The 60,429-nt window shown below is 33.8% G+C and overlaps 1 protein-coding gene across 1 annotated transcript; it reads right to left on the bottom strand.

Annotated features, from left to right (window-relative positions):
• Positions 1-7,812: 7,812 nt before the first annotated feature.
• MEP1A (meprin A subunit alpha) lies at positions 7,813-44,385 on the bottom strand. Its single transcript, XM_074310727.1, has 14 exons — positions 44,308-44,385; positions 44,198-44,222; positions 44,065-44,112; positions 36,097-36,137; positions 35,289-35,364; positions 32,374-32,491; positions 31,641-31,816; positions 27,566-27,787; positions 26,746-26,895; positions 20,683-20,898; positions 16,231-16,704; positions 14,257-14,430; positions 11,021-11,303; positions 7,813-8,572 (listed from the first exon to the last, which is right to left on the bottom strand). The coding sequence occupies exons 1-14, from the start codon at positions 44,374-44,376 to the stop codon at positions 8,416-8,418; spliced, it is 2,229 nt and encodes a 742-aa protein (XP_074166828.1). The 5' UTR covers positions 44,377-44,385; the 3' UTR covers positions 7,813-8,415.
• Positions 44,386-60,429: the final 16,044 nt, after the last annotated feature.

Raw genomic sequence — 60,429 nt, forward strand, 5'->3', positions numbered from 1 at the left:
AGACTCAATAAATAAAAGTATATATAGAGAAAAAAGAATAACTTTAATATATATTTTAAAGGAATAGTAAATTGTAAATAATTATAAATTCTAAATAATAGATTTATTGTTTCATAGGCAATCATTTTTTTAAATTAGAGTATGTTATAATGCTTGTTTTATTCCATAAATTAAAAATAAAATAAATGGAAATTTATTTAATGAAGTGAAATATAATTTCATGGAAAGAAGTACTAGATTGAGGGAGTCCAGGAAAATCCTGATTAGGAAATGGTACTTGGACCTAGGTTTTAAAGGGATGAGGAATTTGAAAAGGCAGAGATGAAAAAAGCACATTCTAGGCATAGCAGGGACAGCCCATATAAAAAAGCATGAAGGTGGTAACTTGGAATATCATGTTTCAGTACCAGGAACCAGTTTGACTAGTACAAAGAAGACCTAAAGGGAATAATCTGAGATAAGCCTAGACAAATTGACAGACTGGAAAGAGACAATGAAGACAAATATTGATCAAAGATATTTATACCTTATCCAGGAAACATCAGGGTACCAGTGGAACTTCTTAAGTAAGAGAGTGGCAGGTTAGATGTGTGCTTTAAGTAACTATATTGAAGATTCATTGAAGAGGGGAGAGACTAACCCTAATCAGTCAGGAAAATTCATAAACTTTAAACATGAAAGTTTATTTTTTAAAAAAAGGACTGACTTGGAATGGCACACCATCTATGCAGAAGCTTTAAGACAGTCCCATGCCTTAGGATGTGGCAACTCATGAAGTCAGGAAATCCACAGCTCCATTCTTCTTGAAATTTTTCCCATTCTGAATTATGTTATTATATAAAGATATATAGATATATATAAACACACACAGATTCTAATAGAGTCTACTATATGAAATATATAGGTCTTTCCAATTATAATCAAAGTGGCAGAGGATTCTTGGAAGATGGCAGAGTAAGTCAGAAAATTTCAGGCTCTCCAGATTTCACACACACACACACACACACACACACACACACACACACACATACACACACACACACAAATTGCACCTCAGGGTGAACATAGACCAGTGTAAAACAAAGAAGACGGGCCAGAACAGGGGTCCTTCTGAGTCAACATGAGAAAACCTCAAAAAAGATCCAAGATTTAATTTAAACCTGTGAAAACATAAACACCTCTAGACTAACTCCAGAGAAATTGTAAGCAAGGAGCATTGGGACTACCTAGGTTTGGAGAGAGCCTCTGTTCAAATCACTTCTTGAAGAGCCTAGTGAGTTTGGGGCCTGAGTCCAGGAAGTCTGAAGGAACCTCTCCTTCTAAAAAATAGTTAAGTCCTGCTGTGCTGCTGAGACACTGTTCTGGGTTTGAAGGAAACAGGACATCTTGTGAGTGCAGAAGCAGTAGGGCAGGGACACTGCTGGCAGTGGGCACTAGCAGGAGGGTGGAGCTTTTAGTTTGGGGTTCCAGGTAGGGGAGAGCTGAATTGAAATTAGAGACACCATCTCTCCTCACACTCTATAACTAGAGGTGCAATACCTCTCATTAAAAAAAAATAAGCAGGCCCCAACCATAGAAGCTTACTATGTAATAGAGAAGACCAGGGCTCATCTTCAGAGAACAGTGAAATAAAAAAAAATTTTTTAAAAACCCCAAAAAGTAACATTAAATGGCTACCTGCCCAGAAAGAATTTAAAAACAAATTTTAAAAAACTTTAAAAATCAAAAGAGATAGATTGAAGAAAAACTAAAAAAGGAGAACCATCCAAGAAAAACAAGATTATAAAAAAAGCTAGTCAATCAATTAGAAAAGGAGATCTAGAGGATTAAAGAAGAAAATAATTCATTGAAAATAAAAGACTGAGAAATAACAAAATAAAATATAAAGAATGAAAAAATAGAACAGAATGTAAAACACATTATAAGAAAAACAATAGATCTGGAGAACAGTTCAAAAAGAGAACATAAGAATACTTGAACTACCTGAAATCTATGACCAAAAAAAAAAAAAAAAAAGAACCTTGTTAAGAATTAATGCAAGAAGTAATCTAAGAACATTGTCTTGAATTTTAGAGCAAGAGGGGAAAATAGAAATTGAAAAATCATTCTCCATCACCACCTCAAAGAGATCCTACAAAGAAAACACACAGGAACATAATTACTAAATTTCAAAACTCCCAGATCAAAGAGAAAATATTTAAAATAAACAAGCAAACAAAAAACTCCAAATATGCTAGAGCTATAATTAGAATTGTACAGGATTTATCAGCAACTACAACAAAGGACTACAGGTTCTGAAATAGTATATGTGATCAATAAAAATAAATAAGCCTGCAGCCAAAAATAACATATCCAGCAAAACTAATAATATTAAATGAAAAAAATGAATTTTCAATCAACTTGTAAATTTTCAGGATTTTGTCTTAACCAAACTTGAACTCAATAGAAAATCTAACATATAGAGCCAATATCAAAGATCAATTTCAAGGAACTTAACATGACAATTTTTAAATGATTTTTTTAGATGGAAATGTATACCATATGTTTAAGATTGGCATCAACAATTTGGTAGGTTGCTCAAAAGAAAGAGTGGGGCAGAACTGAGTATGACCTGACCCTGAAGAGCAAAATTGTCTAGAAATAGGGCTAGAACTCTGAAACAAGGATTTTTACAAGGTGTTAAGTCAGTAGAATGATGAGATAATGATAATCTAGTTTAGCATGGTGATTAATAGTTCTCTAAATTCAATATGATCAATTTAATCTTACAATAAATAATGGTTTCCTAGTGGTATAATGATTGGTTTATACTCAGTGTAGAGCATATAAGCTGAGACAAACTCAGCCAAAGGAAGCAGAGACAGATTCATTCTATTATCCACCTTTGTGGTGGCTGGAGGCTGAAGCAAAAGCCCACTGACTCAGACTCAGAACAAGAGAAGACAAAGGACTGGAGGTGGGAGCTCATGCTGTAGGAGCCAAGGAGAAAGATTCACTCCATCTTTTGTCAGGTTCCTGGTGGCTCTCCTGGGGGACTGAGAGACAGATTCCCTCACTTCATCTCACACCACCATGGCTGGCCTGTCCTCCTGCATTTTCTCCAATGAAACTAAGTCCCCTCTGAAGGCCATGAGAAAGCTAGCTGAGCACCAGGCAAAGGAGATAATAAAGGATTTGGACTTTAACTCCTGGCTACTCTTGTGGTGATTACTCTGCTGAAAGGAAGGCTGCCAAAAAGGCCTCCAGATAAAACAAGAACATTACAATAGGTAAAACTGTAATTATGTTATATGAATGCAATGTTGAGGAAGAAATAATGCAGAGGCATTAAATGGGGGAAAACAACTCATATTGGTATAGGGGTATGGTTTGTATAGGTAACTCTCTCTCTCTCTCTCTCTCTCTCTCTCTCTCTCTATATATATATATATATATATATATATATATATATATATATATATATATATATATATTCACATATATACATACATGCAAATAAAAGTTTATATATATGCATGTATAAATAGATCTATATACATCTGTCTATCCATACCATGAAAATGCTATAATATAGCACCCTCCAAAATCTATAAAGAAGTAAGGGGGAGGGAATAGGATAAGGTGGGGTATAGAGAGGTGTGTAAATTAATGGGAAAAAGATGAGGTACATGGATTAATGGGACTGGGATAAAGAGAAAGAGGGGAATAGTGAGAGGAGAAGATGGGGGAGGGACCCATGTGTAGGGAGAGTAAGAAATAGCAAGGCAAGCCAAGGAACATACCTAAAATAGAGGATTTAGGGATAGAAAATAAGAGATATACACAAAAACAATGGCAACAAGGATCAGAAGTAGAAAAAATTAGGGCTAATAATCAGTGATCTCAAAGACAAACTTAAGGATTCAATCAAGAGAGAAATCTACATTGTATCTCAACCATCTTAATATCTATATGAATGAATACTTATGTGTACATATATGTATATTTAGATATGTACATATAGATATATATATTTGTATGTTAATGTGTGTAGGTGTAAATATATATATATATACATATATATGAATAATGTGGGTATCAGTGCATATATATATACATACATACATATATACATACATATATATACATACATATACACACATATATACATACATATATACATACATATACATACATATATACATATATATATATATACATATATATATATATACATATATATATATATATATATATATATATATATATATATATATATATATATATATATATATATATATATATATATATATATATATATATATATATATATATATATATATATATATATATATATATATATATATATAAATGTATAAATATATTGGTGCTTGGCTATGGATTGCTTGGGGGAAGTAGAGGAGGCTAAAGAGGGGGAAATTTAGTGGAAAGTGCACTAGCAGTGTACAAAGGAATAGCCTACAGGGAGGCAAAGAAAAGATGAAGAGTCATGAATATAATGTCTTCTATTAGTATATGTCCTATCTTGAAATGGAAGTTTATTGTTGCATATTTTGAATCCTCCCTAATGTTCTGTTGGGCACATGACAATGTTTTGTTTTATTTTATTTTATTTGTTTTTCTATCTTTTTTCTATTTTTCTATTTTTTATTTAGTTTTAAATAAACATTTAAAAAAGAAAAAAACAGTAGAATGAAAGAAAAATTAACTCTACTCAAATGATTATGACATCTTAGTCATAAGTTAGGAACAAGTGGAAAATAATTGACAGGGTTAAAAACTACAAATAGTTATTGTTTTCATCATGCTGAATTAGGATTTTCAATAGATTGTAAATTGTTACCTCTCAATTTGAACTTTGGAGTTATTCCCATAGAAACACATTCGTAGAACATTTTATTGTAGGTCAGAATCCAGTTACACTTAGGTGTAACTATATCTAATGTACTAACTTGAAAGATAAAAACAAAAAATTCCTAACTAAATAGAATATCAAGATTCCCATTAAGAGATAATAATAATGCCAACAAACATTAAGTCCATATTTTAACAGACTTAGAATAAGAACTAATAATTTGGGTCATATATATATGTATATTATATATATATATATATATATATACATATACATATATATATATGTACATGTATATGTATATTTACGTATATATGTATATATATATGTGTGTGTATATATATATATGTGTGTGTATGTATATATATATATATATATATAAAATCATCATCACTTATATCCTGCCTAACAGGCTTCACTGACACAATGTTGGGTGACATGAAGCTATAGGGGGCACTTAGTGTCACAGGAGTAATGATATAAATGAGGAATTAATTGAACAACATCACAATGGGGTTTCAAGATTCTCTAGTGCTATTTGGTTATAAGATGTTATAATTAATATAATATTTGTAACATTACTGAAAAAGCACATTGGTTAGTATAATTTATGGTATAATATGAAATGTATACCCCTAGATAAAATGTTGCTTAAAGGCTATCTGAAGAATTTGATAGATCATTAAATCTGAAGTCATTGTGTATCAATTCTATGATTGATAGGAACAAAGTAAAAAAAAAAAAAAAAAAAAAAACTAATACTACTCAGTTTGTCAACCAAAACATAATTCTATGTTGTTGAATCTGTCAGGTCATTTCTGGTTTTCAGAAAGAAGATAAATAATTCACTAAGGTTTTCTGACAAGAGGACAAGAGGCTCTAAATAGCATTTCCTGAGTACTCCAGTCCTCATTAATGTTTGTTATCTCTAAATTTTTGCAATTCATACAATCTATGTTATTATTTTAATGCAAAAGGACTAGACTATTGTGATCACTTCTGTGCTACATTTTAGAACACCAATAAGTTGAAGAGCATCCAGAAGAGGGGAACCAAAAGGATTGATTGAAATACAAATCAAGGCAGGTGTTCACATGGAGGTTGGAAGAAGCAATACAAGGACACTCTCAAGGTATCTCTGAAAAACTTTGGATCATTGGTGAGACATGGGAGATCCTGGCACAGGAAAACCAACTTGACATGTATGCATGAAAGAAGATGCTGTGCTCTATGAGCAAAGCAGAATTTCAGTAACTCAAAAGAAACATGAAATGCAGAATTTTAGAAAGGTTTCTATTCCAAATGTTCATGTGGACTATTTGTGCTTGGTCTGTGGTAGAGTCTCCTAAGCTTGTATTGATCGGTTCAACCATAGTTGGACATACTGCACATTGACCCCAACATTGCAATGTCATTTTGATTCTCTGAGTACGAAGGACAACAACCAACACCTTATTGCCCAAGTCCAAGGCCTAAGACAATTAGTAGGGTGTATACTTACCCAGTCTTATTTTCTCAACACTTCTTTCCCTCCTCCTTCCTTCTGATTAGAAAGAGTAAGAGGGGAACATTGAAGAGCTTTTTGGAGGACAGCCATCTCACCATTTCCCACTCAGCTATAACTTTCTGGACTTTAGTATATCCTGCACCAAATACCATTCCTCCTTCCTCTCCTTCTTACCCCCACTTTCAGCTTTATGTTTTCCCTCATTAGATTGTAAATTTCTTGAGACCAAAGATTATTATTTTTCTTTTCTTTGTATCCCCTGTGCCTGGAATGTTGGTTGTTGTCTGTTCTTAATTGTGGTGATAATTATTCAGTCATTTCAATTATAATCAAATCTTCATGACTCCATTTTGGGTTTTGTTGGCAAAAATATTAGAACATTTTGTTACATTGTCTCCACTTCATTTTACAAATGAGGAACCAAGGCAAATAGAGTTGTTATTTCCTCAGAATCACATATCTAGTAAGAGTCTGAGGCCAAATTTGAACTCAGGAATATAAGTCTTCTTGATTCCACTGTGCCACCCAGTTGTCTCAAGAGCATGGTAAATGCTCCTAATAAAAATTAATTAATTGGACCATATTTAATTTCATAGTGTTTGCCAGCAACAGAAGCTCTTGAAAGATCATGTTGTTCAACCTTACTAACAATTTTCTAAGACTATAAGGCTAAAAATATAAACTAATTAATCTAATAATTTGTTCTCAGTCCTTTTCATATGTAATACTCTTCTCAGTCTTTTTTCTCATTCTTCCAGTAATAGGCCAATCCATTCCAACCATCATAGAAAACATTCTTGGAATATTGTGAAATTCTTTGACCACTTTTAGATGTGAAAGAGGAAGTAGTAAATATGGTAGAGAAAGCAGGTATTGGAGGTGGAGCTTGTAATGTATGCACATATAGATATTTGTATTAATACTGACCCTATAGAATAGAAACTGGCATTGGAATAAGGAAAGATGGATACAAAATCCACTGCTGACACACATAGGCTATGTGAGTGACCTTAATTTGCATTAATTCCCTTCATATTTATTCTACATATACATATATATATATATACATATATGCGTGTGTGTATATATATATGTGTGTGTGTGTATATATATACATATATACATATATATATATATATATATACATATATATATATATATATATATATATATATATATATATATATATATATATATATATATATATATGTTATCTTTCCAGCTCTTCTGGAAACTCTTTGAGACTAGAGATTATTTCATTCCATATGATTTTATTCAAATCCCTTAACACATACCTGAATTGGCACATAGTAGGCACTTTATAAATGGTTGGTGTCTGATAACTATGTGACCTCAATAAATTAATTACCTCTGTAAGCCTTAGTTCTCTCATCTGCAAAATGGAGACAACAGCCTACTTTACAAAGAAAAAATAAAGACAACATAAAAATTTTTAAAAATCAATAAAATTTTATTTTTGTAAATCACTTGGTACAAGGGCCCTTTAAGGAACAGGGCCAACTAAGTGGTATAGTGGATACAGTGCTGAGCCTGGAATTGGGAAAATCTAAATTCAAATTCAGTCTCAAACATTAGATTTGTGAATCTTTGTAAATCACTTAAGCTCTGTCTGCCTTAGTTTCCTCGTATGTAAATAAGGAATATAATAGTACCTATCCTGTAGAGTTGGTGTGAAAATCAAATCAGATATCAAAAGTGTTTTGTAAATCTTAAAGCACTATAGAAATGTCAGTCACTATTATTATTATTAAAGACTTTGACTATTGCTGAGAAAGACACAGGGAGATTTTAAAATTCATGGTTGAAGTCACCCGATGGAACTTCCTTTTGTAATTTGTAGTAAAAGCCTTTAGTAAGAGCCAAAGAATTTCTAAATCATTTAGTACTGTACTCAAATTAGGGAATCAACAAGCAAGAAACATGAAGGATGTTAATTTAGGAAGAAGATTGTAATAAGTGACCTAGCCTGTACTAAAAGGAGAGAAAGAGAAATTGTTACAGGGAAACTACTCCAGGGATCTTAATAGTCTGCTCACATTGATGTCCTTTTGGACATCATAGAGATGATGACAATACTCAACACAATAGTCCCAGCAACTCCTCCAATCATCATTCCCAAGATACTTCCATGAACCTGCATAGCTTGACATCGTTCTCCAGTGTAAAAGAAGGCATGTCCAGAGGCACACCTGGGGGAAAATCAGAAATAGCCAAAAATGAGAAACAGCCAAATATGTTTATAGCTTCACAGAATTGTTGAGTAGAGGATACCTTACCTGACTCTTTTTTCCACTTAGAATCTGAGGTAAGAGGAAAAAATAATCTATCAAGGACTACATAATATATTCATCACTAGACTAGACCCAGACCTTCTGAATCCTAGATCAATGCTTTCCCCACTATACTATGTGCTGCTTTGCAATGGTGCTCATGTGAAATCAGAGAAACACAATTAAACAACCTTTCAGAGAATTAAGAAAGATAATACTTCTAAACTAAGGAATGTTCAGATAAGAGTTCAAGGTAGAATCTGGCAGTAATGTGTGTGCTTGTATATTTGTGTGTGTGTGTGTGTGTGTGTGTGTGTGTGTGTATAGAATTGTATGATTTAAACATTTGTTTAATGTTGGGCAAACTTTATGGCCCAAGTTTGTTGGGCATTGACTTTATGCCTATATGATCCAAGGAATTTCTTATTAAACTCTAAGATCCTAAGGGCTCCATAGCCTTCACATGAAGATTAGTCCTTTTAGGGTATGCGTGTGAGGAGCTATACCTTGGAAATCAGCAAACACTACAAATCAGGGATTGGTTTATTATTTTGTCAATTTCTAGACTTAGAAAAGTGATAGTAAAATATTAATAATACATATTAAACCTAAGAATGTGTTGTGAGAAAAGAAATATGTATGCATTAATAGATATGCACATATATGTCTATATGTCTAAAATCTAGAGCTAGAGCTATCTAGATCTACATCTATCTTTATCTATTTATATATTTATAGATCTAGTACATTTACTCATTATGAGTCAAATCCTACTCAAAAAAGTTATGTCTGCTTATTCCCAAAGAATTTCCATAGATCTTTTTAACCTGTTCATCATGTGTTCTATTTCTACAGCTACAATTACTACCAGTTACTACTACAACTACTATTACTACTACTGCTGCTGTTCTTTCACAATAAGATTCTCACACAGACTCCCAAGCTTTCAAAGTTATTATTCTCTCAGTTCTGCATGTGATATTTTACCCAGAGTCTGAGGAAATATAACAGCCAAGAGTCCTCCACCTTGGAAAAATAATCAGAACTATAAGAAGTTCTGGAATTATATATATTTTAATATTAGTTATTAGTTACAAACTTCCAAATCTCCACTGATATACCATCACTCCCACTACCACTACCAGTCATTAACACTTATGCAAGGATCCTAGTAAAAGTAGTCCTGGGGACACACTGAAATTTGAAATTACCCTGGATATCATTTTTAATGTTAGTTTTTTTCATTAATTAAAGTGAGAGAATCAGCAGGGAAGGCAGAATATGGCCATTGAGAGAGGCTTGAGTTTCCAGCTATCAGTCTACGTGTAACTCTGGGCAACTCAATTTCCTTATCTATAAAATGTTGTACTATTTGATCTCTTGGGTCAAGTATAACTCCAGATTCTTGTTTCTTTGGAAACCATTCCAATGTTAAACGACATGAGTTCTTCACTTCATGTGGTAAGACTTCCATGACAGAGGAATCTTATTTACCTTTCTTAATATAACATTGAGTCATTTATTCTGAAAATATTTTAGTGCTATAGGAAGAGTATATAAGATGGTAGTAAAACACGGGCTTTGCTTCTAGTCCAGATAAAAGGAACCAAATTGAAATACTGATTTAATATAAATGCTATTAATAATGGTATTATTATTAGTTATGATTAGATAGTTCCAATAGACATTTAAAGCAGTTTATTTTTTGCTATCTCATTTAATACTCATAAGAGACCTAGAGGTTTCACAGCTACTTTGAAAGATTTTGAAAAGAATTTTTTGGGGGAGTCAAAGCAATGAGGGTTTAGTAACTTGCCTAGGATCACACAGCTAGTCAGTGTTAAGTGTTTGAAATCAGATTTGAAGTCCTGACTTCAAGGCTAGTGCATCCACTGCCCCATCTTGTTGCCCAGTTTTGAAAAGAGTTAATCTGGAGAGACAAATAAATGAAACCTGGTCCAAATTGAAAAGCCGGCCTAGAGGTGTTAGGAATCATTCCCTCTAGTTGATTACTATTCCCTATTAATCAAGCAGGGCACTGGAATAAGAAAAAGGAAATTTCATTCAAGTTATGGCTCTGCTAAGAGTCAGCTGTATGACCCTCCCTCCACCATTGGCTCTGCTTCCTCATCTATAAAATGAAGAAGATCATCCCCATGATCGCTAAAGACAGACAGAATATGATTCTGTAAAATTATCTTATTGCTCTGAAAATATAAATTATGAGAAGGGCTATGACATCTTTTTAAAAGTAAAAAGATTTTTTGGCTTTTTTTAAACCTACAAAATTTGTCTGGAATGCTACATGTAGTAGATGGAAGGGTGATCCCACTTTGCTCCAGGGTTCCAGAGTCCCCCAGCACCCACCTGCAGCTTGCCATTCCTTTCACATTCACACAAATGCCGTCATTCTGACAAGGATTTGGTTCACATGGGTCTCTGAAGTACTGCGGCCAGTTGTGATCCTCCAATGGGCCCGTGTTCTCTACTGATCGCTTTTGCCTCTGTAAGCTGCTAGGCTGGTCTTCTAATGTTGCTGTCTGAGAATCTTCCTGGGATGTTTGAAGCCCTTGGCTTTGGAGAATAAGACCTGAGGAGCTCTGTCTTGTGCTGGTGATGGGAACTTCAGTCTGATTAAGGTGGGTGATATCTTCAGAGAAACAAAGGAAAGAATCATGTAAGTGACTCATAGCAAAAATGGCAAACAATCGTTTTCATTCCCAAAGATGCCAGATAAACCTAAGATTTCTGTGGCAAATACATCATCTCTTCATGCACAGAACTTTCAGAGATCTGAAACAGTCACTGATGTCTAGGATTAGATGGTCTGTAGGTGAACTTCTTGTTTTCACCAAACTCAGTTCAATTTGGGGATGCTACTTCCCCAGTCTGTCTTAAATCTAGTGTCTCCCCCCATTTTCAATTTTTTTTCATTTGTGTGTGTACACACACATATATGTATATATGCATAAATGTGTATCTTGCTTTGCACATATTTATTTGTATATAGTCTCCTCCATTATATCAAGCTCCTTGAGGACACAAATTCCCTCTTCTCTCTCCTCCCCTTTTCTCTTTCCTCCCTCTCTCCTTCCCTCTCTCTTTCTCTTCCTTCTTCCTTTTTTCTCTCCCTCCTTCTCTCTCTCTTTTCTTCCCTTTTTCTTTCCCTCCCTCCTTCTCTGTTTTCCTCCTTCCCTCTCTCTCTCCCTTCCCCCCCCCCGTCTCTCTCTCTCCTTCCCTCAACTTTCCTCTTTACCTCCCTCCTTCTCTTTCTTCTTCTCTATGTCCCTATCTCCCTTTCTTACTCCCTCCCTCCCTTTCTCCCTCTTCCTTCCCGCAAGTACTTAGTACAAAGCCCAGAATGTTTTTATTGTTCAGTCATTTCAGTTAACTCTTCATGAGCCCATTTGGGACTTTCTGTGTAAAGATACTGGAGTGCTTTGCCATTTCCTCTTCCAGCTCATTTTACTGATGAGGAACTGAGACAAACAGGACTGTGTGAATTGCCCAGGGTCACACAGTTAGTTATTATCTTAGGTTGGATTTTAACTCAGGAATATGAATCTTCCTGACTTTAGATCCAGTACTCTATCTATTGTACCAACTCACTATGCTGTCTGGCACATAATAGATGCACTTGATAAATATTTATTAATTGTTTTATTGCTTCCTTCAATATTGGAAGAAGGCTTGTTGATCATCAGATTTGTTTCACATTAGATCTTTTCTCAGAGCAGAAGCCTAGCAGAGGGCAAGCCCAATAAAAATAATATGATAACAGCACTAGATGACATTGACAAGCCTGAAATAATGGAGTCACTATTTGCCTCATCCAGTATTATTCTGGACATACATCTCTACAAATGTTCTCCTCCATATGTGTACCTCGGCTACATATATTCCCCATAATTGTGCCACTGAAAATGTGTGCCCTGCCCATATATATTCCTGGGAGTTATTCCTGTCTATTTCACTTTTCCCACTGAAGTATATACCATTGTGGGACAACATATTCCAGATTTTTGGTGAAGAGGAATGTACTATTGATCTTTTTCTAAGTCAGTTCACTAATGCTTTTGCAAGGAGTTAGACTCTGATCGATTGGTAAGAGACAATCCGGCCAGGTAGTGCTTACCTATAATCTCAGCTGCCTGGGATGCTGAGGTTGATAAATCACTTCAGCTCAGAAGTTATTATGAGATATGCCAATTGGGTATTTGTGTGTTAACCTTGCCATTAATACATAAGGCCTTTGGGAATGGAAGGGCCACATGGTTGCCTTAGAAGAGAGGATTGGCTCAAACTGAATAGTGAGCAAGTTCTGGTTCCCATAATGAATAACAGGCCTGTGAATAGCCTTTGCACTTCCATTCTGAGGGAAGTGGAAAAGACATAGTCTTTATTTGTATTTTTCTTTTTAAAAAGATGGAAGGGAGAAAAAAGAAAATATGGAAGAAAGGAAGGAAGAAAACATGGAAGGAAAGATAGATGGAAGGAAGGAGGAAGGGAAAGATGGAAGAAAGGAGAAATGAAAAGAGTAAAGGAAAGAAGGAAAGGTAGAAGAAAGAAAGGAAAAATAGAAGGAAGGAAAGAAGGAAAGATACAAGAAAGGAAGGAAAGAAGGTAAATACGTTTGATGTTTTAACTTTAAGTCATCTCATTGATACCTTAAAATTAGCAAGAATTGAGTAGCAGTGCAATAGCAGGTAGATGATGCAGTGTATAGAGTACAATGCCTGGAGTGAAGAAGAATTGCATGGAATAATGAATAATGAAATGAGCAGAACCAAAAGAACATTATATACAGTATACACATACATATATATATGCATATGTAAAATTATTCTATACATACTTCTAATTATCAGTTTTTTCACTGCAGGCAGAGAGCATCTTTTTTCACAGGTTATTTTTGGTTAATTTTGGCATTTATAATGGTCAAAATAACATTCATTCAAACTCATTCTTAAAACAATATTGCTGTTACTGTATATAATGTTCTTTTGGTTCTGCTCATTTCATTATTCATTATTCCATGCAATAATTCCTCTTCTATTACTTTTTTAAAGTTTGATTTTGGTTGTTGTTGTTGTTGTTGTTGTTGTTGTTGTTGTTGTTGTTGTTGTTGTTTTTTAATACTAAATCTGTACATCTCACCTAAATCTCCCAGGGGAATGGCTTCACTGCTAATCCAGACAGAAACTTTTATGTATTCCATTCTTAACTTAGGCTGGTTTGTCCAATGATAGGCACGTTTGTTCCCCCTCCCACCTCTAGGGGCCTCCCATACTAAGAGTTAATGCAGATCTACAATAGACACATGAATGTCCTTAGTCCTATTTTAGCTCAGAACTCCCAGACTCAATGATCACTCCACTAGCCTCAGCCTCTCCAGTAACAGAAGCTACAAATCGATGCCACTGCTCTGGCTTACCTACTTTCTTAATAAATTCCTGAATAAGAATTACTGAAAACAATTTCTTCCTCCTTAATCTCTCTAAAATAACTCAGCAGTTCAAATGCCACATGGCTTTTTGCCACACAAAGAAAAAATGGTTCACAGAATTTATGATTTCTTTGAGGCGATCAAATAAGGCACATACCTTCAAAATCCACAAAAATGACAAGTGTGTCATCTTTAATGAAATTCCGCTTTTGTAGCTGCACATGAGAAATGATGGCACTCCAGCCCCAAGAGATGCTTCTGTAGCAGTTACAGGACTGCTCATATTGCCCCACGATGGACGGTCTGTCCCAAATGTTAGAATAATTTATACCTACAAAAGCAAAAGTTTTTTTTTTTAAAGCTGCTTTTAAGTAGAATACATTTTCCTCAAAGGAATCAAGCCATGGAGAAATCTGGAAAGATTCTTTGCAATGGCCAAACATCTATCCCTGGTTATTTTCCCCCCAATAAAAGGAAAGAGAGAGAGCTACATAAACTTCCTTCTTGAAGGTGACAGTCCAATTCAAGGACTCAGTACCAGCTTTCTCCAACTATAACTGATCATTAGTAATAACTTTTTTTTTTTTTTAGTGGTTCATTTCTTGGGAATTCTGTTGTTCTTAAGGTTCTTTCAGGATTTGCTATGTTGTGTTTTTGATATGGATTTTTGTTTGTTTTCCCAGATAGTCAGACTTTTAAAATGACAGAGCATTTGAATTTTAATATGTTCTTTGTAGCACCATGCTGGGACTTTTTATTAAGTTAAAACCAATAAGGAACATGCAATTAGTTCTTCATTAAGCAAAATTAATGAAAGCATTGGTTTAGATAATCTCAATGAACAGATGACTTTTTATTTTTAGCTTTGGAATATATTATATAGTATCTTAAAGACTGGAGTGATTTGGAGTTTTTATTTTTTGCTTTGTTTTTAATATTTCTGGTTTTGCTTTGGATTTGATCTACCTAATTATGTATTTGGTTTTTGTTGTTGTTTGTTTGTTTAGCCTTTTATTATAATTACATTGCACTCACTGAATGCTTAGGCACTGGATGAAGAATGTTCTGTCTTATCTGCATTCAGAATGCAACTAGAAACTGAAATTGTGTGGCAAAGAAAGGGAAAAAACAATAAGGAATCATCCATTAGAGAACAGCTTGACTCACTATGGTATTCATGAATTCAGTGGAATATTATTGTGCCTCTGATATTCTATTGTTGTTCAGTCATTTTTTCAGTCATGCCCAATTCTTGACTTCCTTTGTTTAGGCTTTTTTTTGGGGGGGTGATGAGCAGCAATACCAGAAAAGTCTGCAGGTTCCTTCTCTAGCTTGTTTTACAGATGATGAAATTGAGACAATGTGAAGTGACTTCCTCAGGGTCGCACAACTAGCAAGTGTAGGCAGGCCAGATTTGAACCCAGGAAAGTGAGTCTTCCTGACTTCATGCCTGAGCCACTGTGCCTCCTTGCTCTGCCCCACATTCTTAAATGATTATTCATTTATTAATTTTGCCTATTTTCTTTGTTAAAAAAGAGAAGGTTGAAGTTCTGTCACAGGAATGACCATGATGTTAAAATATATCACTTTTTTAAAAATAACACAGGAAGAATTCAGAGAAATATGGACAGTATATTTATGAACTGATGCATAGCAAAGAAAGTAAAAACAAAGAACACACACCATAACCACATAATAATATAAAAAGAAATCACTAAATGATAGCCAAATTCAACTGAAATTCAATGTTGAATCAGTGTCAGGGGATAGATGGTGAAACACCCACTCTTTGCAAAAAGGTGATGGATTACATGTAGGAAAGTAGCATCCAATGCCAGATGAATTACTATGCTGGTTAATTTACTTAATTTTTTTCTTTATTAAAAGAGAATTCTGGGATTGGAGAAATTGATGGAAATAAAATGGTGCTTTTTTTTAAAAGCATTAATAAAACTTAAAAAACTAATTTGCTGAAAAGAATCACAAATGGGACAGATCACTATTAAGTCTGCTGAAGAATATAGTGTCGTTATATTGTTTTTGTTGTTTTTTTTTCTCAAATAGAGAAACTCATCTCTCTATCATTCCTTTCAAAAGTTTTCAGGTTTTATGCATAAAAAAATTTACGTACTTGGAGATATATGGTCCTTAGAGGTGGTGAAGACCATGCTTGATGACATTCTCTTCTTAGGATCAGGATCATTATCAACAATTGTCATGATGGCCTGCCTATTTTCCACTGGCCATTCCAAGATAGCATCATTTTCCCCACTGTAGAGTTGAAAAGCAAGTCCAACATAGCCAGAGAGGCTGGTACCAATCCTGCCATGAGGGTATAAGGTCACCCCATAACCATATCCCTCTGAGCTGTAGAATCGAGGGCTAAAGACCATATCTCCTTTCACTGTGGTCTGAAGGAGATGAGAAAAGTTCCGAACCATCCAGACACCTCTGGGACATGGTGTTTCAGTCAGAGTGATGTCATCCAGGAAAATACCCCCAGAAGAGTTCTGGGGGTCTCCCTTTGTGCCTTGGAAAAGATAGCGGAACTTAACTTCCTCTCTGAGGGTCACATAGCCAATTTTCCAGCCATACTCAGAATCACCTGGGACAGAAACAAAGCTCTATTAAATGCCACCCAATTATATGTTTTCATTCAAATCAGTCATTTATTTATCTCAGTAATTATTTAATTATATGAGTTACTATAAGGACCCTTTAAATGGGTGGACACAGTGCAACGAGATTGAGGCCTGGAAGTAATCTCTGTGGATATTAGGACTGCCCTGTAGGTGGGATCTTGGCCATACTGAGATAGCTCTGTAATGGGTGAAGACTCTCTCGCTGATTGGCTGTGTGTGTGACCTCACAGGCCCTTTATAAGCCCACTGCAGACAGCAGTCGCACTCTTTAACCTAGCTCCCTGAGCCAAGTGGATGGATAACCCAGAGAGGTAAGGAGTTTGGTAGTGAACACGTGGGTTTTCTGACCAGGTGTTCACTAGGGAACCAACAAGTCAGGGCATCAAGTCAGGGCATTATGTGAGTAGGTATAATAAAGGCTTTTAAGATTACACATGGCTGTTATTGAACATGCTATTAAACTATAGATTCAAGAGATTGTGGCCAGAAACCTTTGAAGGCCTCAGAGGAGGCGAGCTGGGTAGAGTTGACACTGAAAAGGTCAGTGGTCAAAGGTACTCTGTTGAGCCTAGGGCAGACTAGTAATTGTAACTGACAAGAGGGCATGTTACAAGCTACCTTTTGGGGTTTGGTGCCAGGCTTTCTATCTTCCCATACTCACAATATTGAATTAATGTTTAAAATGAGCTCATTTTCAAAAAATGTGGAGTTGCTAAGTCTGTACTTAAGATTTACAGAAATGGGTACACCGCCCCCAATAGATAAACCTCATCTCCTTCCTACAAAAATATTTTGCTGCTTGAGATTCCATTGTTACACTTTCTCACATTGCTTAAATTAACAAAAATTTTCTTTAAAAATTCATATAGTGAAGGTAAAGTTAGGTCTAATGGGCTTTTCTGCCTTGGTGTCAATTAGTTATAGAAGCTTATCTTTAACTCCATTTAGGAAAATCAGTCTTTTGCTGAGAGGAGGAAAGAAAGAAAGAGAGATATTGGGACTAAAGGAATTAGAATTGTAAGAAGACTTAGAAATCATCCAGTAAGTGTTTAATGACTTATCCGAGATCATACAAGTAATAAAGAGAAGCAAGAGTTATGACTTGTTTTTCTTATTCCAAATCTTTTTGATGTACCATGGAGAATAATCCTGAGCTTAGCATTTTAGTGTGGAGTTTCCATTGGTAAAGACCCACAAAAGGGACTAGCAGGAGAGAGAACACAAAAAGTGAGATGACAGGGCATCAAAGATTAGCTTTCTTACTTTGAATCATATGTTGTCTAGGTCTGGCCCTAAATTTTGACCTATAAAGAAAGAAAAATCTCATAGAGCACACATGAAGATAAATAAACATAAATATGTTAAAGTGAAAATGTTCAATTTAATTTTAAATTTAAGTCACTTATAAATAGAATTATTTAAAATTATTTCATTTAAGCTTAAATATACCATATTTAACTGCAATGACAACTTTTCATTATCATATAGGACCTAACTTTAACTTTAAAAACACATTCATCAATGGTTAACTCTTTTGAATAAGTCTTAGGGATAAGTCGGTACATAACAAGTGCTAAATAAATGATAATTAAATCCTGTCTGTAGAGAGAGATTCTTACTTTATAGGAAAAATCCCTCCACTGATGCAAAAGGCAGCTATAAGTCTATATAGAGTGATTTATCTATAATATATAGCTAGTAAGGGTAAGAGGGGATTTGCCTTTCTATAATATATAATAATACAGGGAAATTAGAAAACATTTGATCTGACAGAAGTTAGTGCTCAATCTGAAAAGATCAATAACCTCTAGACTTTTTTGAGCTCATATTCCATTATTTTAGGCAGCTAGGTGGCAGAGTGGTAATTAGGAAGACCTGACCTCAGAATTTACTAGGTGTGGCCCTGGTCAAGTCACCTAATCCTGTTTGCCTCAGTTTCCTCAACTGTAAAAATAAATTAGAGAAGGAAGTGGCAAATTACTCCAATATATTTGCCAAGAAATCCCAAATAGGGTCACAAAGAGTCAGAAGGGACTGAATGAAAAAAACAATACATAGCTGCTGCTGAGGGTGCCTCGGTCAAAATTATATTAAAACTGCCCTAAAACGACAATTTTAAAGCTGAAAGATATAAAGTTTTTAGGGTAGAAAGAGCTGGTGGGTAATTGTTGGACTGTCCCATCATTACAGATGAAGGAAATATGTGGTTATGTTGGAGAGAAATGTTATAATTGATTATAACAGGGAAGAGGTGATGTGAACTACTTTTCCACCCTCTAATTGGTTATACATGAATACCCTTATATTCATGAAAAGGCCTCCCAGTAGGTCCCAAACCCTACTTTGTTATTAAATTTTTTTTAAGTTCCTGATAATATTTACAAGAAAAATATTCTCCTTACAGTCATAATTAAACAAGTTGTACTAGTGATGGTTTTCCTTTTAATGATTCTTCAAATCTTTTTACATTAACTTGTACAAATACAATTAAATTTGGAAAATATTTTGGAATGCCTACCATGTTCCAACATTGTGCTAGACTCTATCAACACAAAGAAACAGTCTCTGCTCTCAAGGAGCTTATATTGCAAAATAAATTTAAAAATAAAAGATGTGTATTATATCATTCCCATAACACTGTATATATTCAACTTTGTATTATAGGATATATATATCCTAGCTACTTTAAAAGAATATATATAAACTCTTTGAGAACAAAGGGTATGTCATGATCTCCTTGTGGAAAGCAACTTGACTCAGTTGAAAAAAGTACTGCATTTGGAGGCCTGTATTTAAGCTCCAATCCCAACTCTAACTTATTACATGCCTAAAAGGTCAGTCACTTAACCTCCATAGGCCTCAATTCCCTGGGTCCTGTGCTATACCTACGATTTTCCTGAACCAAGTAATCCTCAACTCTCAGACACTTATTTAACATTCCACAAAATTGTTTCATTTAAATCATTCAGTTGTCCAACACAGACAGGGATGAGATGGAATCAACAATTAAATTTTCATAAGGAAATTTTCAAACCTCAAAAATTGACAATGACTACAAATCAGGGCTTAATTTATGGTTTTGTTGATTGCTTGGACTAAAAGTTATAGAGAAAATATTAATTATTCAGATTAAACACAAAAATCTACTCTGGAGAGACTTATATGAACTGATGCTGAGTGAAATGAGCTGGACCCAGAGATCATTATACACTTCAACAACAATATTATATGATGATCAATTCTGATGGACGTGGCCCTCTTCAACAATGAGATGAACCAAATCAGTTCTAATAGAGCAGTAATGAACTGAACCAGTTACACCCAGCGAAAGAACTCTGGGAGATGACTATGAACCAATACATAGAGTTCCTAATACCCCTATTTTTGTCTGCCTGCATTTTTTATTTCCTTCACAGTCTAATTGTACACTATTTCAAAGTAGGATGCTTTTTGTACAGCAAAATAACTGTTTGGACATGTATACATACATTGTATTTAATTTATACTTTAACATATGTAAAAATGTATTCGTCAACCTGCCATCTGGAGAAGGGGGGTGGGAGGAAGGAGGGGAACAATTGGAACAAAAGGCTTGGCAATTGTCAGTGCTGTAAAATTAGCCATGCATAGATCTTGTAAATAAAAATCTATAATAAAAAAAAAAATCTACCCTGGAAAATGTCCAGGAACTGTAAAATATTTACCAATACTATGAATCTATCTCAAAAAAAAAACAAAAACATCAAAACCAATCGATCAAATCAATCACAAATATCTGATTTAAAAGTTATGCTGTGTACTTTCATTTTAAAAAAGTTTTCACATTTCTTGAATTAAGAAGAGAATACATTATCAATGAGCGAGTACTCTCTTTTTGAAAATGTTCTTCAGAGTTTCAAAAACTATGATTGCAATGGATTTGTTAATCTTTTTTAAAGTACCTTGGAATGTTTGTATCTTGACCAACTTGCGGACATTGCCAGTGCTGTCATCCCTCTTGACCCAGACAACGAGTCGGTCTAAGGGGCTTCCTGTCATCTTGTAGTAAAACTGGAGGCACTGCTGCTTCCTCTTGGGATAAAGAATCCTTGACTCCAGAAGAGCAGCTTCTTCTTTCTGCCCAAAACTGGTATTGAAGTACATGAAGTAACCTGCCTCTAAAAAAGTAAACAGAACAAGATTTTATCCCAGACAGAACCTTCTACTCTGGACTCTCTTTACATAGTTAAAGTCATAGACCAAAAAAAGGATGACAAAGCAAGATGTTCATTAGATATCATTCCAGCAGGCTATCAGGAGCAGGACAGAATTCATCAATTTGTCCCACATTCTATTTCTCTTCATTGTGAAAAAAAAAAATTCTTCATTTCTTTTATTCTCAACTTTGTGAATGAAAGAGATCCACTGTTGCTATTCTACCAAATATAAGATACAGGCAGAAGAATGGATTGCATATTTTCCCTAGTTTACAATAAAGTGCTGTGAAAGCAACAGGCTCCTTATAAATATTTGTGGGATTTGTATGGGGAAAAGAGAGAATTTTATGAGGGAAAGGTTCTTAGTAATGAGAGCTGTCTAAAAAGAGGAATAGGTTGTCTTAGGAAATAGTAGAGTCTCTTTATTGGAGGTTTTCATGCAGAAGTTGAATGATCTGTTGTCAGGAGTAAAATAAAATATATTCCTGTTCAAATGTGTATTAAACTATATAGCTTTGAGGTTCCTTCCAATTGAAGATTCTGTGAATCACAGAATGTTGCCCAATTTCTCTCTTGTTATAGGCATATCTTGTTTTATTTCACTTTCTTTATTGCAGTTTACAGATATTACATTTTTAAAAATAAATTGAAGGTTTATGACAATCATGCATGGAACAAGTCTATTTGGTGATATTTTTCAATAGTATATGCTCACATTGCATCTGTGGCACATTTTGATGATTCTCAAATTATTTCAAACTTTCCCATTATTATATCTGTTATGATGACATAAAATCAGTGATTTTAAAAAAATTATTTTCCCCACTTACATTTAAAACAAAATTTTACATTTCTTTTCAAAACGTTGAGTTCCGATTTCCTCCCTTATCCCCAGATCCATAACCCATTAAGAAAGCACATGTGAAGTTATACAAAACATTTCTATAAAAATTATATTGTGGAAGAAAACATAGCTCTCTTATCAAAAAACCTGAAAAACATTGAACTTAATAAATATCATATGTATTCTGATCACTCCACCAACCCTCCTTCCCCATTTCTCTCCCTTTCCTTAAGCCTTTTATTCCTTGAGGCACAACAATATTGATATTAGTCTAATTAGTCTAAAATTTATATTTGGCTACATTAAGTAGCCAAAAAATTACAACTCACTGAAAATTGAGATGATGGTTAGCATTTCGGTAATTGTTTTTTTTTTTTAATTAAGGTATATACATTATTTTAGATATAATAATATTTTATATTCAATAGACTGTAATATAGTATAACTATAACTTTAATATTCACTGGAAAAAGAATTAGTATGACTTGCTTTACTGCAATATTTGCTTTATTGTGGTGATCTGGAACTGAATCTAAAATATCTTCAAGACATGCCTGTATACAATATTTTATGTTTACTTCACCCCGTACATTTTATTTCTCCTCAGTGGAACATAAGAGTTTTGAAGATGGAGATGGTTTCATTTTTGCCCTTTCCTCCCATACCCAGCACAAGCCTTGACATACTATTGTGCAGTGTAAAAAAAAAAAGACTCTGGTCTCAGAGGACCTGAGTTTAAATCATAATTCTGCTACCTACTATATGTATTACTTTGGGCAAGTCATTTAATTCTGATGGAACTCAGTTTCCTTATAGGATGCCCCATAAGGTCCTTTCCAACCTATGATAATATTAAGACATCGACTCCAGTGTCAATCTTTTTTCGTCTTATATCCCACTACTTACCATACCCTTTTCTTAAGGGAATAAATTGGTTTAAGCAAAGTTTTTTGGAATCAACTTCTCTGAAGCAAATTTATTTTTCTCATTAAATTTCATTATAATGTCAGAGACTCCATGGAGGTAAAGTTTGTGGTACAAAATGCTGTGCTCTGTTAAGCATTCAAAGTCTGTCAAAACCTAGCTCTTTTCTATCTTTCCAATATTTTTACACCTTACTCTCTGAGAGATATACCTCAATCCACTAGCACTGGCCTCCTTACTGTTCCACAAACAAGATAGTCCATCTCTTAATCCCCTAGAATTTTCTCTGACAGCCTCCATTTCTGGAATGCTTTTCCTCCTTCTTTCAAACTTCTAACTTCCCTAGCTTTCTTTAGATCCCAACTAAAATCTGCAGGAAGCCTTCCCCAAACTGGCTTATATCAGAATCTTCCCTCTGTTGATTATTTCCTATTTAGCTTATATATAGCTTGCTTTGTATAAATTTGTTTGCATATTGTCTCCTCTTATTAGACTGTAAATTTTCTGAAGATAGGACTATCTTTTGCTGCTTTTTGTATCCCAAGAACTTAGCACTCTGCTTGGTATATAAAGTCCATAATAAATGTTTGCTAAATGACTGATTGGTATAGATAGGGAACTCTTGATAAGGAAACCTTCTTTTTCTAATGTAAATCAGCATCTATTATTCTAGAATTACTTGGGGCACTAAAAGAAAACAATCAGGTAATCATGTATGGGGATAGCTTGAGCCTCAGTTGTCCTAAACTCATTCAAAAGTCCTATGTCTGTTAGGCAGAGGGGAAAAAAGTATTATTATTTTTTTTTGCTTTTTGCTAAGGCAATTGGGGTTAAATGACTTGCCTTAGGAAGTGTTAAGTGTTTGAGATCAGATTTGAACTCAGATTTTCCTGACTTTAGGACTGGTGTTCTATCCACTGTGCCACCTAGCTGCCCCCCAAATTAATTTGTAATGTAAAAAATGATTAAGTATTAAATTTGTATCTGATTTAAACCTTGTTGTGATGTAAAAACGTCTCAAGAATTCAAGTCATTGAATCAAAGTCCTAAAACTAAAAGGAATCTATTTTATAAGTCATCTAGCCCCACAACCAAATTTTATAGATGGGTAAATCAGAGACATAACCTTGAGCTAGTACGAGAGTTTAGATTCAAATTCAGGTCCTTATATCTCTGAGACCATTGATATTAGATGGTCTGGAGGTGAAAAGAAAAGTGAAACACTTCCAGACCTCAAGAAGCTTACAGTCTATTAAGGATAAAACGACATGTATACAAATAAGTCAATATGAAATATCTATATTTTTATAATACATTATGTTGTTGTTCGGTCATGTCCAACTCCTCATGACCCCATTTGGGTTTTCTTGGCCAAGATACTGGAATGGTTTGCCATTTCCTCTTTCAACTAGTTTTACAAATGAGTAAACTGAGGCAAACAGTTAAGTGCTCATTTACTTAGCTCATAAGTGTCTAAAGGTGAATTTGAATTCATGAAGAGATGTCTTCCTGATTCAGGATTTCATACTCCATCCACTGTGTCAACTAGCTGCTCATATATATCATAGAAAAGTGTATTATGCTGAGATATATGTGTGGTTTTATATATATACATATATATGTATATATATGCATATATGTATGTATACATATATGTGATGTCTGTGTATATGCATGCAGATAAATAATTTATATAGTACTTTAAGGTTTGCCAAGAACTTTGAAAACATTTTTTTCATTTTATCCTCATAACAATCCTGAAAGATAAGTGCTATCTTCTACTTTACAGAAGAGGAAACAAAGAAACCCAAATCAAATGACTTTGATGATCCTGGGATCATGCAGCTAATAAATAAGTGTCTAATTTCAACTAATTTTGGAGTCCAGTGCTCTCTTCATTGCACTGATTATATGTAAACAAAAAAGTCAACATCATTTTAAGTAAGAAACAGATCCCAATAGACTTCTTTATCAGAGAAAATCCCTATAATATTATCCCTAAGAGAAAGGTATACTATACTATAAGTGACATTGCTGAAATAAAAATCCATGAGATCAGGAATGACTTGGCTTGACCAAACTTTATACTTCTCCCACTCATGCACCATTCTACATATGATAGCCTTTCATTAAACACTTACCCCTTATGAGAAAAAGAATGCTGAGCCTGCTAGGAATCAATCCCAGTTTTGCTATCAACTTTGCCCAGGTTGAGACATAATGTTCCTTAGTGTCCCTTTCAGTAATATAACCTACAATTTTTCCCAATTATCTAAAACCTAGCCAATATCTTATAATAAACATCAGATTTTTACTTTACAAACTATTTCTTCCTGAGAAGAATAAAAGTTGTAGATTAGGGGCAGCTATTTACCTCAGTGGATAGAACACTGATCCTGAGGTCAAGATAATCTGAGTTCAAATGTGACCTCAGATCTTAATATTTACTAGCTATGTTTTCCAGGGTAAGTCATTTAACCTCAATTGCTACTCTGCTCCCCCCTCCCCCAAAGAGGCAGGGAAAGTTGTAGATCTGAGTCTGATAAAGCAATTTCAGATACTTATTCAAGGATGGGATTGTCTTTTCCTTTTCCCAGTAACATATCTGCTCCTACAGTCTGAGCATTTCAAACAGTGTGGGAAAAAAATCCTTCCATTTAGAGATCACTTTTGCCGCTTGCATGAAAACCAAATATTAACCTATAAGTAATCATGGTTCGACCTTAGATTTATTATTATAATTGGGCTTTGGAGATATCTTTAGCATCCCTAAGAGAGATAACACAATGTTGACTTAATAATCTTAAAGATAACAGAGAGATTTAAACTCTTTTTTCTAGAGCAATTAGGTATTTGTCCAATCAGCTTTTGGGAGAAAGTCTAACCCTAGATTTATCTCTTGTTGACTCTCAAGAAGACATCCAGCAAAGCAATTAAAAGACCATATTATACCTTAATTATTAAATGCCTTAATTATTCATATGAGATGATCTGGTATGGAAAATGGAAAGCAAAACTCAGAGATTGAGAGAGACAAGACAAGACGAGCGAGACGAGAGAAAGGGAGGGAGGAAAGAAGAAAGGAAGGAAAAAAGAAAAAAGGATAGATGAAAGAAAGAAAAGAAAGAGAGAGAGGGAGGGAGGGAGGGAGGAAGGAAGCGGGAGAAAGAGAAAAAGAGAGAAAGAAAGAAAGAAAGAAAAAAGAAAGGAAGAAAGAGATAAAGAAGAAAGGTGGGAAGGAAGAGAAAGACGGTAGGAAGGAAAAGAAAGAAAGAAGAAAGCAGGAAGGAAAACAAAGAAAATGAATGAATGAAAAAAGAAAGATATCAAGCCACTTTTTGCCTCTGGGACTTCCATATGACAGCCCTTCAAATACTTGAAAACAACTATAAAAGTCTTCTCTACTTTAACATCTCAAATTCCTTTACCAAGCATAGTAGGCCATAAGCCCTCTCACCTTCCCATTTGCCCCTCTCTGGGTGCTGCTCATCTTATAAATGTTCTTTCTAAAGCCACTGCCCAGAACTAAGCAAAATACTATTTATGGTCTGAACAGGAAAACAACAACAACAACATACAAAGAAAACCTTTTCCCTTAGCCTGTTCACTATTCCTTTCTTAATGAAGTATGAGACTGTATCATCTCACTGCTATATCTTATTGTTTTATGTTGAACAATTGGTCCCCTAAAATCTGAAAACATTTTTCACTTATCTACTATGTCTCCCATTTTGAACTTGTTGAAGCTTATTTTTTGAACCTATGAATCATCTTTTCCTTCTTTTGCTGGTCAGCACTCATCCTTTCAAATTTCGTATCATTCAGTTTACTTTTCCTTTGCACACAGTGTCCTTGAGTATTTTTTATCCATTTAATGCCTGAGATATGCATGGATGTCCTTTGTCCTCTTTCAGATACCTACTTATAAAAGTATCTAGATGCCAAAAAAAAAAAAGATGCTGACTTATTGTAGTCAGAATCAACATTGCAAACAACTTGATTGCCCTTTTAATTTTTCTTGTTTATCTTATTCCACTGACCTTTGCATCGTCCAACTAGAGTATGATCTTCTTTTCCAGGACCATCTCCTCTCTCATGAATCCAATCAGCATCATCTCTAGTTCCCTGGATCATGCCACAGATGTTTTGTTTCTCAAAAGAGCAATAGTCCAAAAGGGTATGAGTTGCCGCTGGAAAGAATATGTGATATAAATTCATGGTTCAAAAGATCAAAATTTCTTCTGTCTAGGAGCAGTTAGTTTCTAAACAGAAAGTTTAAAAATTGTAGTTTATTTATACTTCACTTTAGTTTCAAAAGACTCTTCACAACAAATTTGGGAGGTGGATAATGTAAGATTTGTAGACCTATTTTACAGATGAGGAAATTGAGGTTCATTGTGTTGAACAACAGTCAGGGACAGGATTTAAACCCAAATCTTTTGACTCCAAGTATAAAAATTCACTCTTACCATTTCACCAAAGTTATTGAAAATTATCTAAGTGGATTAATATCATGAGGTTTTGATTTCATAATCTGAGTTCCTCTATTAATAGAAATCTCTAGTGTCTTCAATTAAGTCTCAGCAAGCCCTCCAATTCCATTTGTTAGACCTATTAATATAGATGAGTTCTTGTTTTTGTTTGAGGAATGAAATGATAGATTTGTAAAAGATGCCAAAGGGAGCTTACAAAAAAAGCTCCCTTCTTAAACACAAACAAGATCCCTTTTCGTGCGTGCATCTGGATGTCTGCCTTTCAAAGGAAAGTAGAAAGAAATGAACACCACAAAGACAGGATGCACAAGGTGAGCAGAGAAGTGACAGTGTGAAAATCCCATTGTTCAAACCCATCCAAACTTACTGCAATTGTACATGCGATTAAGCCTCTCTAAGTCAATAGTGCTGAAATCAAGGCGCTGCCCGATGATGTCGTCAAATGCAGGGATCTTGGCCGTGATGGTGGGTACACTTTCATTTTTATTAAAAGAGAATGGAGCATAATGCATCAGAGATTCATAGTCATATGGAGTATTGAGGTCAGTTATGTAGCTGTCGTCATAGGTAACAAAGTTGTGCTCATAACCTGTCAGGGAGAGAAACAATCTGTCCTCAACCTTGTAAAGTATTTACACAGAATTCCCCCAACAAAGTTTCATCTATTGCCTCCCAAGGAAGAGGCTCTTTTCACTTCAGTCATTAACAGGAATTAGACAGTGGTGACAAGTTGAAAGTTGGAGGAGGATGAAAGTAGATTTAAAATATGTAGATGTTTAACATATATTGGATTACTTGTTGATTGGGGAACACAAAGTTTTGTAAGGGCGAATGTTGGGAGCCAAAATGTCATGTAAATGTAATGTTCTGTTGACTCCAGAAACTGCCGATTGCTCTCTGGGAGGAGATTTGCTGTCTCAACTCAATCCCAGACTCAGACTCCTCTTCCTTCCCAGAGTAGCCTACTTCTCCTGGCCCAAAAAAAAGTGGGCATGTGAGAACTCAAGGGCTTGTGGGAAAATTACTTCAACCAATGGACTTGCTCCTTTTAAAGATTGTCTAAACTCCTTTTCATATGTAAACTCCTCCTCAGAAGTAAAAAGGGGTAAACTCCCCTTAAAGGTCGGAACCAAAGGTGTGAACTAGAGAATTGTTAAGTACTGACTTAGCACTTAGTAAGAACCTAACAGAAAATGATCTATGTATATGTTTTGAAAATAAAAAAATAAAGATAAAATAAAATATGTAGATTCTGAGATCCAAATTTTAAATAAAATTAGTTTGGGCACTTAAAAAAATGCCATATCTTCAGGATTTCTGTAATAATTGCTTTAGAAATTAAACTATTGCTGGTTCTCCTTTCTCCTACAGGATGAAGTTCAAACTCCTTAGCCTGAAAATCCTGCTGCCCTTGTTTCTCCATCTTTATCATCTCCTAAATTTATATCATCTCTGATATGAACTCTACTCATATTGATTTAGTCACAATCTTGATTCCTGTACTTGGCTATCTCTTTACTTTTGCTCATGCTTTCTCTCACCTAGAATACCCCCATTCTCCCTCTTTACCTACATAAAACTTACCCATCCAGCTAAAATCCTTCCTCTTCTAAGAAATTTTCTCTGACCACTTCAGCCTAAGAAGACTTCATTTGAACTTCTATAAGCGCTTGGTTTGTGGACACACATAGCATTTATTATACACCTTATAACATCTTGCACAATTAGTGATCTTTTTAAATGTTTAAACCTTCTTCTGCCAAGCCTATAAATTAAATGCTATGACATTTCTCTTAACATTGTCAGAAGAAGCCTTTATTCACATCCTGTCTCCATTAATAATCAGTTGTGTGACTATAGACTAGAGATTTTGAGACTCAGTTCCTTAACTGTGAAATAAGTTAATAATATCATGTCAGAGGGTTGCTATAAGGATAAAATGAGATCATGTATATAAAATATTCTGTAAATCTTAAATCATGATCTAGATGTCATATAATTATAAATGTCATATAATCATCTAATTATTTTCTTTGGATGAATGAAAAAGCATTTTATGAAATACATATGTGTCAAGAATTTGTATCCTTTACGGTACTGAATACATCTACTTATTCTCACTCACAATTAAGAAATCACTTATGAAGTTATGCAAAACATTTCCATGAAAGTCAAATTGTGAAAAAAAAATAGAACCTCAAGAAAAATTAAATTAAAAAAAGAGAGAGAAATAGTGAATTCTTCAGTCTGTATTCAGACACAATCAGTTCCTTTTTTGGGTATGAATAAAAATTTTTCAAGGTAAGTCCTTCAGAAACTTGTGGATGATTGTACTACTAAGAATAGCAAAGTCATTTACAGCTATTCGTCCTAGTACATTGTTATTACTTTGTATATATTATATTTCATTTTAGTTGAGTTCATGGAAAACTTTACAGGGTTTTTTTTGGAATTTTTTTTGTTGTTTGTTGTTGTTGTTGTTGTTGTTGTTGTTTTGCTTTAGAGCATCCTGCTCAACATTTCCCATAGAACTATAATATTCCACTTTTAACAGCTTTCTAAGACTGCATTACAGAAAAGATACAGATCTGCATTAGAAGAAATGATTTTCTAAACTGAGAGTTCCCTGAGTTAATTAAATCATTTCAGTCATTTTTTTTAGTTGTGTGTGTTTATTTGTTACTTTATTTGAAGTTTTTTGGCAAAGATATTGAGGTGACTTGCTATTTCCTTAACCAGCTCAGGGTTAGTGACTTGACCAGGATGATATAGCTAAGAAGTATTTGAGGCTAAATTTGAAAATAGGTCTTTTTGACTCCAGAACTGGTGCTCTATCTACTAAGCCATATAGTTGTCTTAATTAAATCATTGCTCTAGTCAGTATCCCAGATTTATTACATGGTTTAAAGCACCTTGTTTGTTTGTTTTCTTAAAGAAGTTATTATGAAAATTTGAATTATCTTTTTGTAACCCAGGCTTTCAAATATGAATATATAGAAACACACTTAATTGGAAAACTGATGGTGCTGCCTACCTGCCAAAGAAATAGAACTGCTGGGAGAGATGTTGGGAAGGAGCTAGAGACTTATGGTTCTTTGAAATAGAAACAGATGGTTCCAGACTTCTTTCAGGACTAGCTCCAGGGAAAAGATAGAGGAAAAACTATAAAAACTGCAGACACATTGAATAAACCAATTCTTTCATATATCTCCAATTTCCGGGTTACCTCCTAGTTGATTCTGGAAAGATTTTTTTTTCCTTGACTAATTATCCTGACTTTTTTGTGGCTCCATTTGGGATTTTCTTGGCAAAGATACTGGAGTGGTTTGTCATTTCCATGTCAGACACTTCCTAGTGTAACCCTTAGCAACTCACTTAACCCTGTTTGCCTTAGTTTGCCCATCTGTGAAATAATTGCAGAAGAAAATGGTCATAATGAACTTCCATACTCAATAAGTTCCAGAAGCTCCCCCATTACCTCTAAGATCAAATATCTTTAAAGGCTTTGTTGGACTTTTAAAGACTTTTACAACCTAATTTCTCCCTACATTTTCCATCTTCTTATTCTTTATTCTCTCTATAATGACAGTGGCCCTCTTTGCACCCTATCTCCCAACTCTCTCTCTGTGTTTTCAATGGCTGTCCCCCTTGCCTGAACTACTCTCCCTTCTTCTAGTCCTGGCTTCTCTGTCTTCCTTCAAGGCTCCAATACTCTAATTCTTGCACAAAGTCTTTTTTTTTTCCTTTCTTTTTCTTTTTCCCCTTCCTCACCCACACATTACTAATATTTTCCCTTTGAGATGGTCTGCTGTTATTTTGATGTTGTTGATGTTTAGTCATTCATTTGTGTCTTAATCTTTGTGACCCTATTTGGGATTTTCTTGGCAAAGATATTGAAGTGGTTTGTCATTTCATTTTACAGATAAGGAAACTGAGGCAAACAGGATTAAGTAACTTGTCCAGGATCACAGTTAGTAAATCTGAGGCCAGATTTGAAAAACACATGAAGATGAGCCTTTGGCTCTAACCAGTAGCTGCCTTGGCCTACCATTGAAACTATATATTTTATATGTATTTGGTTTTTGCATGTTGTCTCTATTCTTAGACTATAAGCACGCCATTGCCTATGATTATAATTCAAGATTTTTACCAGTATCTATCTGTATTCTCTTGTAGCTATTGTTTAACATCATCAGCCAATAAGCAGTCAGGAAATAAACATTTATTAGGTACTTTTAAAAATCTACTTTCCTAGACAGGAATCATCAATTAGAAATAATTAGGAAAAAGGCTTGCTCATTTAGCTCTACTCTCTCTGTACAGTGTTCCTGCAGGAATTCTGAGGTCCACATGCCTCATTAATTTGATCACACACAATTTATTAGGGAAAGGAAGATGGAGTATACCAAATTTTATTAATCAATGATTGGATTAACTCTTACCTGGAATAACTTCATTCCACCAAATGTTCACATAATCATCCCGGTCTGACCTTGACTGCTCATGATAAAAACCCAATGCATGCAGTAGTTCATGCTCAACAATAGCCTTGTAGTCACAGCCTGGACCAATGGAAAGGTTCTGTCCTGTTTGTTGATCTCCAACCATAGACCAGCACCTTTAAAAACAGAAAAGAAACTTTTCTGAGAAATCCCAATATCAATTACAAAGTCATGGGATGGCTTTTTCATATTTGTTTGATATTGACACTAAGCCAGGAACAGGAATCATACAAATGTTGAAAGTTTTAACAAAAATTATCAGAATCACCTCTGAAGGAATTGTGTAGCATTCCCTTTTCCTATGGCTTCCTATGAAAGACAATATAACTTAGTGGAAACAGGATTAGATTTTGGATGAGAGATTTCCTGTGGTAGAGGAAATAACTAGCTGTCCTATACCTGATATCCATATTGTACACTGAGATCCTATTACTTACATTTTGTGGAAAACTTAGTCATGAGCCATACTTAAAGTTTGCTTTAGAAATTTCTTGTAACTTTACTCTAAGGTAAAGGCAGAACCAGAGAAAGAAACCTAACAACCACATTGTACTCTGTATTACCCCCTCCAGGAAGAACAAGTATATATGGGATTCTAGAGCTTTTGGAGGGCTTTTTGGGTCACTCATATATTCATCAAAGGCAGAATTTCCAAAGTTTCTATAACACAAACCCATCAAATTCCTGAAATATGATGTAAGTGTCTTCTCCTTGATAGGGCTTGAAATCCACACAGGACTTGAGACGGAACATTTCAAAGGCATAAAGAATGACTCCTTTAGCATTCAGTCCTAGAAAACACATTGTACTCATTTTATTTTTTAATTGTTATTATAGCTTTTTATTTACAAGATATATGCATGGGTAATTTTACAGCACTGACAATTGCCAAGTCTTTTGTTCCAATTTTTCCCCTCCTTCCCCCCACCCCCTCCCCCAGATGGCAGGTTGACCAATACATGTTACATATATTAAAGTATAAATTAAATACAATATATGTATCATTGTACTCATTTTAAACACCCACTTGAAGAAATGCTTCCTATTTAAAGGTGAAACAAGTCTGCTTCCTCTTTTCTTCCTTTTTCCATCATTAAAGACCTTCCCCTTCATAGCTAATATAGCATTCTCTGCATTAAGCCTTCTGAATGCATTATATTTAACTGTATAATAGAATTTAGAACTATAAAAACAGATATTTATCATTTAGCCTATCCCTTCATATTATTGCTGTGGTCCAGGGAAGAGAAAATTACTTGCCCATAGTTACACAAGGACAACAAATGACAAAGTGGGATTTAGACTGAGGTCTTCCAAACTCCAAAACCAACGCTCTCTAAGCTACATTTTGTTTCCTTCCCTAATACATTAGGGCATTTCAAACTTTCTGTCTTCTCTAGTGCTTACCAGAATACTCTATATGTAGCAGAGATTAAATGGGTATCTCTTAAATTAAATCTTTACTTAAAAACCTTACTTAAATATTATTTTAGACAATACTTCAGGGAAAAATATTGGTGCTTTTAGTGAAGAGGGGACCCTGAAACTCTGAAAATACTTAAAGGAGAAAATCTCCTTCAACTCTGCCTCAGTGAGGGACTCTGCCCCAAAGGACAAACAGTTTCTTCTTTGTTATCTCCACCCAGAGAAACTGTTTGTCCTTCGGGCGGGGTTTCGGGGTCCCCTCTTCATTAGTGTCTCTTAATAGGGAGTAGGGCAAAAACTGGTGTGCTTAAGTCTTTCTGAGAATAACTTAAGTAACTGGAGGGAGATCTGACATTACAAAAAGAGGCAAGTTAAATAATTAATAAGGGGAAAGAATGGTTACTCTCAAAACTAAGTATGAAATCTATGACAGGAGAAACAGCAGATGTATTGGTTGGTTATTTTGAATTACTTATTTTTTTCTTCTTTGGAAATAATCTTTGTTATAGGGGATTAGTAATAAGGGACACATTCAAAAAACAGATATGAAATAAAAAATAAATGTTTCCATAGAATTAAAATTTAAAAGATAAAATAATCTAAGTAATTTAGAAGCGTTTTAATGCCAGGTTTACATAGAACTTTACCCTTGATTTTGATTCAAGATAAGACTAAAAGTACATTAGACTTTCAATCTTATCTTGATAGTACAATAGAAGCTAGATAGGTGGCTAGTTGGCACAGTGGGTAGAACATTGGACTAGGAATAAGGAAGATCTGAGTTAAAATCGGGCCTCAGAGACTTAGTAGCTGTGTGACCTATTCAAGTCCCTTAATCCAGTTTGCTTCAATTTCTTCATTTGTTAAATGAGTGGGAGAAGAACATGACAGGCCACTTCAGTATCTTTGCCAAGAAAACCCCAAATAGGGATATAACTGAAATGACTGAACAACAAAAATATTAGAAAAAAACTTTCTACTCCATATCACAGGATGAAGTGAGGATTTGATAATCCATATAATACCACTTCTTGTTCTCAATAAACATTTGTCAATTTACTAGCTAAATGAAGCTGTGATAAAAGAAAAGGTTAAAAAGAAGGGGTCCTGAACCGTTGTTGAGATGGTTCAAATAATTTTATTTTTGGAAGTTTACTTTATGAGATTATTTGCTTTATTTTTTAAGGGTTGCTCTACTTAGCCATTTTATTTAGTAGATTATATTTATGTAAATTAACCAAATCCAAAATATATAGTTATTATCTTTGGCAAACTGTGAACATTCACATCAAGTAATCAGAGTGAACAGAGACAATGAAAAATTACTTTAAAAACAAAAAAAACCACTGAATTAGGAATCAGAATATCTGAGTTCCAGTTCTAACTAGCTGTGTGGCTTTTTGGAAGTCAAATCAAGTCAATAAGCATTTGTCTGTGATGTACCCCCACAATGCTCAGTCCAAGAGATACAGAGACCAAAAAAAGAAAAGGTCTGCTACCTTTAGGAGTCTGCATTCTCTTAGGAATGGGTTTAGAGAGAAACAATATATTTATACATAAATATACAAAGGGAAGAGAATAAACCATTATATAGTGCCCACTCTATGCCAGGCACTGTTCTTAGCACTTATTTAATTTTTTTTTTACAAATATATAATTTGACCCTCAGAAAGACCTGAGTTTAAATTCAGTACTAGACATTTACTACCTGATATGATCTAAAGTTACTTAATTTCTGTCTATTTTAGTTTCCTTATCTGTAAAAAGAGAGATAAAGAAAGACCTCTCTTATAGGGTAAGGATCAAACGAGATAATAAAATATAAAGTGCTATGAAATGCTAGCTATTATTAGTATATGATATGCAGTATTTTTAATAGACATATAGTACTTAACATCGATTCTACATAAATGCAATATTAGCTGAAAGAGCATTAGAGGAGGCAATTCATTCCATAGAAGCAGCAGACATTTTAACAATGTTATTGAAAAAGAATATTGGTTGATGCAACATAATATGTAGGGTATGCCTTTAAAAGCAACATGGCTTAAAGGAAGTTCTTTCAAGCTATTAGGAATGATCATGTCTGACACTATTGTATAGAACAGGAGAAAATGAATGAAGCTAAAACATGAGTGTTACACTTATAACCACGAATGTTACCCAGATTATCAGCCAGAATGTAAGGAACAGGGAATTTCCATCTTGTTGTTGGATCTCTCAGTCCATTTCGGTTTTCCTAAAAAGAGAGGAGAAAAATAATTCACTAAAGTCGCCTACCAGGCAGGAGTAATCTTCTACTTCTCTAATCCTCAGGAATATTCTCTCCCATAACTGAATTCCTTCAGAATTTATTATTTGTATTGTGACACTTAATAGTCTGTAATGTTGTGACTAGCTTTGGTCCCTGTTTTTTAAGAACACCAACACTTGGCAGACCATTCAAAGGAAGTATCCAGTATGGTGAGAGGACTAAAGACTATGGTATGGTTGAAGAAAGTAGAAATGTTTAACCTAGAGGAAAGAAGGCTTGGGAGGAACATGATAATTGCCTTCAAGTATTTTAAAAGATATGACATTAGATTTATCCTGCTTGGTCAGGAGTCCAGAACTATGAGCAATACGTAGAGAAAGTTGCTACAATATTGAATGAACTTCTCAGAAGGTAACAGATGGCTTATCAATGAAGACCTTCAAGTAGATGTCTAAATGCCAAAGGATTGTTTAGACAATATTCCCACTAAGGCATAGGTTAGGCTAGCTATAGTCCCCTCCAACTCTCATATTTTATGACTGCATATTTTATGATTGCAACAATGACTAATTGTTTCATAATCTTGTTCAACTCTGTTAATCTCCTTAAGATCAAGAACAGAATTTTTACACTTGATAAAGGCACAAAAATACTTGATTGTGCAAATCAGATGTGTTTAATCTAATATTTCTTGACTTTGTTGACAAGAATACTCACTGGTAATAAGATGTCTCCTTCAAAGAGGTCCAGACCAGCAGCTGGAAATGGATTAGAGAAAAAATATTTAAATGAACATAATTTAACATTAATATAATGAAGCACAGCTTTCTAGTAGTTATAAAAACATTCTTTGTCCCATGTGGATCATGACAATAAATTTATCTTTTACCTTTATCTTTACTAGGCTGGATTGTGCTTGCAATAGTGGAGAAGAATATGGGGATGAAACACTCAAGTCCTTCTCACTATTGCAAGCACAACCCAACCTAGTTTTCCTGGGAGTAGACAAGCACTGTTACTTTTAAGAAAGAGAAGGAGAGAGAGAGAGAGAGAGAGAGAGAGAGAGAGAGAGAGAGAGAGAGAGAGAGAGAGAGAGAGAGAGAGAGAGAGAGAGAGAAAGAGAGAGAGAGACAGAGAGAGAGAGAAAGAGACATAGAGAGAGACAGAGAGAGACAGACAGAGAGAGAGAGAGAGACAGAGAGAGACAGACAGAGAGAGAGAGAGAGAGAGAGAGAGAGAGAGAGAGAGAGAGAGAGAGAGAGATTATAACAACACCACTATTTTCATTTTTGTGTTGGCAGGTATAAGGAGAGATAGAGATACCTGGGACTAGTTAGCTGTGACTGTGATAAAGTCACTTAACCATTCTGAGTTTTCATTTCCTCCACTATATAATTATGATAATAATACCTGTAGTACTTACCTGACAAGATCTTTGCATCAATCCAGTGATTTAATTTGTGTAAAGTGCTCTGGAAACTATATAAAAGTATGAATTCCTATCATATAAACAAGCTATGCCAAGAATTTTTATATAATTTTAAGCTATTTTAGCTTAAAGTCAGTGAATTTTTAAGTTATTAATGTTTAAATTTGCACTAAAATTTTAGGATAATCTATATTAAGATATATAAAAATGTCACTTTACATTATGTATTATGTTAAATATGGCATAATAAAATAACAGCAATTGAAATGCTATATATGAGCAGTCAGTGATATTGTTATTATATGTCATACTACAGAGAAGAAAAAAGAAGAAAGGAGAGGTGAAGAGAGAAGAGAAGGGAAGGGAAGGGAAAAGAAGGGAAGGGAAGTGGAAAATAAGGGAAGGAAAAGAGGAAGGGAAAAGAGAAGGGGAAGAGGAGGGGAAGGACAGAGAAGAGAAGAAAAAGGAGAAGAAAGCAGAGGAGAGGAGGGTGGAAGAGACAGAGACACAAACAGATAGGAAGACAAAGAGGGAGGGAGAGAGACAGAGATAGAGCTAGAAAAGAAAGGAAGAGAAGGGGTAAATAATAATAACTGACATTTCTATGTAACTTTAAGGTTTATAACTGTTGTTTTCTCATGTTTTTGATGGAGTTCAGAAAGAAACAATCTTGAGACAAATTACCATCCTGCTATTAATTACTTTCAAACCAGTGTTCTGCTGTCTATTGCACAAGTGGATTTTTACTGCTTTTATAGTTGAATGAAAGATTTAAAATATAAGTTCATCTTCTATAGGCTCACTGAAAACATTTTCACTACAAATACAGTAGCACATAGGATGACAGTGATGACATATGCTTTGTCTTTTTCCCAAATAGTTTAAGTTTCTTCTGCTAATCTTTTCTATATTTTGAAAGATTTTCATTCCATGTACTTTGGAGATTATAAGTACTCATGTTGAACTACTAAAATACTTCTTAAATTTTTGTATTGCTGTGCGTGACGATGCTGTCAATTATGACACTCTAAGTAATTTTCATTTTATTTTTTAGCAAATTCATCATTAGCTTAATTTTCAAAGATCTCTAGTTTTGAGCATGAGTATTAGTTGTCTGTGGATTTATAAAATATAATGAGCTTCTATTGTACAATTCTACTAACCTAATAGTGCCTTTCTAGGTACCTGTTCAATGCTAAATTTTTGCAGCCTTTAGTGATTTAATGCTGTTTCCATCACTTTACTGAATAATCTACATCAACTAGTGTGTTTCAACTTCTTGAGGAAATTTTTTCTATTATCTTTTAATATCAATAACCCAATTCTGAATTGCTTTCATAAATCCTTTGAATTTTTATAAACAATTCTATATACCTCTGCTAATTGTTTAACGTAATGTCAGATCTTTGAATTAGGTAGATGATTATAGAAATAGTTTGAAAAGATTATAGAAGGAAAATGCTACTATCTTTTCTCTAAGACTCCAATTTATCTTGTAATTAAATTAAATGAATTAAAGGCAAGACATACTCAGAGAAGGTTTAAACTGCCTCTCTGAAAAATGCTATTTTGTTGTGGTGGTGATGGTTGTTCAATTGTTTTTCAGTCATACCCAGCTTTTTGTGACCCCATTTGGAGTTTTCTTGACAAAGATCCTAGGTGGTTTGCATTTACTTCTCCAGCTCATTTTACAAATGAAGAAACTGAGGCATACAGGCTTAAATGACTTGACTAGTCATACAGGTAGTGTACAAGTATATATTTGAATTCAAGAAGATGAGCTTTCTTAACTCCAGGCCCCAGTAGTCTATCTTTAATATAACCTAACTACTATGCTTTATATCAATTATTCTTGATATTACTATGATAGTGACATATTTTAAATAGAAAAGTTTTCTATATGAATATATAGTACCATAATGGTTAATATTATTACGACTACTCCCAAGGAGATATTTTTATAAATGAAATTCCTATAGGAAAATTTTCTTAAAATGAAAATGTGACATTTATCTTTAGAGAACTCTCACTATGGAATTAAAAACGTTTTGTAGAAGTTCTTCTGATGTTTGTTTTATAACACACTACTGTGAAGTCAGAAGCCTAGATAGATAGATAGATTCCTAGAAAAGGTGAATGTTTAGCTGGATTTGAATCTTCCTTCTAGAAAAAATTTAAAAACAGTGATATAAATTTATGACTTTAATTAAGATAGTTTTGTTTGTCTTCTTTGCCACATATCATTCATTTATTAAATGCTACTCTGTAGTATGGTTATATATGTATCATATTTTCCTACCATTAGAATGTGGATGGACCCATGGTTTAGTTATTATCAATGCAACCCTGACTATTGTAGAAGACGCTCATCTTTTTATTATCTTCATGACATATTATTGCTCAGATTTTTGGAAAGGGTAAAATGAGGCATAGAGAAGTTATGGAAGCTTTCATAATAATAATGTTATATTTCTTTTTTTTTCCCCTGAGACTGGGGTTAAGTGACTTGCCCAGGATCACACAACTAGGAAGTGTTAAGTGTCTGAGACCAGATTTGAACTCGGGTCCTCCTGAATTCAAGGCTGGTGCCCTATCCACTGCGCCACCTAGCTGCCCCATAATGTCATATTTCTATAATGTTTTAAGGTTTATAAGGCATATTTAAACACAAATCTGTGAAATAGTATTATTGGCCCTATTTTATAAATGAGGAATTAGTGCAAAGTAATTTAAACAGAAAGTATGTGATTTGTAGACATTGAAAGAATAGAGGAGACAAGATAATAATATAGTGCCATGAGTCCTGCCTTTGGATTATGATGACCTAGATTCAAATCCAGTCTTTAATACTACCTTGGCAGATCTCAGTATCTCCGTTTCCTCATCTGCAAAATTAACTAGCTTGTCTTTTGAGGTTTTTTCCCCCCAGCTTTAAATCTATGACCCTATGAAAATGTGGTTTCTCAAGATCATTCATTCTGGCTATTCTTTCTACACTATCCAAATGCTGTAGAAAGATACATAAGTATCTAATAAATACATAAGTATCAGAGTATGAAATAACAGTCAGTGTCTTGTGATAACTTCTGTCATATGGTTTGTGTTTTAGAGTCTTTATAGAACAATGGCATATGCTGGTATTCAAAGAAATCTTGAATTTTATTGTAGTGGTGGTGATGTCATTTCATTCATGTCCAAATCTTTATGATCTCATTCAGGTATTTTTGGCAGAGATACTGTAGTGGCTTTTCATTTATTTCTCTAGATCATTTTACAGAGGAGAAAACTAAGCCAAATAGGGTTAAATGACTTGCCTAGAATCACACAGCTAGTAAGTGCTTAAAAGAGGATTTGAATTCACATGTTCCTGACTAGACCCAGTACACTATCCACTATACCATCTAGCTGCCCTTGGATTGTTCTACTTGATGTCAAAAAACAGAACATATAGCAATAGATGAAAGGCAGAATTTTCTTGTCAAGGTCATACACTGAATTTCAAGAGAGAAATATAAATAAAAAACTGAGTTATTTTAAGGTCATTTGTATCCAGTCATTCTTTTTACACTAACAAAGTGAAATAAAAAAATTGCATAATTATCTGGGTCAGTGACCTAAGGTACACAGACTGATTACTAACAGTAAGCCATAGTCCCTTCTGGCTTCTCAAGTCACACATGTTATACATTCAATTACTTCTTCCCTTTTACAACCTGCTTTATGTGAGGCAGAAAATTCACATAATGCAAAGAACAAAAGAATAGCACTTTAATGCCAAAGATATTTTTTAAAATAAAAGAAATCATCCTAAAGGGCTTCACAGCACCAAGGCAAAATGGGAATGCTAAGATTTGGAATTTTTATCACTATAAATTAAATAAATAAAAACAAGGAATATCTGCCCCAAAATATCTAAATAGTTAGAGGTAGAGATTATAAGATCATAGAAATAGTATGACACAGTAGATTTTAACAGGAAATAAAGGAGTATATGGGGAAATACGTGTACAATAGCACAAGTCATTTAGTCCTATTGTTCCCTTTTAATAAAATGGACAGGTTGGATGAATCAGTACCACAATTCCTTCTAGCTCATGCATTCTATGGTCTTGGATCCTATTTGGTTTGTTCGTCTAGCAATTGGAAGAGGCAATTAGATGCAAGACTGAAAATATATTATTATCTCTTCTTAGTCTAAGGTAGGGAAAGCTTCCTATAAAGGGTGAATATTCAGGTGGAGTTGAACTCAATTCTTTCTTCCAAGACTAATCTAAAAAGAGCAATAACAAAATATGACTCCAACTCAGAGAACTTTACCCTATGTAATTCATTCATTAAATGCTATTCTGTTCTATACTTTGTGCCATATTTTTTCTATATTCATTTCTTAGTTAATACTGAGGCAACACTGGTGACATTTGGAAGAATTTCATCTTTTTATTACTCTTGTTGCCCGACTTACTCCTCTACACATAGAAAATATTTGATAAATATCTGTTGTATAAATGAACAAAGTCCTAACTTCAGTAGTCACTTCTTCCATCTTCAGTCAATGGAGCATAGCAGAAAGAGTTCTGGACTTAAATTCAAGGGATCTTGTTTTAATAATAGGATCTTAAAATCAAAAATTAAGAGCTTAGAAAAAACATAAAAAACAATCCATTTATTTATGAAGGATCAGGGAAGATAAATTATTATTAGTACTAATGATAATTATTATAATTATATATGTGATATATAATAAATATAATTATAATTAATTATTATTGAGTATCTTATTTAAAGTTATTAAGTTATAAGTGGCATAGTTGGGATTTGAACCTAAGCTCCAGAATGTGACTCCATATCACGTCATACTCTATGGTATATAATACTAACCTAACATATGACCTTTTAGATTAATTTGTTGTATAACTTTGAGCCAATCATTTAACCTTCTTGAGCCTTAGTTTCTTCATCAGTAAAATGGGGATAAGTATCCACAGTTTAGACTCTGGGGTTCTAAGACTCAAATGAGAACATATGGAAAGTACTTCACCAACTATAAAGCATGGTACAAATTTATTTTGTCCGTCAGAGAGAGAGAATGAACATTTAGCTAACACCAAAGCAAGTGTGGGTACATTTGGGTAGCATTACCCTTTCTATTGACCATTGGAGTATTTGAGAGACCCTACCCATTATGCTGACCTAACAGATTGTAAAGATATCTCTGAATTATATTGAGAGATTTTACCAAAAAATTGATACACTTGGAAAACAAAGATTTAGAATTTTATTCCTATTGATTATATTTTTGCCATAATAAATTCCATCTCCCTCCTCACTGGGAGACAATAGATAACCAGAGATGTGTAATCACTGATTGACACCAATTCTAATACCAATTCCATATTTAAAATCTCAGCTCAGTTATTAATTTCACTGTATCTGTGAAAATAGCATGAGAAGAGGAAAAAATAAAGTATTGAGCTACATTAGAAACATATTGAATTACATTAATGAGTTCATGTGACTCTTTTTATCATAGGTATATGTTATAAACTCTTATTGCAAAATCTTTCTTTTTTCCCCACTAGAATACTATAATTTTGTCCTCATCATCCCAGGGGCAGAGGGTTCTGAATACTTTGGAATTCATATGTTCTTTCTCCATCTTTTAGCTGACATCTTCATGAAAACTTCTCAGCTCTTCTTAAACCTTAATAAAAGATTCAATATATCTTGGATTTTCCTGGATCTCTTAGAGACAGAGACAAAAAGAGGTAGGAGGGTACAATTTTTCTTCTTCCTCTTAATAATAGATTAAAACTGGTAATTTCTCTCAGTTAATTGGATTATCAGATCTCCAGACTAAAATTTCTTTTCACAATTTGTTATGTTCTTGTAAACACAAGATTTGTCTTGTGACAAATGTTATCTATCCTGGAAAAAAACTGATAGTAGTATGTACCTGAAGACACTCAATACAAAATCAAAAATAACCTAAAACTAAAACTAAAACTAAAAAAAGTTAAAGAAACACTAACCCAAGATATTGGTATTGAATTACTTTTCTGTAGTCCATATTTTAATTCATAATCTGATAAATGGGACCTTTTATCAAATAGATATTAAATTTTCTAAGTTCTGAACTTTGGATATATTCTAGATCACACAAAATTTTTCCATCTTCCTAAAATTGTCTCTCAATCTTAACTCTATAAAATGGAAATGACATTTCTCTGTTCAGGAAACTTGTAGGGCTTAATGAAGCTTTGACAAAGTTCTTCCAATAAAAGATAAATCATGACTGAAAAATTACCATAAGCATTTTTTTCATTTGTGTGAATAGTTTATACTCCCACCTCAAATCTAATCATAAATGGGTGCCTACTGATTAGAAAGTGACTTAAAAAACCCTCAAATATATAAATAGAACATTACAGTAGTCATACTATCTTATAATACTTCATGTCATATGATAATATAATACAATATTATCATTATATGATACAGGAATTGTATTATATACCTTTTATAATAAAGCATTTACAAATTAATTGAATAAAAGTGACTTGTTCAAACAACTTATTTATACAACAGTTTTTTTTATATGAAAACTTCAGAGAAATATAGAAAGATTCTTATGTACTGAATCAGAATGAAACAATCAGATCTACCAAACTAAAGTATATATTTCTGGAATGATTGAAAAACTACAATATGATTGAAAAGATCATTAAAATGATTCAAGTTCAAGATATTGGAAGAGAAACTAATCATGATCCCAGGAAATGGGATTGACATCTCTCTGACTCCTCTAGCCTAAAGTTGGGACATTATAGGGTTAGAATACTCATGCATTGTCAGAGAATCCCAATATTGATTTTCTTCATTATAAGGAATGAGCAAATTGAAGAAGACGAATATACACATAGTAATGGACAAAGTATGGATAGTGTAGTGTCACAGTGGATAGAGTATAGGACCTGGAGGTCAGTAGATCTAAGTTCCAATTGCCCTTAGATACTTATTAGCTGTGTGACCCTAAGCAAGTCACTTAATTTCTGTATTCCTCAGTTTCTCCATCTATAAAATTAGTACAACAATAGCATCTATTGCTGTGAGGATCAAGTGACATAATATTTTAAAGCACTTTGTACAGGCCTGACACATAGTGAGTGCTATATAAATATTAGCTATTATTATTGTTGTTTTTCTAGAAATAAAGCTTTTTTTAAGAAAAGCAAAGGAGAGGGAGAAATATAACTTACCTAAATTGATTTCTAAAATATCTTTCCTTTGCGTGCTGGCATCTAAATCTAAGGGTAAAGGAGATATTATTATTAGTGTGACTGAAAAGAGACAGTAAGGAAACATACTCTGAATATTATGAGAAATCCTTACCATTTTCTTTGGAGAAGGGTTTGATCTGCACAGAAATACAAAGATATTGGAAAATATGCATATAGGAATAAATTGTTCCCAATAGTAGAGAAAAATGGAAAAACACTTACCGATATAGAAGCAGCAAAGACAAACAACAAGATGAAGTTTAGGCTCCAGGTGGCCCTGGTACAAAACATTGTGGCAATTGAAACAATCTTCCTGGAGGTTCCTTATAATAAATGTCTCCTGACCTTTGCCCTTGTTATCTGTTTTTGAACCAAAGTTCAGACCCTCCTCTTACTATATTTTTTTTAATATGTTAGACTGACCAGATTAGTTCATGACTAAGTCTACTTTGAAGAGCTTTGTTCATGGGAAATCTGGGATGGAATTCACTCATGAAGAAAACTAAAGTAAATGAGAAATTTAATGGCTAGAGTCACTCAGCTTTCTACAAAAGACGATAACTAGAATTTACAGCAGACATATATTAGGTAGACAAAGTCAGGTGATATGGAAAAGGGAAATCATTGCTATTATTGGATACTTTTTATCCTTAGATCAGGTGATCTTTACCTGGAGTTCATTAACTTGTTTTAAATATTTTGATAATTATATTTTAACACAATTGTTTTCTTTTTAGATCATATATTTTTCAGTTGTTACATTTAAAAATGTTCTTTTTCTTTTTCTTTTTTTTTTTTTTTTGAGGAAATTGGGGTTAAGTGACTTGCTCAGAGTCACACAGGTAGGAAGTGTTAAGTGTTTGAGGTTGGATTTGAACTCCTCTCCCCAGGGCTGGTGCTCTATCTACTGCACTATCTAGCTGCCCCCCTTTAAGAAAACATTTTCTGAGAAAGGATCCATGCATTTCACTCTTTGTCAAGGAGGTCCATGACACAAACAAGAACCTTTGCCTTATATTGCCAATTTTTTCTGAAGACTTATTTAATATACCTGTTATGGATATAATTCCCAATGAAATTCTCTTTCTTCTTCTGCTTTACGATTTTCAATGTCAGGGACAGCTGGAACAAATGATACAAATAAACTTCAGTCTTCTAGCCTCTCTTTTTCAAGTGATCAACAAGATATTGGCTCCATGGCAATTGCAAAGAACCATCTGGTCCTAGGAGCCAAAGATCTCATTCAGAGAAACTTCCCCTATCTTGTCACTGAGCTCTTTTCTCCACCCAGGGCATAGAGGACTAGGCATTTAGTAATCAAGTCTGTTACCCAGACTGTTGTTTCAGGAAACTCATGGTCCTTTAAGTCATAAACCAATAAAGTCACTTGCTAAGAGACCCTGAAGAATTTCATTAAATATGATGATTCTCTGAGTTTTTAAATGCCTTTTTATTTTTTTTATTTATTTTTTATTCATTTTTCCAAATTATCCCCTCCCTCCCTCCACTCCCTCCCCCCGATGGCAGGCAATCCCATACATTTTACATGTGTTACAATATAACCTAGATACAATATATGTGTGTAAATACCATTTTCTTGTTGCACATTAAGTATTAGATTCCGAAGGTATAAGTAACCTGGGTAGATAGACAGTAGTGCTAACAATTTACATTCGCTTCCCAGTGTTCCTTATCTGGGTATAGTTATTTCTGTCCATCTTAAATGCCTTTTTAAAAATAATATTTTTTTAAGTAAAGAAGCTGTATTCACCAAAATAATTGTATCCAAGATAACTTTTCTGTTGCCTAAAGGAACTCAGAAAATACCTAATCTAATCTGATTTTCAAAAATTAAGTGATTTGTCCAAAGTAATGTAAGAAATAAACAGCAAAACCAAATTGAAACCTGGGTTGTCTCATAAAAAAGAGAAAAGAACAGACATGTACAAAAATATTTGTAGCAGCTCTTTTGTGGTGACAAAAAATTGGAAACTGAGGGGAAGCCCATCAATTAATGAATGGATGAACAAGTTGTAGCATATGAATATACTAGAGTATTATTGTTATAAACATAATGAGCAAGCAGATTTCAGAAAAACCTAGAAAGACTTAAATGAACTGATGCTGAGTGAAGGGAGCAGAATCAGGAAAACACTGTGCACAGGAACAGCAACATTGAACAATGATCAACGTTAATGAATTTTGCTCTTCTCAGCAATGTAATAAGGTAGACAATTCCCATAGATTTGTGATGGAAAAAGCCATCCACATTCAAAAAAAGTACTATGGAGACTGAATTGGATATCAAGTCATTCCATTTCTACTTTTTTATTGTTTTTTTCTCATTTTTCCCATTTTGTTCTGATTTTTCTTTCACAAGAAAATATGGAAATATTTTAATATGTAATATGTTTAACATGAATGCACATTTATAGCCTATATCAGATTGCTTGCTGTCTTGAGGAAGAGAAAGGGAAGAGAGAGGGAGAGAAAAGTTTAGAATTCAAAATCTTACAAAAATGAATCTCTTGATGAAATGAAAAAAGAGTATCTCTCTTTCTCTCTTTCTCTGTTTCTGCCTCTATCCTCTGACTGTGTGTGTGTGTCTCTGCCTTTTTCTCTGTGCCTCTGTTTCTGTTTCTCTTTCTTTGTCTCTGTCTCTCTGTGTCTCTCTGCTTCTATTTCTGTCTCTGTCTCTGTCTCTTCATATTTCTGTCTCTCTGTCTTTTTTTCTGTCTCTCTATCTGTCTCTCTTTCTCTCTCTATCTCTTTCTTTCTGTCTCTCCTTCAGCAACTCTATGCTAAACTGCTCTGCTATTACTCTTTCATGCTGCCTTTCCTGATGAACCTCACTCATAACCTTGACTAGAATGTCTAGAATGCAGTGCCTCCCCTATGACCTCAACCTCTTGAATCCCTTTGCATCCATTTACATGCCACCATTTACATCAATCAATTAATAAACATTTATTAAGTACCTACTTTGTTCCAGGAACTTTCCCATGAAGCCTTTCCTGATCCCCCCAGTATCTAATGCCTACTACTCCCCCCTCTATTTTTTGTAATATGTTATTTTCTAACAACCAAATGTAAGTTTCTTAAGGGAAAGGACTGTTTTGGGTTGGGTTTTGGGGGTACTTCATTACTCCTGTGCCAATTATAGTGTTTTGCACACTAGAATGCAGTTACTAAATACTAGATGAATGAATGAATAAATAATTGCTTCCCTGTGAAAGATCCCTTATTGTTTTTCCTCTCTTTCTTTTCTTTTGCTACATATTTCCAGATTTTTGCCCAAACCCCAAGTACTTTGACCATTTAATCATAGTGACCATAATGTCAATTATTAATAATGTTTGGAAATAAAACATTTTAAGAGTTCTGTGCACTCTATGGCTAATATAAAGAAGGTCAAAGAACCATAAGATAGCCATCTTATTCACTCTTTCATATAAACATATCCTCTGCTGAAGGGGTGGAGAATATGTATCATAGGTGACAGATGATACACAGATAGAGGTGAGTGAATATAGGTCTTTTGTAGAATCTCAGTTGTAAACTTGACTCTTGTCTTTGTTTTATGACTTTGATTACAACTGTTAGCTAATATTCGCATTTTTTTAACCAGTTAGGTCTCAAAGGTTCCTGTGTGAAGAAGAAGGGACTAGAAACTTTGACTCTTGCTTACTGTGAAGATTTTGTGATTTAGAGGTGAGAAAATCTTAGTAACTTTCTATTTAAATATCACTTTCATTGGCTCATCTGACTTTTTTAAAATAACTTTTTGCTGATGTATTTTGTTTTTCCATTTTACCATAATCTCCTCCAGTATCTCTCTTACTCATCTTTCTAGTCACCCCATATAACAAATTGTATTTTAAAACAAAAAAATGAGCAAAAATCAGCAAAACTGATTGTATGTTAAAAACACTAAAAATATGTGAAATGTAAAGTATCTTGGGGACATCTTACCTTTGTGAAATGAGCTAAAAAAAGGGAATGGCAAACCACTCCAATATCTTTGCCATAAAAACCCCAAATGAAGTCTTGAAGAGTCACAACTGAAATGATTGAATGGCAACAGATATCTGGGATTTCTTATTTTGAAAATGCTTCTTATTTATTTTCAACTCTGATTTTTTTTTTGCTTTTCTATATGTAGTTGTAATTTTCATTTATATTGTCAGTCGATGTGTTTATTATTTTCTTCCCTCCGCTTTTTTCATTGTGTATCAATTCATGATTCATGTATTCAATACATTGTTGGTGGAGTTGTGAAGGAATCCAACCATTCTGGAGAGCAATCTGGAATTATGCCCAAAAAGTTATCAAAATGTGCATACTCTTTGGCCCAGGAGTGCTACTCCTGGGCTTATTTCCCAAGGAAATACTAAAGAAGGGAAAGGGACTTGTATGTGCCAAAATGTTTGTGGCAGCCCTTTTCATAGTGGCTAGAAGCTGGAAGATGAATGGATGTCCATCAATTGGAGAATGGTTGGGTAAATTATAGTATATGAAGGTTATGGAATATTATTGCTCTGTAAGAAATGACCAACAGGATGAATACATAGAGGCTTGGAGAGACTTATATCAACTGATGCTGAGGGAAACGAGCAGAACTAGGGAATCATTATACACGTCAACAATGATACTGTATGAGGATGTATTCTGATGGAAGTGGATATCTTCAACATAGAGAAGAGCAAATCGAATTCCAATTGATCAGTGATGGACAGCATCAGCTACACCCAGAAAAGGAACACTGGGAAATGAGCATTGTTTTTTTGTTTTGTTTTGTTTTGTTTCTCTTCCCAGATTATTTTTAGCTTCTGAATACAATCCTTCCTTTGCAACAACAACAATAACAAAATTCGGTTCTGCACATATATATTGTACCTAGGATATACTATAAGATATTTAATATGTATGGGAATGCCTGCCATCTAGGGGAAGGGGTGGAGGAAAGAAGGGGAAAAACTCGGAACAGAAGGGAGTACAAGGGATAATGTTGTAAAAAAAAATTTTACCTATGCATATGTACTGTCAAAGAAAATGATATAATTATAAAAATTAATAAAAACAAAATTAATGTACATTTAAAAAATAGGAATGGGTACTGTATTTTGTCTTAACCTTTTTCTGCATCTATTGATATTATCATATGATTTCTGTTGGTTTTGTTATTGATATGGTTGATTATGGTAATAGTTTTTCTTATGTTGAACCAGCTCTGCATTCCTAGTATAAATCCCACTAAGATATATTATCCTGCTGATAAATTGCTGTGATCTCCTTTGGTAGGATTACAAGGTGAGAACTCAGGTTGTCTAAACAATTCTCTAGCTCAGAGTTCACACCTTTAGGAGTTTACACGTTTAGACTTCTGAAAAGGAGTTTACACCTTTACACCTTACACCTTTACATCTTTACACCTTACACCTTACATTTAAAGGAGTTTACACCTTTAAAAAGGGAGTTCTGAAAAGGAGTTTACACAACCTTTAAAGGGAGCAAGTTCATTGGTTGAAGGAGTTCCCACAAGCCCCTGAGTTCTCACATGCCCATTCTCTGGGAGGATAAAAGAAGACAACATTGAGCCTGCAGAGTTAGTCTAGTCTGGGACAGAATTGGGACAGCAGAGGAAAAGACTTTACAGAAAAGAGATCTAGTCTCAGAGAAGGATTATAATTGAAGAGACAACAGAACTTTACACTCCTAACTAATATTTTATTTTAAATTTCTGCATCAACATTCACTAGGGAGATTGGTCTATAATTTTCTTTCTCTGTTTTGGCTCTTCATTTAGATATCAGTACTATATTTGTGTCATAGAATTGTGTCACACAATTCACTTCTGAATTTACTTCTTTACTTATTTTTCTAATAGTGTACGTAGTATCAGAATTAATTGTTCTTTAAATGATTGATAGAATTTACTTGTGAATCCATCTAGCCCTAGAGATTTTTTTCTTAGTGAGTTCATTAATGGCTTGTTCAATTTATTTTTCTAAAATGGGATAATTTAAGTAATTTATTTCTTCTTCTGTTAATCTGGACAATTTATATTTCTGTAAATATTCATCCATTTCAGTTAGATTGTCAAATTTGCTGCCATAGAGTTGGGCAAAATAGCTCCTAATTATTTTTTTAATTTCTTTTTCATTGGTTGTAAGTTCACCTTTTTCATTTTTGATGCTGGTGATTTGGTTTTTTTCTTTCCTTTTTCTGATCAAATTAACCAAAGGTTTATGTGTTTTATTAGATTTTTTTTCATATAGCCAATTCTTAATTTTATTAATTAGTTCAATAGTTTTAAAGTTCAGTTTTATTAATCTCGCCTTTGAATTTCAAAATTTCTAATTTGGTATTTAATTGGGGTTTTTTAATTTGTTCTTTTTCTAGTTTTTTTAGTTCCATGCCCAATTCAATGATCTCTTTTTTCCTCTATTTTATTAATGTAGCTATTCAGAGATATAAAATTTCTCCTACAAATTGCTTTGGCTATACCCCATGGGTTTTGGTATGTTGTCTCTCATTGTCATTCTCTTGGATGAATTATAAGTTGTTTTCTGTGATTTGTTGTTTGAGTCACTTGTTTTAAAAAATTCGATGCCTTTTAAATTTACTCTGTAGGTGTCACTCTGTGTCAAATGTGTTTCTTGTAAACACCATATTGTAGGATTCTGTTTTTTAATCCACTCTTGCTATTCACTTCCATTTTATGGGAGAGTTCATCCCATTCACATTTATATATATATATATATATATATATATATATATATATATATATATATATATATATATATATATAAAGATAAATAGGGGATATATATATATCCCCTATTTATCTTTCTATACTTCTCTTTAGTCTGTAGATTAGATTTTCTGTTTACATCTGTTTTTTTTTCAATAGAAGTGATTGAATGTCTCTTACTTTATTGAAGCTTTATCACCTCTCCTGAAAGATGATGTTCTAAGTGGGTAGTTAATTCTTGGCTGTAACCTCAGGTACTTTGCCTTCCAGAGTATGGTATTACAGGCCTTTCTATTCTTTTTGTAAAAGCTGCCAGATCCTGGTTAATCCGGACTGTTGCTCCTTGATATTTGAATTGCTTTTGTCAAGAAGTTTGCAGTATTTTTTCTTTGAGATTCTAGTTTTGGAATTTTGCAACAATTTTTCTTGGGGTTTTCCTTGTGGAATCTCTTTCTGAAGATGATTGATGGATTCTTTCAATGAGTAATTCCCCCCTCTGTTTCTAGAATACCAGGAAGGTTTTCCTTGATGATTTCTTGAAGAATGCTATTCAGGTTCTTTTTTTTTTTTTTTTTTTGGTTATGGTAGATCAATAATTTTTAAATTGTCTCTTTTGGATCTATTTTCTAAATCGGCTATTTTTCTATTGAGATATTTCACATGTTCTTCCATTTTTTCATTCTTTTTAGTTTGTTTGACTGATTCTTCATGTCTCATATGATCATTAGTTTCCATTTGCTCTGTCCTAGTTTTTGATGTGTGATTTTCTTCAGTTAGCTTTTGTATCTTTTTTCCATTGGTTAATTCAACTTTTGAAGGTGTTGTTTTCTTCAGTGGATTTTTTTTAAATTTTGCCAATTGTATTTTTTCAATACAGTGTATTTTTATGGAATGGCCTTCTTTTTCCAAGCTGTTGACTCTCTTTTGCATACTTCTCATTTCTTTTCTTGTTTGTTTGTTTTTTTTTTCTACCTCTCTTAATTGCCTTTTAAAGTATTTTATGAGTAAGTACAGGAAGCCTCTTCAGGCTTGAGACCAATTCATATCTCTCTTTGAGATTTCCTCTGTGGACATTTTGTCTTTATCTGAGTAGATGGGTTATTAAGAAACTGATTATCAAATCCTATTATCTCCTTTACTGCCTCAATTTTTTAATTTTGCTGTTTCTTGCCATCTCCATCAGAAGATAGGGAGAGCACAAAGGAGAGATAAGAAAGAGTTCTTGAATTGCTTCCTCATTTTTGTGTGGAACACAAAAAACCCTTACCCAAAATGACTACTCAGAGATCATTCAAAGTAGAAAGCAGAAAAATTGTTTATTATAGAATTTCATGAGAAGCTGGTGGTCCAGCCCTAAGTGAAAAAGGGAAGTGAAAGTACTCATAGCAGGAGAGCCAAAGAATCAGTGAATACACACAGTTTTTATAGATTTTGTTACGAGAGATTACATCATAAGTTAGAGAGCATTAAGAGGTGTCGGACCATCTAATTGGTTGTTGCTACCTGAAAAGATTGGAATGGAATGTTTCAGTTTCCCCAAAATCAGCTGATTTCTAGGAAACTGAAATTTAGGCCTTCAGGCTTTAGATAATTGAGCTGACAGTGGTTAAGCTAATGTCTATTAGTTTGACAAATATCGATAAATGTCAAATACTGATGTCACTGACTAATGTTAAGTAAATATGTCTGCATATTTTATACTTATGCAGGACACAGGGAAATAACAAAAACAAAGGTGAAGATTCATATAATACTTATCTCTTAAGTTCCTCATCTTTCCATCTCACATGTTTTCTTTCCTTATCTTTTGGTATGTCCTCTTTTTTTACTTTTATACTTGAGCTATCCTCCTGGGGTAAAGAGGATCCAAAACTTCTTGTGCAGCTCTGAGTCTTGGTTTTGAGCACAGGGGCCCCTTTTGTTTGCAGGGGGTAGCTTTCTTGCTCTTTTCATGAAACAGTTGGTTTCCCGGAGTTTGCCTTCTGAACTGGGGCTATAGGCTGTCCCTTTGATCTGCTCATTTACTTATTTGAGACATCAGTTACTGACTACTGTGAGATGAGTTTTTCACTGGCTTTCCCACAGTCTGTCTGAGCTGAGCTGAGCACCCTTTTCACCCCATGGCACTGACCTTTCTTGAAGTTTTTCCAATCTATCTTGAACTGGAAAGTGATTTCATTCTATCAGATTTTGTTCAGAGTCTTGGTTCCATGTGTTTTTTGAGAGAAGCTGGGAGAGCTTGAGCAGCTTCCTGCCTTCACTTTGCCATTTTGGCTCCACCCTATAACAGACCATCATTCCTAAGTGAAAGTTTAAAAGAAAAAAAAAGACAGACTTAAATTTGGAAGCTCTGGGTCTGAATCCTAATTCTGTTAGTTACTCTCAATGTGACCCAGACAACTCAATTTTCCTGAGTTTTATTTTATTCCTGTGTAAAAGGAGGTTAGGTTTTTTGACTTCCGAGGTTCTTTCCAGTTCTTCATCTAAGGTGTACAAGATGCTTGTAGCAACTCTTTTTGGTAGTGGCCAGGAACTGAAAATTGAGTGGATGCCCATAAATTAGAGAATGGCTGAATAAGTTATGGTATATGAACGTTATGGAATATTAGTGTTCTATAAGAAATGATCAGAAGAATGATTTCAGAAAAGTATAAAAAGACTTTCATTAAGTGATGCTGAGTGAAGTGAAGAAAACCAAGAGAAGACTGTACATGGTAACAAGATTATATGATGATCAACTATGGCTCTTTTCAACAATGAGGTGATTCAAGACAATTTCACTAGACTTGTGACAGAAAACTTCTAGAGAGAGACTGAAATAAGAATCAACACATAGTATTTTCATCTTTTTGTTGTTGTTTGCTTATTTTTTATTTCTCTTTTCTTCTTTTGATCTAATTTTTCTTGTACAACATGACAAATGTGGAAATATATTTAGAAAAATTGCACCTGTTTTAACATATTGGATTACTTGCTGTCTAGGGGAGTAAGAGGGGGAAGAGAAAAAAAAATGCAATACAAATTTTCCAAAGGTGAATGTTGAAAACTATCTTTGTATGTATTTAGAAAAATAAAATGCTATTTTAAAAATGTAAAGTTAATAAATATATGTATAAGTGTGTGTATAAAGGCACATACAAATTATCTATAGCTTAATACCAAGTTGATTGGAGGTAGTAGTTATGGGGATAAGCAAAGGCTTTATAGGAGAAGATAGCAACTAAGTTCCATCTTGAAGGAGGTGAGGTAGGAGGGGAATGTATTCCAGCCCTGGAATATGCTACTTTCTCCTCTGTAAAATGGGCATGACATTGACCCTACTTACTTCTTAGGCTCCAGAGCCAGAAGCTCCTTTAGTCTGGTAGTTCTTAAACTTTTGTTCTCAGTATCTTTATATTATTAAAATTATTTAGGATCTATCCAAAGGGATTTTGTTTTATGTGGGTTACATTTATTAAAAATAAAAACTAATTTTGAATTTGTAGACCATATGAATAGTTTCAGAAACCTCCCCCAGGATTTTCTGGACTGCACTTTACAAAACATTGCTTGTGTCCAACCCTTTCAACTGATGAATAGGAATCTGAAGCTCAGAGAGATTGAGATTTTTCCCAAATCACATAGTTAATAAGTAGCAAAGCCAAGATTCAAAGCCAAAGTTACCAGCTGAATCTAGTGGATTTTCAACTGTATCACATGATGGGGGTTGAGATCTCTTTAAGATTCCTTTCTGATTCCCCAACTCCCATGGCTGACCTTTAATTCACAAATCCTGGTCAAAAAGCACCCTTTTGAATTCCAAGATATCTAGGCCCAGCCCCACCAGATCTGAGCTGGCTTGGGTTTTTCCAGCTCCCCACTATCTGCTCAAGTTTCCCCAACCTCCCCAAACAGTTTCTTCCTTATCTGAAAACCCTTCAGGAGCCTGGGACTCCACCCACCTTCAAGATTATAAAAAGGGAGCTCTGGGGACCAGTCTCTTTGCAGGAGCCCTTTCCCCCAAACATGGTATCCTTCTGGCCATGTAAGGGTTCCTGCCCACCCAGCAACCACCTTTGGCCCTGGCGTCTTTCTACCTTTAACTTTACTTCCAAATCCCTACAATAAACTTTTTTTTTTTTTTTTTTTTTTTTTTTTTTTTAATCAATCTAGGTTTTTAGGCCTATAAATTCATTTACAGGGGACAATGCGCTGTCATGGGACTATCTTTGGGCTGACAAAAGGGGTTCTCCCTTTCCTAACTCTCATCACACAGACTTTTAATGATCTCAGAATTAGGTGGAGATAGATTTAGAATTGAAATGAATCTTAGACATCAACTGGAAGAACATCTAGTCCCACCTTCTCTAATTTTACAAATGAGGAAATATCTATAGGAGTAAAGGAATGTGTTTGAGACCATGTTAGTGAAGTCAGATTTTGAACACAGAATCCACCTTCATTTCTTTTTCATTTATCACACTAATAATGATGTAAGGATTTCTAACTGTTCTTTTTAAAGCACAGAGTAGGCATTTAATAAAATATTGTCAGAGATCAGATTTCCAAAATATATATGGCTTTGGGCCATATATTTCTTTCTCTGAGCCTCAGTTTTCTTATCTATAAAATTATAGAGAGCAAGATTATCCAATTCTAGTTCTGTGAATTTATTATTACATTTACTCAACACTTAGATATTTTAAAATCACCTATACATTTGCTGTTTGGCAATATCATTTGCAAGTATTTTGTCCACTAGAGGGCACTATCAGAACAATATTTTTAGGCATTCCAAGTTATTAGGATTTTTTCCTTCCATCCATACATTTTCATTCTTTTTTTTTCCCCCTTAGTATATACTATGTTTCTCTAGATTATATGCTTTTTAAACTTTTCATTATTTCGGAAAAACCTTTTCTGGATTTCTTTTTAGTACTCAGGCTTATTTATAATTTCATTATTTCATAACATTAATGTAACATAATTTATTTAGCAATTCCAATGATAGGGCAAAGGATAAAAGGCTGAATTCAGCATTACAGAACAATTATGTAACAATTATGTAATTAACCAAGTTACCTAATCTCTATGAGCCGCAATTGTACATACAATCAGGATTGTTGTGAGATTCAAATAAGGTAATGTAAAGTACTTTGCTGTTTTCAGAAAAACCTGTCAAGACTTATACAAATTCATTTAAATTTAAGTGAATAAGACCAGGAGAACATTGTACTTAGTAACAGCAATATTGAAAAACTTAGCTACTTATGTCAAATCAATGATCCAAGACAATTCCAAAAGATTCATGATAAAGATTACTATCTACATCCATACAGAAAACTGATGAACTCTAAATGTATATTGAAGCATACTTTTTAACTTCATTTTTATTGTTTTATTTTATTAGAATTTTCTTTTGCAACAGAGCTAATATAATGTGCTTTACATGACTTCATATGTATAATTGATATCAAATCGCTGCCTTCTTAAAGATGGAAGAAGAATAGGAGGGAGGAAGAAAATTTGGAACTCAAATTTTTTTTAATTGTTAAAAACTTTCTTACATGCAATGAGAAAATAATTAACAAAATAGAAATCATTTATATTTAAAGTTATATGTTCTTTGCAAACTTTAAAGCAGTGTGAACTTTATAGAGGAGTTTCTCAAGATAAAATACTACCAAGCCCTATCATCATTAATTGGAAGGATAGCCTTCCTAAGTTCAATTGCAGCAGGCAATTGAGGGTCAAACTATGACTTTGAATTCATTAATGGAGTTCCTCACTTCCATAGATACTTTGTCTGGGCACATTTTCTAAGATTAGCACACTCCCTCCTCTTTTATCCTCCCCATCCCAATAAGGTTTCTGACAACCAAATTATTTCTTTAATCACTAGTATTCACTTTCTTATTCCCATCCACCTCAATCCCACCTTCCCAATGTATTACTTCAGATCTGCCAGTCTTGTCCATTACTTTCTGACACTCTTTCTCATGATCTTTTCATCTTTTGATACTTACTGATACTTAACTCACCACTTATGACTATTATGCTAATATTTTGTATCTCTCTTCCCCTTCTCAACAAACCTGGAAAAAAGTTGTCTTCACTCAGTCCTACACTTCCTCTTCTCTCAGTCTCTTTTCTACCATCTGCAGTCTAGCCTCTTCCCTCATTATTCAACTGAAACTGCCCAAATTACCAAAAGTGTACTTACTGGCTAAATATGACATTCCCTCCATTTTTACTGCATATGTATATCTTCTTTGCACATTTTTTTGCATGTTGTTCCTATAATTTGAAAATCTAAACCCCTTAAGGCCAAAAATTAAATTTTCGCCTTTCTTTGTATGTCAAGAACTCGGTAAAGAAGCACTTAATAATTTTTAATTGATTGACTGGACTTTTCTGTTTTCAAATAACTTTTTATTTTCAAAATATATGCAGATAGTTTTCAACATTCACCCTTGCAAAACCTTGTGTTCCAAATTTTTTATCCCCCCTCTCCCTCCACCACCTCCCCTAAACAATAAGTAATCCAATATATGTTAAACATGTGCAATTCTTCTATATGTATTTCTGCAATTATCATGCTACCCAAGAAAAATCAGATCAAAAAAGGGAAAAACATTAGAAAGAAAACAAAAAGCAAGCAAACAACATTAAAAAAGGCAAAAATATTATGTTGTGATTCACACTCAGTCTTCTCTCTGGAAGCAGATGGCTCTCTCCATCACAAATCTATTGGCATTGGCCTGATTTGTTGATCTGAATTCATTATTGAAAAGAGCCAGTCACACCCACCAAAATTGATTATTGAATAATTTTATTATTGTTGTGTACAATGTTTTCTAAATGCTACCATGTTAGGTGCATCAGTTCATGTAAATCTCACCAGGCTTTTCTGAAATCATCCTGCTGATCATTTCTTATAGAATAATAATATTGCATAATATTCATATATCATAACTTATTCGGCCATTCTCCAACTGATGGCCATCTACTCAGTTTCCAGTTCCTTGCTACTACAAACAGGACTCCTACAAACATTTTTGCACATGTGGGTCCTTTTCCCTTTTTTATGATTTGTATAGGATACAGACCCAGTAGAGACACTGTTGGAGCAATGCATATGCACAATTTGATAGTTTTGGGGGCATAGTTCCAAATTGCTCTCTAGAATGGTTGGATCACCTCACCAACCTCACCAACAGTGCATTAGTGTCCCAGTTTTCCCATATCTTTTCCAACATTTAATATTATCTTTTCCTGTTATCTTAGCCAATTTGAGAAGTATTTAGGGGTGTGTCTTAATTTTCATTTTTCTTATCAATAGTGATTTAGAGCATTTTTTCATATGACTAGAAATGGTTTTATTCATCTGAAAATTGTATGTTCATATTCTTTGACCAATTATCAATTGGAGAATGGCTTGTAGTCTTATAAATTTGAACCAATTATCTATATATTTTAGAAATCAGGCCTTTAGCAGAACCCTTGAATATAAATATTTTCTCAGTTTTTCTGCTTCCCTTTTAATTGTGTTTGTATTGGCTTTCTTTGTAAAAAAAAATCTTTTTAACTTAACATAATCAAAATTATCCATTTTACATTTCATAATGCACTCTATTTCTTCTTTGGCCATAAATTCCTTCCTTCTCTACAGATCTAATTTGCGTCTTGTGAATTTAATCTATTCCACTGATCAACTACTCTTTCTTAGCCATTATCAAATGGCTTTGGTGACTGCAGCTTTATATATAGTTTTAGGTCTGGAATAGCTAAGCCACCTTCATCAGCATTTTTTCATTAATTCTCTTGAAATTCTTGACCTTTTGTTCTTCCAAATGAAATTTGCTATTTTTTCCCTAGCTATGTAGAGTGATTTCTTGGCAGTTTGGTTGGCAAGGCACTAAATAAATAGATTAATTTAGATAGAATTATCATTTTTATTATATTAGCTTGGCCTGCCATGAGCATTTGATATTCTTCCAGTTGATTAGATCTGACTTTATCTGCGTGGAAAATGTTTTGTAATTGTATTCATATAGTTCATGACTTTATCTTGGCAAGCAACTCCCAAATATTTTATATTATCTACAGTTATTTTAAATGGAATTTCTCTTTGTATCTCTTGTTGCTGGACTTTGTTGGTAACATAGAAATGCTGATGATTTATGGGGATTTATTTTGTATCCTGCAACTTTGCTAACGTTTTGAATTGTTTCTAGTAGTTTTTTTTTTTTAATTGATTCTCTAGGATTTTCTAAGCATACCATCATATCATCTGGAAAGAGTGATAATTTGATTTCATCATTACCTACTCTAATTCCTTTCACTTCTTTTTCTAGCTAAATGTTAGCAAAAGCTAACATTACTTAATATAATATTAAATAGTAATGGTGATAATGGGCAACCTTGTTTTATCTCTAATTTTATTGGGAATGCTTATAGTTTATCCCCATTACATATGATGCTTTCTAAGAGTTTTAAATAGATACTATTGATAATTTTAAGGAAAAGTTCATTTCTATGTTCTCAAGTGTTTTTAATAGGAAAAGGGTGTTGGATTTTGTCAAAATGCTGTTTCTGTACTTATTGAGATAATCATGTAATTTGGTTGTTGATATTGTCAGTTATGCTAATAGTTTTCCTAATATTGAATCAGTTCTGCATTCCTGGTAAAAGTCCTACTTGGAAATGGTGTGTTATCCTGGTGATAACTTGCTAATATTTTATTTAAGATTTTTGCATCAATATTCATTAGGGAAATTGATCTATTATTTTCTTCCTCTGTTTTGAACCTATCTGGTTTATGTATCAGCACCAAATCTGTATCATAAAAGGAATTTGGTAGGACTTCTTCTTTCCCTATTTTTTCAAATAGTTTTCATAGTATTGAAATTAATTGTTCTTTAAATGTTTAGTAGAATTCACTTGTAAATCCATTTGGCCCTGGAGATTTTTTTCTTAGGAAGTTGATTAATAGGTTATTCAATTTCATTTTCCGGAAATGGGACTATTTAAGTAATATATTTCCTTCTCTTTTAATCTGGGCAATATATATTTTTGTAAGTATCAATTTCACTTAGATTATCAGATTTATTGGCAGACAATTGGGCAAAATAGCTCATAATTATTATTTGAATTTCTTCTTTCTTAGTGGAAAATTCACCATTTTCATTTTTCATATTAGTAATTTGATTTTCTTCTTTCTTTTTTCTAATCAAATTAACTACAGATTTTGCTATTTTGTTGATTTTTTTTTCATAAAACCAACTCTAAGTTTTGTTTATTAATTCAATAGTTTTCTTACTTTCAATTTTATTAATCTCCCCTTTTATTTTCAGAATTTTAAATTTGGTATTTGATTAGAAGTTTTTTAATTTTTTTTCCTAGCTTAAAAATTTTAGTTGCATGCCACATTCATTGATCTTCTCTTCCTCTATTTTGTTCAAGTAAGCATCTGGAGATATAAAATTTCCCCTAAGAGCTGCATTCCATAAATTTTTCTATATTGTCTCATTGTCATTCTCTTGGATGAAAATATCTATTGCTTCTATGATTTGTTGTTTTACTCACTTGTTCTTTAGGATTAGATTATT

Source organism: Sminthopsis crassicaudata, chromosome 4 (genome assembly GCF_048593235.1).
Source record: "Sminthopsis crassicaudata isolate SCR6 chromosome 4, ASM4859323v1, whole genome shotgun sequence".
NCBI lineage: Eukaryota > Metazoa > Chordata > Mammalia > Dasyuromorphia > Dasyuridae > Sminthopsis > Sminthopsis crassicaudata.

What these genes read in the sequence shown, in the direction of transcription:
- MEP1A (XM_074310727.1), bottom strand. Translation starts at nt 44,376, where the DNA reads ATGTTTTGTACCAGGGCCACCTGGAGCCTAAACTTCATCTTGTTGTTT. An exon ending in AAGGAGACATCTTATTACCA is followed by an intron (nt 35,365 to 36,096) that starts GTGAGTATTCTT and finishes CTCTCTTTTTAG; the next exon opens with GAAAACCGAAATGGACTGAG. An exon ending in TAATCGCATGTACAATTGCA is followed by an intron (nt 26,896 to 27,565) that starts GTAAGTTTGGAT and finishes TATTCTTTCCAG; the next exon opens with CGGCAACTCATACCCTTTTG.